Source organism: Sorghum bicolor, chromosome 2 (assembly GCF_000003195.3).
Source record: "Sorghum bicolor cultivar BTx623 chromosome 2, Sorghum_bicolor_NCBIv3, whole genome shotgun sequence".
Taxonomy (NCBI): Eukaryota; Viridiplantae; Streptophyta; class Magnoliopsida; order Poales; family Poaceae; genus Sorghum; species Sorghum bicolor.
Window position 1 is genome coordinate 16,380,021 of NC_012871.2, and position 70,379 is coordinate 16,450,399.

The 70,379-nt window shown below is 48.7% G+C and overlaps 5 protein-coding genes across 6 annotated transcripts; 2 read left to right on the forward strand and 3 right to left on the reverse strand.

Moving 5' to 3' along the window:
- LOC8057957 lies at positions 10,725-27,026 on the reverse strand. Its single transcript, XM_021453408.1, has 6 exons — positions 26,354-27,026; positions 19,590-19,721; positions 18,578-18,701; positions 18,132-18,445; positions 17,883-17,959; positions 10,725-11,574 (listed from the first exon to the last, which is right to left on the reverse strand). Exons 1-6 carry the CDS (start codon positions 26,822-26,824, stop codon positions 10,725-10,727), a joined length of 1,968 nt encoding a protein of 655 aa, XP_021309083.1. The 5' UTR covers positions 26,825-27,026.
- On the reverse strand, positions 29,913-33,503 carry LOC8057958 (alpha-galactosidase). Its single transcript, XM_002461876.2, has 15 exons — positions 33,123-33,503; positions 32,920-32,978; positions 32,742-32,798; positions 32,576-32,610; positions 32,314-32,417; positions 32,088-32,163; positions 31,762-31,820; positions 31,591-31,656; positions 31,411-31,494; positions 31,247-31,311; positions 31,019-31,101; positions 30,830-30,920; positions 30,664-30,716; positions 30,408-30,551; positions 29,913-30,318 (listed from the first exon to the last, which is right to left on the reverse strand). Exons 1-15 carry the CDS (start codon positions 33,323-33,325, stop codon positions 30,223-30,225), a joined length of 1,275 nt encoding a protein of 424 aa, XP_002461921.1. The 5' UTR covers positions 33,326-33,503; the 3' UTR covers positions 29,913-30,222.
- Positions 39,983-43,378, reverse strand: LOC8057959 (DNA-directed RNA polymerases II, IV and V subunit 12). The gene is made up of 3 exons (XM_002461877.2): positions 43,205-43,378; positions 42,693-42,785; positions 39,983-40,261 (listed from the first exon to the last, which is right to left on the reverse strand). The coding sequence occupies exons 1-3, from the start codon at positions 43,245-43,247 to the stop codon at positions 40,239-40,241; spliced, it is 159 nt and encodes a 52-aa protein (XP_002461922.1). The 5' UTR covers positions 43,248-43,378; the 3' UTR covers positions 39,983-40,238.
- Positions 44,293-45,163, forward strand: LOC8057960. Its single transcript, XM_021452134.1, has one exon. The coding sequence runs from the start codon at positions 44,293-44,295 to the stop codon at positions 44,788-44,790; it is 498 nt and encodes a 165-aa protein (XP_021307809.1). The 3' UTR covers positions 44,791-45,163.
- LOC8059744 (two-component response regulator ORR5) lies at positions 68,689-70,319 on the forward strand. 2 transcript variants are annotated; one of them, XM_021454534.1, is made up of 5 exons: positions 68,689-69,246; positions 69,388-69,434; positions 69,555-69,626; positions 69,723-69,793; positions 69,908-70,319. In XM_021454534.1, the coding sequence occupies exons 1-5, from the start codon at positions 69,027-69,029 to the stop codon at positions 69,996-69,998; spliced, it is 501 nt and encodes a 166-aa protein (XP_021310209.1). In that variant the 5' UTR covers positions 68,689-69,026; the 3' UTR covers positions 69,999-70,319. The 2 variants fall into 2 exon arrangements, with proteins under 2 accessions (XP_021310209.1, XP_002459788.1); XM_002459743.2 differs by having other exon boundaries at positions 68,694-69,246; positions 69,555-69,632.

A 70,379-nucleotide genomic window follows, 5' to 3' on the forward strand; every position in this document is an offset into this window, starting at 1 on the left:
AAATAGATATGTAACATTATGTCATCACTTTTTATGGCTATTTGATGTTTTTCTCCCGTTGCAACGCACGGGCATATTTGCTAGTCAAAAATAAAATCTCACAAATACAAGTGCTTGTGTTAGGATGAGACAATAGATGCAAAAAAAAAGGCAAGATACGCCTCTGTTGTCCACTGGCAGGCTGAGAAAAAGGAGACGAAGTCAAGCAACACGGCAATTTCTATCTTTGGCCTTGTTTAGTTCACCCAAAAACCAAAAAGTTTTTAAGATTTCCTGTCACATCGAATCTTGCGGCATATGCATGAAGCATTAAATATAGACGAAAGCAAAAACTAATTACATAGTTTAGCTGGAAATCGCGAAACGAATCTTTTGATCCGTCCATAATTGGATAATATTTGTCACAAACAAACGAAAGTGCTACAGTACCGAAATCCGAAATCTTTTGGGAACTAAACAAGGCATTTCTTCACATCGAGGTAATCAGGCAGCAGCGCATGGGTGGTGCCACGGTGGTCACTAGTAACTAGCGATGCTTGGCTGTGGGGGGTGTTCCGGTATGCTGCAAGAAAGGGAGGGCGGAGAAGCTTCGGGTGAGGACGCGTGACGGCGTGGCATCTGCGCCTAGGACTCTGTGGCTGCGAGAGTGGCAGGGGCTGGGGGATTCAAGAACTGAGGAATTAGGTTACAGGTTTCTATATATAAAGCCATAGATAGGCTTTTAGATGGGCCGAATTGATGTCGATCTTATGCTTGCAAAACAGTGTATTCTTGGCCTTGTTGACTTGCAAAAAATTTTACAAAATTAGAATAGTAGCATTTTCGTTTGTATTTGACAAATATTATCCAATTATGGACTAACTAGGCTCAAAAGATTCGTCTCGTCAATTCCGACCAAACTGTGCAATTAGTTTTTATTTTCATCTATATTTAATACTCCATGCATACGTCTAAAGATTCGATGTGACGGGGAATCTGAAAAATTTTGCAAAATTTTTGGGGAACTAAACAAGGCCTTAGCGGACCAGGTTTATGGGGATCAGGGACAGGGGAACAAATCCCATCCCCGTACCCACTAGACCCGACGGGAACTATTTTTTTACCGATTAAATCCCCATACAAAGTAAATTGATCTCATCTCCGTTCTCTAATAAGAGAATTCACCACGGAGAATCGGAGATCGGAGTCCGTTGCCATCTTTAGAGGAGAGGGCGTTGTGGGCGAGACATGGCAACGATGCCACAACGATGCGGCACGGGAAGACAACGATAACATGAGCAAGGCCAATGTGTGGACGAGCGCAGATGTGAGGGGAGACGCTAAGACACGAGCAAGATCCCACCTATAAAACTTAATCTATAACTCTTATAATCCTAAACCCCACAAACTATTTCTCTAAGCATGCAAGCTATCCACCTAAGCAATGCACTACTATATTCAATTAAAATCCACTAAGTAAAACCTTAATAACTATTTATCTCAACATACAATGCACTATAACATACACAATTAAAATCTAATAGCACACATGACAACTGTAATGTCTACATCAGCAAGACAAATAAGTATAGTCCACATTATCATACTACACAATCCACCAATCTGCAATTCCCGCATCAACGCGCGGGGTATGCTCCTAGTTATAATTATTTATGTTTCATTGCATGAAATTGGCTATTTTTTTGGCTTGAACAAAATTAAAGTTCTAAGACTTATTTTATTAACTGCATAATTTTTTTATAAAAATGAACCAACTAAAATCATATCAAGGCGTTGCCTATCTTTGTTTAATATTAAATTAAAAATAATATTTTTCTAGTTACCTTTGTTTTTTCTTCCTACAATGCCTTATGGCTCTTCATGTCTCATAAATAACTTGGACTTAGGCCATTTTCAGTGGGGGTTTCATGACCTAGTTTTCTATATATCTATTTTTTGAAAATAGTGCAGAAGAGTTTTATTGAGATGAAACTCTCTCTACTTACATAAAACTTTTATCATCTCTCTTTATTAATATAGTGCATATTACAATATTTAATGTGCGTGAAACTCTAATAAAACCTACATTGAGACTGGCCTTATGATATGTATTCACTCGAGCTACAACATGTGTCCAAGACATATCTAAACAGAACACGCGATCATTGGATAAATCTTCCGAGATATAAATCATCTAGATAACCGTAAAACAAGCTATTACAATTTTAATTGTTATATAAAAAGTTGAAAAATATAAATATTAAATGAATAATTTGGTGTTCACCTGTAGCAACGCATGGGCACATTTACTAGTATTTTTTAAAACTCACAAATATAAGTTATACTCCCTCCATCCCAAACTGTAAGTCGTTTGACTTTTTTTACCCCAAGTTTGACCACTCGTCTTATTCAAAAAATTTGTGCAAATATAGTCAAATTTAAGTCATTCTTAAAGAACTTTTATTAATAAACCAATACACAAAAAAAAAAGTGATATTTTGTACAAAACTTTGAATAAGACGAGTGGTCAAACTTGATATTAAAAAAGTCAAACGACTTATAATTTGGGATGGATTGAGTACATTATATCTAACCATAATATTTCTTAAAACGTTTGGTAAGACAGATTATCCTCCTAGTTAAGAATGAATGAAATTAGCTTTTCCCCCTTTTTCCCTTCTTTTCTCGTTTTTTTTCTTTTTATTATATTATATTATTCTTTCTCTCTTATCACCAACGCACGCAGAACCGCACATGCGTCTATTGGCTTCGCACCTCCCGGTGTAGATGTACAACGGGCCGGACCGGCACGGCCCGCAGCCCGAGCGGGCCATGCCGGCACGGCACGGGGCGGGCCACGTCGGGCCACGGGCCGACCGTGCCGGGCCACTACCGTGCTGCGGGCCGAGGGTGCGGCCCATGGTCCGGTCCGTGGGCCATTTTCTCGGGCCGTGCCGCCCGTTCAGCTCGGTACCTCGGGCCGGCCCACAGCCCGACAAGCATATCACAGGCTCACAGTATATGAAAAAAGCATGATACAATTTCAAAGAGAAAAAGCACAGAATCACAACATATAGAACAAAATGAGCTGTTTGTGCAATGTTGCCTCATTAAAAACCTTTCTAGGTAAACCCACCCTTGTGGGAGAAACCCTAGAAAGAAAAAGAGTACAGCCAGCTCAAAATTAATTCAAGTTTAAGTTCAGTATTTCAAACATGTCAACAGACAACAGCTAGCCCTATTACATTAGCCAGCTCAGTGGCAACCAAAAGAACAAGTCCAGCAGCACTATCCTATCAGTTTGCTCTATCCAGTGCTATGGGAGGCTCTCCCGCTGTCGGTGCCGCTGCCAGTGCCGCTGCCATCAGGATCAGCAGGAGGATCACCAATCCATAGGTTCTTGAACAGTTCTTCCAAGTCCTTGTCCACCACTGTATGTTGTTCTTTTCTTGTAGCTTGGTCCCAGTCTTTGATGCAGGTGAGCATCTCCACATGCTCAGGTAAAGGCGACGCCGGCAGTCTTCAAGAATTCTACCTGTCAAGCTGAAACAGGACTCGGAAGACACTGTAGAAACAGGGACAGCCATGATATCTCGAGCAAGAATAGACAATATAGGATAGGTTTGCTTGTGATCACGCCACCAAAGCAATATGTCAAAGTTAGGATCAGCCCATGACACAGAATCACTGTCTAGGTAAGCTGTAAGCTCATTAACAGCAGATGTAGTAGATGGAGTAGATGATGAGGACTCAAAGATCCTTCCCCATCTGTTAGCAGCACCAGATGGAGGAAGCATGGACCTTTGAGCCCTAGCTGTACCTGTCCCATTCCCATATTTCTCCTGATACTTGCAAAACAACCTGGTCAGCTCAGATTTAACATCACTATAGTACAAACTGTAATTAACATTAAGTGCCTTACCAAGAAGTTCTAAGGCTCTTTGGAAGCCTTTCATCTTACCTCTACGATCAAGAATCATTGCATATGAATAAAGCAAAGAAATTTTCTCCCAATACTTAAGAAATTTGGCCTTCATAGGCCTTGCAATTGGTCTAAAATGTTCATTGCTCTCAGCTTGTTGTAAATGCTCAGCAATTTCAAATATTTGGTGCAAAACAAGTGGAGCAGTAGGATAGTACACACCAGAAAGAATAACAGTGGAGTCATAGAACAATTGTAGGAATTTAAACATATGTTTAGCAACATACCAATGCACATTAGTCAACAACTCAGAGCCATAATTAGAGTTAATGACAACAGTAAAGACTTCCTTGTAAGGTATCAAGTGCTTAAGCATCAAGAAAGTAGAATTCCATCTAACATCCATGTCCAGGCCAAACTTCCTGGGTGTGACACCTTTATCAATACAAAAGTTCTTAAACAATGCAATCCTATGATTAGAAGAATTTAAAAAGTTCACAGCAGTTCTCAAGTCATCAAGCCAGTCTTTACAAACTTTCAAACCAGATTTGACAATAAGATTTATGATATGGCAGGCACACCTCTGATGCACAAGAAAGTAAGTGACATGGTTAGGATCAGCACGAGTAGGTGAAGGATAAGATCCCATATAACCAAACAAAACAGGGCCCAATATATCATAAGCTTTAGAATTAGCAGAGGCATTGTCTAGAGTAACAGCAAACACCTTATCAATCAAACCAAACTCCTCAACAACATTAGAAATCCGATCAGCAATGTTTTCACCAGTGTGCGAACACTCAATCAATCTAAAACCAACTACCTTTTTTTCAAGCTCCCAATCTTTACTAACATAATGGCAAACAACAGAGATGTAGTCCTCCTTAGCATTACCAGCCCAGATATCAGATGTCAAAGAAACAGAAGATGCAGCAGGCAACAATGTTTTCATAATCATGTCACGTTGTTCATCAAACAACTTAGCCAGGTCTCTAGTTGTGGTCTGCCTACAAACAGGCTCATACAGAGGGTTGTGAGCACGCGTAATGTAATCAATCCAAGCCTGGGTAGCACCTATACCTAATGGAAGGTCCAGCCTAGCAATCAAACGGCACAATTCAATACAAGCAACCATAGGATCATACTTCCAAGTACCTAAACCATTAGCATTCAAAGCTAGCTTAGATTGTACCATATTAGCATGGTCTTTCTTTTTCATGCAAGATTTCATATGACGCCTCAAATGACCAGTGCCATTAGCAGATAAAGCAGAGTACTTAGCATTACAGTGTTTACAGATAGCACCAACACGGATCTTGTTCTCTTTTACCTCATCAAAGTACTCCCACACATCAGAGCGCTTACCAGACATACCAGGGGTGGGAGTGTCATCAGCATCGACATCAATGGGTGCATCGAGATCGATTACCAAGGCAGTCGCATCCTCACAGATGTCATCGTCGTCTTCGATCTCCAGATCATCGTCCGAGCAGCGGTCCATGTCCTCGCCGTCGACGGTGCCCGGACGCCGATCAACTGCATCTGAGCCCCGCGTTGCGAGGACAGCTCCACGGCCGGACGAGCTAGGCGAGGAGGACGACCCACCCCGGCCTGCACCTCCAGCACCGCCCCTCGACGCCTTTCTTGGCGGCCTGGCCATGTCCACTTCCACTCCAGAGGAGGAAGAGGCGGCGTCAGGCACGAACCTGGCAAGAAGAAAATCCATCAGAATTCAAAGATCGCCAGAGAAGGGAAACATACAACAGCTAGCAAGAAACACTTACCTACGGCGGAGCCCGGTGCCGGAGACCCAGAGTTGCAAAGATCGCTAGAGAGGGGAGAAGGGTCAGATCTGACGGGGACGGAGGAACGAGAGGGAAGAAGGAGTACTCACATGGCCGACGATGGAGAGAACAGGAGAGTAAGGAGAAAGGACAGAGTCACAGAGGTCACCGCCTCACCGGAACGCCGGCGAGGTCACCAAATTTGACGGAGAGGCGAGGACGCGAGGTTAGGGTTACGGCGAGGAGAGCGAGACAGAGAGGCGAGTGAGGAGTGCGGCGCCGGCGCGGGGGGGTGGGGGTGGGGAGGCGAGTCACAGAGGTCACCGCCGCACCGGATCGCCGGTGGCGAGGTCACCAAATTTGACGGAGAGGCGAGGTTAGGGTTACGGCGAGTTGGCGAGGAGAGCGAGACAGAGAGGCGTGTGAGGAGTGCGGCGCGGGGGTGGGCAAGCGAATGGATTAGGATTCGGCCGGTGTGGGGGGAAGGGGAGGCGGCCGACTTATAGTGCCGTAGTGCCGGGCCGCCACCGGGCCGCCTTCTCCACCGGGCCGGGCCGCCACCGTGCCGCGGGCTGATGCGACGGCCCATGGCCCGGTCTGGCAACGGGCCGTGCCGCCCGTGGCCCGCAAGCACCGGACCGGGCCGTGCCACGGATCGGGCCAAAAGGTCGGGCCACGGACCGGGCCAAAATTCACGGGCCAAATGTACATATATACCTCCCGGTCTTGCACATGGCGTGGAAGCGCCGTGGTCGCAGCCTCCACAAGTCGTCGCTGCACCTCCAAGCCGCCCTTGCTTGCCCTCTCGGGCACCTCCGCGCATTCCCTGGCAGCAGTGGCTGCAGCCGCGCGTGACCCCGGCAGCTCCTTCTCCGCAACTGGCATGGCCCCAATGGTGCAGCGGCGCTTGACCCCCGATGGCTCCTTCTCTGCGATCGGCAGCCACACCCATGCGTGTCTTCCCAGCAGCGTTGCTTTTTGCTCATGCAGGATGGTTGGCGGTGGCCAGCTGTACTGGAGCACGGCGGCCCAGCAGCAGCTCATGCGCGGCGGCGCGCAATGGTACAGCTTGTGACCGCGTGGAGGCTAGCTATGCCAGAGCAGGGCGTTCGAGCAGCAGCTCACTTAGGTGGCCGGTGGCAACTCAGGTGCGGCTATCAGCTAGTCGGAGCAGGGCATCCCAGGATCTTTTTTTTTTTGATAGAAGGGCATCCCAAGATCGTTTCGTGTATGGCGGCCCAACGGTGTCTCAAGCTTGATTTTCCGCGCACACCACACCAAATATGTGTTTTGGTGGCTGTCGCCGTTGCCTCGTGCACATAGCACCCCTTGTTTTGTGTCTCGATGTTATATTTGATTCGGTCATTGTCCATGATGGTTTTGATTCGTTGAGATATTTTTCCTTTAATGTGAAAGAAATCGATTTGGAAAAGTCTCATTTGGGAGAGGATTCTTTTTTTTTCTCTTGCGTCCAATCTTCCCATCCTAGCGAGACAAAAAAAACATGAAACAAAAAAAAAGCAAAAATTTTGCCTCTTTATTATTAGGTATAGATATCATATTACCCGTTTCAACATGGTATTTTATAGAGCCATAAATGAACGAAATTAATTCTAGGTGAAAGCATAAGATTTCAAAACTATTCACAACCATTCGCTTCCCCTACTACTACTGTGAGAATGTTAAAAGTACATACATGCATGTGAAAGGTCCTAATATGGCTAGAGAGGGAGTAAATAGCCTATTTAAAAATTCTACAAACTCACTAGAGCAAGAGGTTAGTAAATAACAAAGCGAAGCTTTTTGCTCTAGCTCTAATGGGGTGTTTGCAAGCCACCTATCCAACAATTCTAGTTGATATGATCACTAGGCACACAAGAGCTATGTTTCTACTTACACTAGAGAGCTATCTAAAGTTTCTATACAAGAAAGTAAGCTACTCTAATTTGCGGGAATGTAAAAGAGAGGGTTTGATCTTTATACCGCCGCGTAGAGGTGATGAACCAATCACGATATATGAACAACCAAGCACCGGGAGAATGCCAATCAAACTCAATTGAGACACCAATTTTTCTTTTGAGGTTCACGTGCTTGCCGGCACGCTACGTACCCGTTGTGTCGACCAACACTTCATGGTCCGGCGGTTAATTGGGATTCCACACCCAAGCTCACCACGAGCACCGCAAGGACCTACCACAAGTGAGGTAGCTCAATGACACGCGCAATCCACTAATGGTTGCCTTTGGCTCTCCGCCAGGGTAGGCACAAAACCCCTCACAATCACCGAGAGATGACCATGAATAATCACCAACTCGTGCCAATTCTCCTCCGCTGCTCCAAGTCGTCTAGGTGGCGGCAACCACCAAGAGTAACAAGAAATCCGCAGCCAAAACGATCCCCAAGTGCCACTAGATGGAATTACTCAAGCAAATGCACTTGGAATCACTCTCAATCTCACAAAGATGGTTAATCTATCAAAAGAAATGAGTGGAAAGTGTTTGCTTAGGCTCACAAGGATGTCAAGTATGCTAGAATGCCAAGAGAGTGAGCCCCAAGACGGCCAACACGTATTTATAAGCCCCTCAAACAAATAGAGCCGTTGGCTCTTTCACTGGGCAGAACACAAGGTCACCAGACGCTCAAGCAGGAGCCACCGGACACTCAACCCCTGCATTCGGTGCTTAGAACACAGCCACGTGTCCACTGTTTGAATCACGCGCGTCGATCTCTAACGGTCATATTCAAACTACCGGACGCGGTCAAGTGAGCACCGGACATGTCTGGTACACACCAGACCCGTACCCAGAGAGGTTGTCAAATGCGCGGGGTCACCAGACGCAACCATCGGACTCACTCCTGAGCGTCGGGTGCTCTCAGTCAGAAACACGCGCAAACTCACTACTTATACCAAGCCACACCGGACGCATCAACAGGGTCTAGCCCGCGTCCGGTGCTGAGCGTCCAATGCTTGCAGTTAACTTTGCCAGACACTGACAGCACACCAGATGCGCAGGCTCAGCGTTCGGTGCCTGCGGTCAGAGCATCCGGTGAGTGTTTTTCAGTGAAAACACTCCGGTGACTTCTCCCAAATTTCCACCGGCGCAATAGAAAATATGCATGTCATTTTCTCAAAAGCGTCGAGAGGAACCCAAACCCCTCTCTACCCTTCAAACTCTATCTCCTTCTCAAAGTGTGCCAACACCACCATGTGTGTACCAACATGTGCAAATGTGTTAGTATTTTCACAATCATTTTCTTCGAAGGAGTTAAGTTAGCTCACTAGGTTCTAAATGCATGCACATAAATAATGACACCTAGTGGCACTTGATAACCGCTTAGCCAAAGAATTCCCCTCTTTATAGTATGACTACCTATCCTAATGTGATCACACCCTCTATGGTGTCTTGATCACCAAAACCAAAACCCTAAGCAATACCTTTGCCTTGATCTCCATAGGGTTTTGTTTTTCTCTTTCTTCTTTTCCAAGTTGAGCACTCGATCATCTTGTGGTCATCACCAACATCACCATGATCATCTCTTACTCCATCACTTGACATGTACCAACCTCATTAAGTCTACACACATAGCATAAAGGTTAGTACTAGGGTTTCATCAATTATCCAAAACCAAACTAGGGCTTTCAGCATGGCTAGAGATAATAGAGACCTATACAAGCGAACTAAGCGTAGCTTAGCTGGTTGAGTTCCTTATGGTGGAACCTACCCACCTAGGTTGAAATACCTGACTTGATAGGAGTGCTCGTATTTTCTTAGATTTATTCTATAATTTAATGACACTATTATTTCAATAATGACACTATTCTTTCAGTGATAGGCAACATACCCATTAACCTCGAGGTGTATGTGATGACTTCATTGAAAGATACTAATTGGCTAGAGAGGGATGAATAGCCTAATTTAAAATCTACAAAGCACTAGAAAAACTTGTTATAGACAACTAAAAAGCTATAAGAGCTTTTTGCACTAGCACTAACAAGTGTTGCAAGCCACCTATCTCAACAATTCTAAATGCTACGATCTCTAACATAAGATCTTGTTACAACTAGTTTGTAGGAATGTAAATAAGGGGATTATGATCTTTATACCGCCACATCAACGAATGAACCAATCACAATAATATGAAGAACAAGCACCAGGAGAAATATAATGAATCAATCACAATGGATACACACAATATTTCTCCTTCCCGAGGGGCGCACGGTCGGGCTCTCCCTTCGTGAGGGGCGCACCGCTCGGCCTCGACTACAGGATGGAGAGACAAAAGGGAGGGGTAGAACTCTTTTTCGGCAGGTCATTTAGGAGGCCCACCTCCAAAAATGGAGGCATTTTTGCCTCGGTTAATCGATTTTTTAGATTTATCCGCCTCCGTAAATCGATTTTGCGAGGTAGTTGGTTGTGACTGCCTCTTTTAGTAAAAAACGACTGCCTTAGTTAATTCTAGGCATTAACCGAGGCGAGGAGCCAACCCAACCGCTCTAAGGCCCAATTCCAAACACCTTGGAAAGGTTTTTTACTTTTTTTTATACTAGTGACAAACTCTAGAAATGAAGATATAATCCTCATATATACATGTATGTCTCTCAGGGTCAATGAAATTAGCAATGAATTTATAACTAATCTTTCCACATCCTTCTATACCTTTGTCAAGATTGCTATTACTTGTATATCTCAATATCTGCCAGCAATGTTATATTATGTACTGAAACAAATAACGAATGCTGAATAAAATGTCCTTGTGTGATACCATAAATAAAGAACAAAATATACCGTGTGGTCAAGCAATATGATAATTTCATCTACTGTGCGTTGAAAAAAAATTGTTACAAACATATGGCAGCGAAAAAAATCAAAACATTTATAGATTAGTGTTAGCCCAACATACAAAGCCAATTCGTCGTAATTACAACATACTGAGTCTAGCTCTATAGACAAAAGCAGTCACACTATGCATCTATGATCTACCATCAACACACGCTTGTAGCTCCAACATAGATTGCTGCTGAAGCCCACGCGCCCCGGTCATCTTGACGACTTCACCTCGCCGTCCGAGGCTCTGCTGCCGGACGTAGGATAAGGATCGGTCCAGGAATCGTCCTCCGCAGCAGCCACCTCCCACCTCCTGTTGAATACCTGCATCTCCTTGAACGACCGCAACCTCACCGCCGCGCGCCCCGCCGACGGCGTCGCCGTGCCGCCGTCACTGAGCATGGGGACGCCGCGGTGGAGCACGTACTCGCTGTCGACGACGCCAACATTGATCGCGCGGTCGCCCCGCGCGCAGTATCCGAGCCTGTAGTCGAGGCCCCAGCCGTGGATGAGGTCGTTCTGCACCATCCCCCACGCGCACCGCCACGCCGCGCGAGAGAACACGGGCACCATCACCTCCACCCACCCCGCGCACGGCGGGCCCGTGCCGCTGTCGCCGCCGCCGCCGCCGCAGCGGGCGTTCCGCACGCGCCGGTGCACGCCGTCCGCCGTCGGCAGCAGCGCGCGCGCCGTGATGGCGTGGTGGATCTCGGAGCGGCGGTCCAGCGCCGGCTGCGACACCTCGAGGCCCTCCCTCCGCACGACGTCGAGGTACCTGACGGGGTCGAAGGCGTCGACCTCGACGTCCTCGTCCCACACGAAGACGTAGTCGTACTCCGCCACCACGTCCGGGTGCAGGAACCGCTTGGCGAACCACCACTTGGTCTGCCCTCGCGCCGCCACGTGCACCGCCCGGCCCGACCACTCCAGGTCGCCCCACTGCTCCACCGCGCCGTCGTAGTGGAACAGCATCACGGTGAAGTCGTCGTCGGCGGCGAGGAACTTGGACACCAGCTTGTCCACGACCGCCTTGTTCTTGATCCCTACGGGGACCGCCAGGAGGCTCTTGGGCTTTGTTGCCGCTGCTGCTGCTGCATGCCTGTGCTCGGGGTCGCCGGCTAGTGACGGTTCCATCTCCAGGTTGGTGGTTTCATGGACGAGTCCTCTTGGCAGCCGCGGCGGCGGCGGCCTGTGTTGTTGGTTTGCGAAGTCGATGTTGCTGCTGCTGCTGGCTTCTTCGATGACCTCGAGTCGTCGAAGTATTTTGCGCGGAAGGAGGTGATCGTTTACAGGGACGATGCCGCCCCGTGCCGGCGTGTTGTCCGTGTGATGAAGTGTGGCGACGCCGCCGGCGACGATCAACAGCAGCACGAGGAAGATGGTCGCCACTGCGGATCCGATGCTGCGCAGGGAGAAGCGTTTCGCGCTTGGCGAGCCCATGGCCGCAGCAGTGTTTCGGGATGGCAAGGGATCGGAGGTTGCTGCGGCTGCTGTGTCGTTGCGGAGGTGCGCGCTAATTATAGGCCCGTAGTATAGTAGGGGTATCGGTATCGACTATCGAGTACGACTCGAACTTGGTTCAGACCGTTTGGGAGTCCGATTTCCGACAGCACAAGTTTACCCGGCCTCAGGTGCGGAACTGCCCGTGCGTATTAGCAAATTATCCCTCTAGACTCGCTTCCCATAAGTTAAACACTTTTAACTTTAACCAACTATATCTAAAAAAGATTATTAATATATATAATATATAATTAATATCATTAGATAAATCGTTGAATATATATATTTTCTTAATAAACTTATAAGAAGATATAAATGTTGTACAAATCAAGTTAAAGTTGAGAAATTTGATACGTACATACTCTCTACGTCCCTTTTTAATCGTCGCTTATTATTTCTGAAAAACAACTGCCGACAATTATATATTAAAAAATATTAATATTTATAATACGTAATTAGTATCATTAGAAAGATCTTTGAATCTAGTTTTTTAACAAATTTATTTGGAGATACAAATGTTGCACGTATTTTCTACAAATCGAGTCAAACTTGTGGCACGCACACCAACCGCGACAATTAAAAAGGAACAGAGGAAGTACCTCATAACGACCTCTATTTTGGGACGGAGAGAGTACTAGTATTAGGCAAGAGATCTCGAGGAGGCTGTGTGATCGATCTGGGTCAACCAATTTGATACGTGTTTCTCATGTATAGTTCTAGACTTCAAGGAGTGTCGACGTCACCTCATGGGCCATGCGGTGGCAAGAAAAGGCGCACCATGGACGGCGATGACAGGCGAGTGCAAACACCGAGCACGAACAAGGACAACGCATAGCTATGACGTGAGGGCACAACCACCCATGACAGGCCCGTGGCCATGGTTAGAGCACAGCCATGTCGGCTAACCAGCCACGGTGCAGCTATTATTTTTTTTCTAAATGGTAAACAATCGGTCAGAAGTTATGTAGGCATTATTCAGGCCAAACGGTCCACTAACGGGCTAAATGAACTATAAATGGAAACGGTGCACTACCATGTAGCGTTTACATGGTTCCTAAATGGACTAATGACTGTGTAGACGAACAGTGGGCAGCAGGCATGTCCACTTCTCGTCAGCTTCATGATTTTTGTTTGTCTGTTTTTTCTTGATTTGCTTGGATCAATCCATTTCGTGATAAATTTGATTGTTGATGGAATGTTTTTTCCTTTTGGTTTGATTTGGACTTGATTCGATTTCTAGAGTGGTAAGAGTTGAATTTGGGGAAACAACAAAAACAGAAAAAACTCGTAAACGTACCCCAAGTGTGAAAAAGGCCGACTGTGCTTAGGATCCAGCATGACACTGTTGGTTTATTGTCCTAGTTAGCTAGGAGAAAGGCAGACAAGAAAAAAGGACGTAACCTATGACTTATGCAGGACAGTTTGATTGTGTTTGATTGCCTATATAAGGTCATATGCAGGCTTGCACGGTGTTCGTAAGGGTCAAACCTAAGGATATTATTAGCACTGATGTGACCAACTTCGGTCAGCCTTATAATGTTATTGACGTTGGCGTGATCACCTCATAGGGGTTTCAATCTAACAGTGTTGTCGATGATGCCAACATTGATGGTGACACTATGACCGACTCAGGGGGTCGAGCTTGACAATGTTGTGGCAACATTGTTAGTGGCAGCATGGACTCCGGTCAAGTCTGACAACATTGTTAGTGCTAGCGTGACCAACTCCAATTGAGCCTAGCAAAGTTATTGACGGGGAAATGTAAGCTACCGAAGGGCATAGCCTGACAGGGAGCAAAGTCGATGATGATCCTAATCTTGCGCGCGCGTGGGGGGAGGGGCATCTAGATCTTGTAGATCGAATCTGTGTGCACTTCCCCTACCTAGAGAACCAATTGTCTGTGTTTTGGGTACCCACAATGTGAATTGGGCATTGTGTGACAAGAGAAACTAGATGGCACATGGGATGCAAAGTTTATATAGGCTCAAGACCTGGGGAAGAGGTAATACCCTACGTCCTTTGTTTGTGATTGTATTGCTTATTCATCGTATGAGAGATGTGTTAATGTGTTGCCTAATGAGGTACTATCGGATGTTTTAGGGACCCCAGTTCTCCTTATATAGTCTGAGGGCAGGGTTAGAAGTTGGTTTCCTCTCCTACTTAGTTGCACTACCTATTTAGAAGTTGTTGGAGTGCGTGTCTTGAAGCCATCAGAAGCTAAAGCAAGTTTGGAACACTACAACCATTATATGAGAGCTTCTATCAAATACATCCAAGGCTATTTTTGGCTTTGGCAAAGCACCCTTGTAATCTTTGCGAGCCAGAGCATTTGAAACCTTGATGGCTCTCTAGAGGCTTCGACTCTCCAAGCTTGGTGTGGAGCGGTAGCTACTTTTGCAAGGGGCGAGCAAACCTCTTTCTTGATAGAGAAACTCCATAGTAAAAGGTGTCATGGTGATTGAAGGAGTTGGGCAATAGTGGTGAGTTTTATTGGCTTGTGGCCCTTGTCTTGAATGGCATGATTCTTTGTGGCAAGCTCAACACCGTGACAAGGAAGGCTTGGTAGTCAGAAACATCATTGGACGAAATTTGTCGCCGTGATTGGGAGCTTGCCCTACTTACTGTATTTACTTTTCCACAAGTGCTTGATATCGTTTGCCTTTATCTTTCTTTGATTAGCATAGGCCAATTGATATGATTGGCTCTAGATTGCAACACTCTTGGGGTTTTTTTTACAACAGCAACACTCTTGGTTGGTTTGGTAAATAGAGAACACTAGAAAAATATAAGTGCATATTTTGCTTTCTAGTTTACTATTTTCTAGTGTAAAATCAAGTAGAATCCCTATGTTAAGTTTTAGTGACCCCATTAACCCCATCTGTCCCTTCATGTGGTCATCGCCCCTCTTCACCATGGCTAATGCCACCAATCTTTGCATCTAGTGTAAAATTAAGTAGAATCCCTATTTTAAGTTTTAGCGACCCCATTAACCTCCTCCTTCCCTTCATACAGTCATCGCCCCTCTTTACCACGTTGTCGTCCATGACAATCCTCTACACTACACCAAATCTGCATAAAGCCTAGGAGACCACCTGAAAAAAATTAAAAATATATGTATTCAAAAGCTCCTTAAAACGACTCACTAATTTGATTGCAAAGCAAAAATTGGCCATACAACGATCTTATAGAACAACTCTCTAAAGATAATCTTTCCCCCCACTCCCAGATATGTGCGTCAGTGCATTAATTTGCTTTGCCTTTTCTGTTAGCAATCTTCAAATAATTTTATCCCGTGGAAAGTTTACCATATGATGTTATCATAATTGTATTTGTTACAGTTAAATCAACAAAACAAGATCTCACATGATTACAATAAAATAAATAAATGACAAGTGAGTCCCACATATCATAATCAGTATGGTCATCATTATCCAATCAACCAAACAGAAATTTCGCTCATCCCATACAAGTCTGGTCCAACCAAACAAACAAAAAAAATGACTCGCCCCCATCCAAACAACCAAACAAACATCATGGATCATTCTATTCTAAAATCCACAAACGACCATATCCCACCTAACCTTGTTGTCAAATCAAATATACCCTAAGTAATTCCCATAACAACCTTGTTCAGTTTGGTAGTGATTGGAGGGGATTAAAGGGGTTGAAGGGTCCCCTCAGGTAAGGGTTTAACTGAACAAGGCCTACATGGTAAGACAGGGGAAAATAAAACAGATGGAGAATGCTAAGTCTTCTTGCGATTGTCTCACGAGTCCTCTTGATAAATGCAGTGTCCTTGTTACACAAATTAACCATACCCGTTGTAACACCCTACAGGAATCAATTAAGCAATCTCTCTTCGCTCCTTGGTTTTGCCGATGTTCCCAAATTGGCCAAATATATGAGCACGTTAACACAATTTTATAGTGTGATCATTCAAACTTCCGAGAGACTATCGTGCAACATATTGAAGTTCAAACTGTGTTATGTCTAGCAATGTTGTTTTTGGTGAAATTACACCTGCTGATTTTTCAGTGTACATGCATTCTCAATTTGACATGCTAGGGCCTTGAGCATTCCATACAAAAGTAACACATTTTGAAATGGAAGTGTAGGCTATTTACAGCAACTCGGTGATGAACAGCAAACCACTAAAATGGATGGTCTGCCTCATCATGCACGATTGGATGCCAAAGATCAGATGATTATTATTCTTTCGGAGGTGATGGTATCTCAGTACCTTACAAATGCGTACCAAGGCTGCACTGCTTAGTCACTAATGTTGCACACTGACAAGAACTTTTGAACTGCATTGTGGTACTGAGTTCCCTGTGGATGCATAAGATAGGTGCTTACAAAATATGGAGAAATAATGTAATAGAGCCTCAAGCCCTCAACTATATACAGTAGAAGATTAAGTACCTCCCAATAGAGTTGATTGCAATCAGTACACTTCCAGAACTCCAGATTTCGGTTGAACAAGCACGAGGGAATAACCTGGAAACCTTTTGAGGCTTCAACAGCTTCCTCTAGGGTAAGTGGTTTCTGAATAAAACTACCATTGCATTTTGTGCACCTAGACATAAGTTGGTCCTCAGAGATCTTTAATTGGAAGGTATTAATGACCTAAAACAAGCAAGTTAATAAATTGATCAGTTAGCCACTTAGCCCCCCCCCAAATCTCCTCAGTTCCTCTGGCTACTCAAATAGAAACATTAGAAAACAAGTATGGTGCCTTGATAGAGCTTCCTACGTAAAAATACAATTTCCCCTCAAAGACTCCTGATATGTGCTATCAGTTCACAGGTGATAACTTGTACCCTCATGTGGTAACACCTCATTCCAGATGAGAATGACGTGCATCCAAATCAAACGCACTAGGAGAAACAAACACCAACTTAATGTGTTGCAATATTTGAATGGAATGAATTCTCTGCACCATCGCACTTGGGTTCGAAAATGACATGGTTGTGTTACTAACATGTGGCCCCAGGGCACACTTACCATCTTCACGTCATATTTTGGAATTCATGATCTTTTAAGATGGTACTCAACCTATTGTTCTATTCATATAATCCCAATTCTTCATCATTAATTTTGTAAGTTTCAAAAGTTTATGAAAATTCCTTGAATTAATTGAGGAAATATCATGTCATCTTTTTCTTCATCCAGTTATAAAGCATGGGTGACTTACAAAGAACTTAAACTAAAAACAATAATTAAAAGTAAACATCAATTTGCCATTTATATTGATTCTTGCTAGAAACTACTCAAACTCCTTGTCTAACTTTGGATTGGTCCATACAACTGCAGTTGAATGGTTCTCCCTCCTGGTTTGAGCTGATAGTGGAGCATTAACTGTCAGAAATATGATTTATTAGGTGCTACATAATCTTTTTTTTAACGATTAGGTGCTACATAATCATAGGTTCACCAACAAGGAAGCTAAACTTTCCTTCAATTTGGTGACCAAACCTATGGTTTTAACAACATAACCAGCATGACCTTGAGCCATGAGAGATTTATCATTAACTTGTGAAAGATGTTGTATAAATCATATTTAAGATCGAAAAGATCAAAATATGCACAAACCTCAGCTAGTTGATCATGTTTGAGCAGGCTTTTCACTCTGTATACCTGGTTACCTGCTAAATATTGATATTTCAAGAGCTTGGCATCCCGTGTTAATAATATCCTTCCTTCCTTGTATGTTTGATTTAATAGATCCCTACAGGGGAGTAAAATAGGCAGCATTAGTTGAAAAAGGTAAAATAGGCAGCAAGCAGCACAAGAAAAGGTAAATGAGAACTCCTACAATTGAAATTACATTAAGAATGTTCTAAAATTATAGCAGAAAGTATAGTGGAAGACCTTGGTTCAGGTTTCCTTGAAGATGGAATTGCAGCATCTATTCCAACACATCTCAAGTGCTTAGCTAGGCCCTCAATCTGTTCACATTTATTGTAAGGTCAAGCTAACAGTTTGTGAACAGGGAACATAATTGACTCTATGGTGCTACATTCTTGTTAAACCTAAGTTCATCTTATCCACTGCAAAGTGGTGATAAAAAAAATTATGAATTGTACAGCTGTTGGGGGTAACAAAATCAGGAGAACCTACCATTACATCACACAAGAACTTCGGGTATCCATCCCCACCAATGGAAGGATCCCATGGAGGGGGGCCCTGCCATTCACTACTGCAATCCACTTTATCTTTGCATTTGGCATTGGCAGGAATCTTCAGTTTTTCTTTTCGTCTTGAGGTACGTTGTTTTGCATCAGATTCTGTCAAAATTATCTTCTCGCTGTACTTGGTTACTATGGACATCAAACAACTACCCGAGCATATGTCATATCCAGAAGAAGAGCATTCTATCACCACTGGTGAGAAATGCCTGTCTAAAGTAAGTTCTGTTGTCGATGAACATTGTCCTGTAACAGAATCGACAGTAAAAAAATAAGAAAGGAAGTCAGAAATAGAAAAGTGTCTTAGTACTAAGATGACTTTCAAATATAGCAAAAAAAATTCTTAGAGAATAGAAAATAAATTTTAATAAGAATTACCTTCCATTGTGATCTTTTTTTGGAACAGATCAAATATGCCTAGCAAGTAGTAGGCATCTGATGCAGCATATTGTATTTGCCCCTCGCTCAAGGGACGGCATGACCAATCACTACATTGGAGTTCCTATCAAAAATAAAAGGGCAAGGATAATAATTAAGCAAATTAACGCCAATGCTTTCAAACATTGCTACTGTTGGAGCCTTGGCCAGCAGGAAGGTCAGGCTCAAATTTGCCTCACAAACTTAAGTGAAAATAGGCAACTCCAAGACCAGCTATGATCAACTTGAAACTTATAGTGCATTTAACTAATGGGAATATAAATGAGCACATAAACACACTAACACTACTTTGGCTAGTCGCCGGAGTAGTGCATTTTTAGGTAGCAGTCATATCCGTATATTTTCCCTGGTGCAAATGTGCTTGTAAAAATTCCTGGGAGGATGGTCAGCTCTCTTGTGTGTTTGAGTTCTTGCAACAAATGAGCTGAGCCTGTGCACCAGAATAGCCCAACATATATTATCTTGGCCCAGTATCTATTTATGGAACCCAACCAACTGTAATTCTCAAACATGCTGAACACTAGTGTCGTATTGCTCGATCCTTTTCATGATATGGCAATCTGGAATCACCTCGATGAACCAGGTCCATGTTGAAACCCTTTTTCCTATAATTTGGATGGCTCAAGGGACAAAGCACTTGATATTTTAGTTGATCAGGTATGTGTTGAACCTTACGGAGAACGGTAACCAATATCAAAACCAGAAGAAAGGGTACCAACAAACTCAAGCAGACAAGAACTTTTCAAAAAGGATACACACTGATTTGAAAACAAGGAACAGTAGCCTTATTTAACAAAGCTGCAAAGTTTTGGACAGCATAACCTATGTTTGTGCTCTGGACTCTCTTGTGAAGTATTTAGAAAAGAATAACCTCAACAAGTACATACCACTTCAGACAAATTAAATTTCCAGAAATGAAGGTAAGACCGTAAGACATTTTATCAACGCTAACCTTGGATAAAAAGACACTGAGCAGCTCTTCACAAATAGTTGCCAAACTCTTGGTCTCCTTTGGAAGCTTCTTCTGCCTGTCATGGCCCTTGAGGTAGTAATAAATGTTGGTGACATCCAAGAAAGGCTCCACCTTGCAGTGAGGAATACCGGCATGGTTATTATCTTAATATAGAGCAAACAATGCTCATCCAAAAATCATGAAAATCAAATAAAAAGGGTAAATCCTAGAAACACTCTGTGAATATATAAATAAAAACCCATGAAAGATCAGCACACTTATTTTCAGGTACCCACACCTAATCTATGCAGATTGATAATTCAGTGTACTAATTAGGACCAAATGAATCAAATTGTGATGAGTAGATGATGTAGTATGCTGATGGCTCAGTAATTGGGGAGATACTCTGGTGTAGAGGATGAAATGCAAGTATGGAATAAGCCCTAGACTTTTACCCTGCAATCAAGGATGAATTGCCTCAGTCCTGGACTTAATCAGCAAAAGGGAATGCAATGTGGATCATAAGATGCAATGCATTAGCACATGGTTGACCCACATAATTGGCAGACTATCGCTAACATTTGGTTGGAATTTGATTTTTGCTTGTTAGTCGCTGGATCCTTGCTCTAGGTGTGAGCAGGATCCTTACTCTCATCGAGAGGATAGCACACTGAGTTGGGGCAATTTTCTGGGTTTATTTCTCACACAATGCTATGCCAACCTGAGGGGTTGGGGATACATATTTATAGGGCTGCTAACCAGCCAGCATATGCCAAGATGCTAGTCTAAGATGCTAGTCTAAGATGCTGTCCTACAGATGCTAACTGCTGTCCTAAAAGCAGTCAAGGATGCTGTCCTACACAAGGACCATGTGCTGCCTACTGCAGCCCACAACCACCAGCCAACAGAGACTTATCCATCATTCTCCCCCTAAGTCTTGTGTGGCTCCTTGTGGGGTATCTGAGCCATCCCGATCCTGGCGCGAAGTTCCTGGAACTTGACTCGTCCAAGGGACTTGGTCAGAAAGTCGGCGAGCTGGTCTTGGGTGTTGACGTAGTTGGCCCGAACGCTCCCTTCCTCCAGGCAGCTCCTGATGAAGTGGTACCTCACCCGGATGTGCTTGCTGCGCTCATGGAAGACTGGATTCTTCGCCAAGGCCAAGGCGGACTTGCTGTCCACCCTGAGCTCTACTGCCTCTGCGTCTCTGCCAAGGAGATCACCAAGCAGCCGAGCCAGCCACAGAGCCTGAGTAGAAGCGGTAGTGGCTGCGATGTATTCTGCCTCGCAGCTGGACAGAGCCACCACCTGCTGCTTGACCGACTGCCAGCTGATCGGACACTTGCCGAGGAAGAAGAGCGTCCCGCTGGTGCTCTTGCTCGTGTCGATGTCGCCGGCGTGGTCGCTGTCACTGTACCCGATGAAATGTGCTGCACCGGGGCACCTCGGGTAGTGCAAACCGTAATCGGAGGTGCCCGCAACATAGCGGAGGATCCTCTTCACGGCCTGCTGGTGCTCCGTCGTCGGTCGCTGCATGAACCGGCTGACGTAGCCGACGGCGAACGCCAAGTCCGGTCGCGTGTGGACAAGGTAGCGAAGGCTGCCCACAATGCGCCGGTACTGCGTCGCGTCCACCTCTTCCTCCGTACTCTCCCGACTCAGCCTCAGCCTCTCCTCCATAGGAGTGTGGGCTGGGTTGCAGCCGGTGAGACCGCCCAGCTCCACAATGCGCTTGGCGTAGGCTGTCTGGCGGAGAGAGGTGCCGGAGCTGTCCTGGTGGACCTCGATCCCCAGGTAGAAAGAGAGAGGGCCCAAGTCGCTCATCTGGAAGGTCGCCCTCATCTTCTCCTTGAACGCCTCGATCTCCACCTCCTCGGTGCCGGTGATCACAAGATCATCGACGTAGACACCCACCAGCAGGGCCTTTCGTCCCCTGCCCCGCCGGTAGATGGCCGCCTCGTGCGGGCTTTGCTCGAAGCCCATCCCCTTCATTGTGGAATCCAGTTTGGCATTCCACGCCCTCGGTGCCTGCCGCAAGCCATAGAGGGCCTTGCGCAGACGAAGCACCTTGCCTTCCTTGCCGGGAATCACAAATCCCGGCGGCTGGTGCACGTAGACCTCCTCCTTCAAGTCGCCGTTAAGGAACGCCGACTTGACATCCATGTGATGGACACGCCAGCCCTCCTGGGCAGCTAGCGCAAGGAGAAGTCGCACGGACTCCATCCGTGCTACGGGGGCGAAGGCGTCGTCGAAGTCGACCCCCTCCTGCTGCACGAAACCTCGTGCCACCAAGCGAGCCTTGTGCTTGACGATGGCACCGGCTTCATCCCTCTTCAGCTTGAACACCCACTTAAGGGTGATCGCGCGGTGACCACGAGGGAGATCAGCGAGCTCCCAAGTGCGGTTCTGCTCGACCGCGTCCATCTCCTGCTGCATCGCGGCACGCCATGCCGCGTCTCCCTCTGCCTCAGCGAAGGAGCGAGGCTCACCGTCCTCGTGTGCCAGGTGCAGCTCTGCCTCGAAGTCGTGTACCGCTAACCCAGGGACACGTTGGTTACCGAGGATGTTGTCCATGGTGCGGTAGCGTAGAGGCTCATCGTCGTGGTAGGCGTCGACGCGATCCTCGTCGCCGGACAGTGGAGTGGCGAACTCCACCGAACGCTGACGGACCAAAGCTGCTGGTGCCGACCTTGGAGTTGCCGGTGCCGGTGCAGGAGAGTGGGGAGCCGGTGCAGGAGTGCGTGGTGTAGCCGGTGGTGTTGGACTCGCTGGTGGTGAAGGCGGTGGTGGGCTCGCCGAAGCTGATGGCGAGCTGGGTGCCGAGGAGGGCGAGCTCGGTGAGGACGAGCTGCTAGCTCCCCCGGCTCCCTCCAAGTGGACGTAGTCGACGACGAAGTCCCTGAGGGTCGAAGCCGAGCCGTCGTCCACCGCCTTGTCCCAAGTCCAGCCTCGCCCTTCATCGAACACGACGTCCCGAGAGATGCGGACGCGCTGTGTCACAGGGTCGAGGATGCGGTAGGCCTTGGCGCCCTCCGCGTAGCCGATGAACACTCCTGGAGTGCTCCGGTCGTCAAGCTTGCCGACGTGAGTGAGCTCCTTGGCGAACGCCAGACAACCGAAGATGCGGAGGTGACTCACCACCGGCTTGCGCCCGTGCCAAGCCTCGTACGGCGTCATGCCGTCAAGCGCCTTGGTGGGCGAGCGGTTGAGGAGATGGACAGCGGTCATCACCGCCTCTCCCCAGTAGATCGCCGGCATCCCTCTCTGCTTGAGGAGGGCGCGGGCGGTGGCGACCACCGTCTGGTTGCGGCGCTCGACGACGCCGTTCTGCTGCGGGGTGTACGGCGCGGTGAAGTGGCGCTGGATCCCCTCGTCGGCGCAGTGCGCCGCGAACTCAGCCGCCGTGAACTCGCCGCCGTTGTCCGTGCGCAGCACCCGAAGCTTGCGGCCGCACTCCTTCTCCGCAGCAGCTTGGTGGTGCTTGATGGCGTCCGCGGCTGCCCCCTTGGTGTCGAGGAGGACAGCCCACATGTAGCGAGACGCGTCGTCGACGAGGAGGAGGAAGTAGCGTCGTCCTCCAGGTGTAGCTGGTGTCACGGGGCCGCAAAGGTCGCCGTGCACGAGCTCCAGCTTCTCCTTGGCGCGGAAGCTTGCTTGGCGGGGAAAGGGCAGCCGTCGCTGTTTGGTGAGGACGCAGGTGTCGCAGAACTGCTCCACGTGGTCGACGCACGGCATGCCCTGCACCATCTCCTTGTTGCCGAGCTGCTTCAGGGCCTCGAAGTTGAGGTGCCCAAAGCGCTCGTGCCACCGCCAGGCTTCATCGTCCCGCCGAGCTGCAAGGCAAAAAGGTTGCGCCACCTGTACGTGAAGGACGTAGAGGCGGTTGCTCCCCCTGTTCACCTTGGCGAGAAGTCGGTGACGAGGATCCCAAATGCGAAGCACGCCGTCCTTGATCTCCACGCGCGAGCCATTCTCATCCAGCTGTCCCAAGCTGATGATGGAGTTCCTCAGCGCGGGGATGTAGTAGACGCCGGTGAGCAGCCGATGCTCACCATTCTTGGCGACGAAGATTACGGAGCCGGCGCCCTTGATCTCTACGGCGGAGGCGTCCCCGAACTTGACGGAGCCTCGAACGTTGGAGTCGAGCTCGGAGAAGAACTCCCGCCGGCCTGTCATGTGGTGGGTGGCGCCGGTGTCGAGGCACCACCCATCGATCTTGTCGCTGCCGCCGGACCCGCTGCTGAGGAGGGCGTGTGCCTTGGCCTCGTCGAGGTGGAGAAGAGCCGCTGCAGCCGGTGCTGCTGGAGATGGCTCGGCGCTAGCATGCGCCATGAACAGAGCTGGCTGCTGCTCCTCCTCCGCCTGCGCGACGTGGGCCTGGGCGCGTCGTGGCTGCCTGCAGTCCTTAGCCCAATGGCCAGCAAGACCACAGTTCCTGCAGCAGTCATCTTGTGCCGGCTTGGGTTTTTCGGCGGCGGCGCCTTGGACACCTCCGCGGGCGCCTCCGTTGGCACGCCCTTGCGCCCCGGCCTGGGCGCCTTTGCGTGACTTGCCGCGCTTGCCACGCTTGCGGCTGGCTGCTGCAGAAGAAGGCTCCCCCTTCTTCTTGTCACCTTGCCCGGCAGCCCACTGCTCCCGGGTGAGAAGGAGCTTGGGCCCCGAGGAGGGTTGTGGCTCGTCAATGTCGACGACCTTGAGGCGACCTATCGCCTCCTCGATCGACATCGTGGAGAGGTCTAGCAGGGACTCGATTGAGCGAGCCATCTGCTTGTACTTCTCGGGGACGCAGCGGAAGAGCTTCTCGACAGCTCTCTCCTCGCTGTAGGTGTTGTCACCAAACTGCACCACTTTCCGCAGCAAAGTGTTGAGACGGAGAGCAAAATCATCAACGTCCTCACCTGGCTTGAAGGCCAAGTCCTCCCACTCCTTGCGGAGTTGCTGCAGTGTGGACTTGCGGGCGCGATCACTGCCGATGCGTGCTGCAGCAATGGCGTCCCAAGCATCCTTGGCAGTCCGCTTGCTGGTAAGCGAGAACTGCATCTCGGTCGGGACTGCAGCGATGAGGGCATTCAGTGCCCGTCGATCCTGGTCGTAGTCGACGTCGCCGTACCGGACTGCCTCCCACATGTGCAGCACCTGAAGTCTCACCTTCATCACCGCAGCCCACTCAACATAGTTGGTCTTGGTGAGGGTAGGCCACCCACCACCAGGGCCAACGTCCCTGGCAACAGCCTGGTACCCGTGGTAGCCACGGTACCGGTCCGGGGAGAGAGAGCCACGCGGCCTGCGAAGGCCGTGCTCTTCCTCGACCCGTCCACCGCCGTTGCCATGTGCGCCTCCTCCAGGAGCGTCGCCGGCTCCACCACGGTACCGGTCCGGGGAGAGAGAGCCACGCGGCCTGCGAAGGCCATGCTCTTCCTCGACCCGTCCACCGCCGTTGCCGTGCGCGCCTCCTCCAGGAACGCCGCCGGCGCCTCCACGCCTGTCTGGACTGCGGCCACGCTCGTGGGCGTGCACAGCTGCCCACTGCGCCGCTCGCCGGCGTGCTGCATCTCTCTCCAGCAGCTCCAGGTCTGGGTCAGCACTGTCATCAGCAGCGATGGAGCTGCTGTGACTGCTGCGCAGGTCCTCAACCTCCGCTGCCGCTGCACGCGCTGCATCTGCAGCTGCTGCTGCCTCCACCTCCGCTCTGGCTGCTGCCAGCTCCGCTTGGGCCAGCCTCGATGCCCTCGCTGCTGCTGCTGCGGTCGCTGCCGCTGCTCGCCTGCGCTCCTCTGCTGCAGCGAGGTCGGCCTCCTGCCGACGCCGCGCGCTCGAGGTGCCCGAGTGCTGAGACTGCCCTTCTGCGGCCATTGCGCGCTGCTGCGCGGAGAGCAGAGGCAGCCGGAACAGCTGCTGCTGCCGGCCGGGGCTGCTGCGAGGCAGGGAGCTCGACTGGAGAAGGGATTGAGCAGGAAATGCTTAGGCTACAGGATACTACAGCTCTGATACCACTTGTTAGTCGCTGGATCCTTGCTCTAGGTGTGAGCAGGATCCTTACTCTCATCGAGAGGATAGCACACTGAGTTGGGGCAATTTTCTGGGTTTATTTCTCACACAATGCTATGCCAACCTGAGGGGTTGGGGATACATATTTATAGGGCTGCTAACCAGCCAGCATATGCCAAGATGCTAGTCTAAGATGCTAGTCTAAGATGCTGTCCTACAGATGCTAACTGCTGTCCTAAAAGCAGTCAAGGATGCTGTCCTACACAAGGACCATGTGCTGCCTACTGCAGCCCACAACCACCAGCCAACAGAGACTTATCCATCATTGCTTGCTTTTGTTGGAGGCTTGGAGCAGCACAAAAAGACCCTTAATTTTTTTTTTACAATATACAGTGGATGTACAAGTATGATTACTATCAAGCCCATGTTTTCTCTAAAACGTCTTTTGAGCAAGGATTGAAACTAGTTGTTTTGAAAATAATGTCATCTAAGAAACTGCAAGCTATAACAATCACTGGCTATGCAAATATGCAACTGTGCAGGTTAAGCTGCTAGTTGTAAGCATTTCCAGAGCTAATTCCTTTCTCACAGAGGGGTTGATCCTGTATAATTTGGTACTAAATTTCAAGCAAGCAGTTCAAAGTTTAAGCATATCCCATCACATGAACACCAATTACGCGGGGATCACTAACCTAATCCCAATTTGAAAATTTACATCAATGTTGCCTCCAGGAAATGAATGTAAGGCTTGTCACGACATTTGGTCAACACGCCCTTACCCTATCGAATCCGGAGTCGCACCCGAGGGCAGCGGAGAATGTGGCGGAGAGGTACACCAGGTCCTGCTTAAACCTGAACCCCAGCTTCAGCGCATCAGGCCGCTCGAACAGCTCTCGCAGGGGCGCCCACAGGTCGGCGAGCGGAACGGAGAGGAGGTCGACGACAAACACCTCGCTGCGCTCGCCCTCACTTCCATCGCCGAAGCGGCAGGCCACCTGGAGCAGCGTCACCGTCGGGAACTTCGGCGGCGCTGGAGATGCCTCTAACGCCAGCGACGTGCTGCCGTCGCCCAGGGCCGCAGGGGCGGCAGCGGCAGGGCTACCGCGGCGGCGCGGCTTCCACTCTGCGTCAAGGGCGACGACGCGGGATGCGGCGAGGGAGCGGAGTAGGAGGGAAAGCTCCGGCGAGGACCCGCCGCCGGTGACGAGGTGCACGGCGAATGGGGGCGGCGGCGCTGGCGCGGGGTCCATCGGTGCGCGAGGCGAAGGGAAGCGGAAGCGGAGCACGACTCGTGCGATGGGGGCCGCGCCCGCGCCTGCGCGTATACGTGGAAGCGGCGGTGTACGGTGTACTTCGTAGTGAACGGCGTATGCGAATACCAATACGGGGGCAGTAGACCGTATCTACATATTACGCTGCACAAGAAATTCTAGCAGCATAGTTGGGTTCCTAAGGTGAGATTGTGACAAAGATCATGCCTTATATATTATAAGGTAATGCAATACAAAAACATCTTCAGTTATTAAAAGAGCATATATAATATATAAGAAACCGCTATGTAATTGCTCCAATCAATCACTGCTGAATACGATTTGTAGATAGTGTGAAATTGTAAGAAATATAGAGGAGTTCTCGAGGCAAGGAACTGTAATATACTCCCATCCCAAATTGTAAGTTATTCCAAAAATTTTGGAGAGTCAAAACATTTTCACGTTTGACCAAAATTATAGAAAAAAAATACTAAGATTTGTAACGTAAAGTGAATATACTATGAAAATATAATTAAAGAAGAATCTAATGATATTTAGATGGAGGGAGTATATAACATACTACTCCCTCTATTTCAATTACAGAACACTTTGGTTTTTCTAAATACATAATATTTGTTGTGTACCTAGATATACACTATATCTAAAGTTAAAATAATGTATTTAGAAAAAGCATATCTAAATGATTAGAAATGGAGGATTTTTAATAAAGAAATAAACATCTAGTTTCATCTCTTCAGATTAAGAGAGTCAGATCATTTATATTACATTAATTTAAATTTAAACCAAAGGCATCCAACTCAAAACTCAACTCTAGCAGTGCTTGGCCTTTCAAAAATGAAACAACAAACTTGAAAAATCTGCTGATGTTTTTTCATGTTGTTGTATCACCCAGTGCATAGAACCAACAAAACCTTTTTGGATCAGCAATTTTCAAAATTATTTTTTAAGCAATATTGTCCCACAAAAATTCCACGTGCAGGCCAGGTGGTACACTTCCTGAGTCCTTGTGTTTTTTTGCTTGAGTCTTTGTTTTATAGCAGTATTAATTTCGAGTGTGATGAAATTATGAGCATTGAGCTAGAGTTACTCAACGTATGTCGTTTACTAATGTTCATAATCTCATGTCTCATGTGTCAGTATTGTTGTGTGAACCATTAAAGTACTGAGAGTTTGCTTCATTATTTGTTAGTTTTATCATTGCATATTGCTTAGATGGAAAAATATGTGCGAAATTGGTATTATACTAGTGATATGATCATCATAGCATGTTACATATCCTATGATGGATAGACTTGACAGGTGCTCGAAACTAGACTACCCACCCGGCGTGGATCAAACTTCCAACTAAACCTTTTTACAAGCATGTGTCTTGAAAAGTTTACAACGCTATTTTGATCTCTACTATAGAATATCGCCTTAGCCTCTCTCTAATTCATCTCACATGTCAACACGTTTGGTGAAAAAGAAGAGGTCATTTAGAAACCCTAATTAATATAGCCAGTGCTCAGCTCTCTATGGTTATCCAAAGGTAACCAAGTCACCCAAATGTTTGAATTTTTTTTAGAGATATTGTAGTCAAGTGGACATACTTGAACAATCATCATGCATGTTGCTAGAGCTGCTCTAAAGGCAACAAATGTTGAGTTAAAAAAACATAAATGCACTGATAAATCCTCATATTGTGATAAACAATGAGGAGATAGGGTCTACCATGATATCAACAATAGAGTTTTAACAATCACATGCACAATTGACATAATGATTTTTGAAAGAAAACCTCAATGTGAGGAGTAAACCATGGGATCTATCAATATCCTCTTAAGTTTTCTGTTTGAAAAAAATACACTCTAAGTTCCCACTATAGTCAACAGTGTGTATAAGAAGTCTTCTCTAGACCATGTAGAGCATTACAACGACAACACAATCATTAAGTTTCAACATTGCATCAAGTACATCAATAAAACCGTCTAATAAGAGGAATGGCAACAGACAAAGGGAAGTCACATATTCTATCCCCTCAGTAATTGGTTTGTATCTCATAAACTACAGCTTCACTGTGCTTAAATTTAGGTAGGCATGTTGCTCCCGAGTCCCAAACCATTGATAAAGTTTCAGCTCAGTAGGACACCATTTCACCACCCTAATCAAGTATACCAAACCTGATACGTCACACTATTTCACTACCCAAATCAATTATATGCGTTTGAAAACTCCGGTACCCTAGACTAACAAACCCCTCTCAAATATAATGCTCTACTCAACCAATAATCCACAAACCAACTAACTAGATCAACGACGATCATAAGCTTGGAAACAATTGAGCCATCAACCCTGGTTAAATTTTCTTCCCCTTCTTCCTCTTTCTCTCACATTGTGTTTTTGTTATGTTATGCTCCCTCTCCCTCGCTCTCCAATGGCAGGTGATAGCTAAGACAAATGAGGCTAAGGTTTTTCTCTCCAGTTCTCCCTTATGCCACGTTCGTGTTGACCCCAAATCCAAGGGAGTTGAAGGGGATTGAGATGGATTCAATCCCCTACAAATCAAAATCCTCTCCTGACCCCTTCAAATCCCTCTCTCTCAAGATAAACGAACAGGGCCTTACAAGGAGTAATCTCCATCATCAATTCCAACAAAAAGTAACGACACAAAAGAGTTGGACTTCTGAGCTATGATGACCTCTATTTGCAAGGCTCCAAAGCATCCTATATGCAGACTTGATAAAACAACAAGTCAGATTGGACCAGAAAAAAAATATCGGGTCATCATGTTTGTCTTGAGCTTGACCTGACATACTAGCCGGTTAGGCTATAATTCTCAATTTTTCCCCAAATTTTTCTACTTTGGGTTGGATTTTTTAAGGTGTGGTCAGGTCAGTTCATGGGTTGTAAATTATGATCCGATCCACTGAGATCCGGTCGGATGGCCCATGATTAAGTCTCCCATATGTAGATGGATAGGTAACAAACAAAAAGTAGTTCCCCGAAAAGCTGAATGGATCGAAGGAGGTAAGTCGCACCTTGAAAAACTTAAGATTTTAGCGTTCTAAGTTAATTTTTTTTTTTTTTTTGAAACGGCGCTAACAGGTTTGAATTGCTCTGTTCTTTCGATGGTGGCGAGCAACTGCATGTATATGGGTAGGGTAGGGAAGTTGTTGGTCTAATTTATTCGGCATGTTGGATTCGATCTCCAATCTGAGCGTTGCACTTGCACCATGTCAAATCACTATTCACTACCAAATCACCGACAGATGCTGGTGGGCTCTTGTTGTCGGAGCAGTCACAACACGATAAGAATCTGCAATCATACACGTTTAGCTTCTAGCAGGATCCACATCCACGGCCACATCGACGGATGGATCTCTCCAGCGGCGCCGTCGTCAGCGAGGAACGGGCGTGAGGACGAAGAGCTTGCACGAGTGCGGCCCGACCACCGCCGTGAGGCTGCCGGTGAACCTGCCCGGGAGCGTCTCGTGCTGCAGAGTGCAGAGGAGACGACGAACCATAAACCACAAGCAGCTTGCATTGCATGAATTTGAGCCACAGGCAAGAAGCATTCACGTACCTTCCAGACGTCCCTGGCCTCGACGGTGACGCCGCGGCGGATGCCGACGTCCGGCCATGCCGCCGTGATGGACGCGGAGCTCGTCGTCCCCCGGTTGAGCAGCAGCACCGCCTTCCTGTGGCGGGAGAGCTGCCCAGCCCATACCTGCAATATAATCAAAGCGCCATCCATGGGATTCAGAAGGATTCCTGCCCGAGCCAGACGTGCTGCTTGCTTGCGATGACGATCGTTTTGGTAGATACTAGTATCTCTGTACCTCGAGATCGTTGCCATACTTCTTCACTTTCTTCCCCTGGACACCCATCCGATCTGCGTCGAACACAATTGGCACACACACCAAGATCGACAAGAGTCAACAAGTGAACTAGTGTGAAAGATTTTTGCTGATAAGAAGATGGATTTTGGTTGGGAATGATGATGACCTTGGTTAATCGCGATGACCTCTGCGTTGGAGAGGATCCCCAGCGTCTCCTTGGAAACTCTCGTCAAGTCGCAGCCGATTACCAGGGGAGCCTGACAAAGATTGGCGACGCCAAGAATTCGACCGGTAAATGTGAGCACACAAGAGAGAGTCGGTAATTACGAGCCTGGAAAAAAAATGATTCACGCACCTTGGCGATGGCCCAGAGGCTGAAGTGCACGACGTACTCGTCGTACGCCATCCCTCCGTTCCCGACCTCCAGCATGTCAGGGTCTGTGTGGGAGAGAAGGAAGGAAGGAAGCAAGCCATCGATCAGCTGACAGGAAAACCTCATGGATCGATCGAATCCGGATGCATTTCTTCATCCAGGAATAGCCAAGCAGAGATAGATAGACGTGGACGACATATACGAACTGACCGTTCCAACCGCCAGGCTTGGCGTACCGGGCGTAGGCGTCGTTCCGGTCGATGTTGTCCAGCATGCTGTCGCAAGAACCACAACAACCCAACCAGTGATCAGCAGCGATAGAATTACTACTGTAGCTACGTGCTCGAAGAGATGATCTGATGAGCGTCACTTACCCTGACCAAGTGTCGTTGATGTCGCCGGTGGTCCTCCAGCTGTTGCCGTACATGCCACCCCATTTGGGCACTTCCATGTAGCCCCTGACGAAGTTATAGTCAGCGTCAGGTCAGGTGCATGTTAATTTCAAGCAAAGGCACAAGGCCAAGAAGGAAAAGGGATGCCATTGCATGCCATACCATTCGCAAAGTGAGAAGAAGATTGGGCGGCCAGAGTTCTTCAGCGCGCGAGACATGCGCCCAAACCTGCATCACCCACAATTTGCAGCTGGTACATATAAGTGCATCTGAATGAAAGAAACAAGAATGCTATACAAACTGAATGTGCAGATTCGAAAGCAGAAACTGCACCTCACGGTTTCAGGCGTGCCGTCTCTGTAGCAGTTGTCATACTTCAAGTAGTCAACACCCTGCACAAGGTCAGGCGCCAAGTGAAGAAACGATATATACCCTCCATTCTAAACTATAAGTCGCTTTGATTTTTCTTTTTTACAAAAAAGTTAAAGCTACTTATAATTTGGAACGGAAATAGTAGTAACTAAGGTAAAGTTGCTTCTTTTTGTATTTACTCCATATAATAAAAGAAGAGTAACTGATACAGGTAGTGGACTAATAATTCCACTGGTGAACTTGAGTCCTAGTCAAATGCTATCAGAAGTCTGAAAGTCTGTATGTACCCATGACGCAAACGTTTTAGCATCCTTGTCCTCGTGGCCCAGAGATCCGGGCATCCTGTTGCTGCAAGTTCTTGTCCTGAAAATTTACGGAAGGCAGTCCGGTTTCAGTTCAACATGGGATTTGCTGTGGAAACTTGTAAGCTTTTGGGCATGAGGTAGCCTGAGTGAATAAAAAAGAGCCGACCGAACTTGTGTTGAAGGAAAAGAGGGAAATAAAAGAACGTACCCAGCTGAAGAGTAGATGCCAAGCTTAAGCCCCTTGCTGTGAACATAATCTGCCAGGGCCTTGATTCCGGACGGGAATGTCTTGGGATTAGCGACCATGTATCCCTGTCAGCAAGTCAGTTAGCCAAGCCAATTTCTTAAATTCTTGACTTCTTGTAGTAGGTGTGGGTTGCAGTAAAACTGGTGGTGCTGGATCAATGTTCAGTAGTGAAAGAATTTAACTGAAAGTAACTGACGACGAAGTCAACTAGCACTCGTAGTACCTCTTTGTTTCTTTGGTAATCCGCCCAGCAGTCATCTGCGATACAATAGCAATGTCATCTTTCAGTCACACTGGACATCACACTCTGATAACATCCAACACGTATATGAAGTATATATGAACTCTGCATATGGTCTCCGTTGGCAAGAATACAATACTGTACCTACCTAAGTTGACGTACTTGTAGCCAGCCTTTGCAAGTCCGGTGGCGACGAGCGCATCAGCTGTGAATCAATTTAACAGCAGCGAATCAGTGAGCAGTAGCCGTATCATCAGAAAGAAACCAATGGCGCTGGCGATTTCAGATAGCGAGCTGATTGGGGTGCGTGGTGGTCTTTGACTGACCGGTGCGCCGGACGACCGCCTCGTTGATGCCGCACTGGAAATGGTTCCAGCTGTTCCACCTGCGAAAAAGCGACGACAAAACACAAAGAAAAACCCACGGGAAAAAGGCTCATCAGACAGACAAACCACAGCCGGGAGGGAGCGGCGGAAGCCACGCATCGCATGCACATCTGAATTGCGGAGTGCTGGTTTCGTTTCCTCACCCCATCTGCGGCGTCAGCCCGAGCCCGTTGGCGACGAGGACGCGCCGGGCGCCTCCGTCGCCAGGCAGCGGCACCGGCGGCGGCCTGCTGGCCGTGGCGTCGTGGTCTGCGGCACCGAGCGCTGCCACCGCGGCGGCGAGGCAGGCGCCCAGCAGGAGCACGGCCGTCGGACTCGGGCACCGGTTCTGAACCTTGGGCGCCATCCTTGGTGGACCTCTGCGCTGCGTACTATGTGCTTGTCACCATGCCCGTATCCGCCGTATATATGCGCTGGAGAAGGAGAAGGAGAAGGAGAAGGAGAAGGAGGCGGAGCGGTGCGTGTCGCGTGAGCGTGACGCACTGCAGGCTTGCGGCAGCGATTGATGGAGCTACTCCAGCTTGTCTGACGGGGCGCGCGGTGTCTCACGTAGCCATACGCTTTCAGTTTCCGATACCTTTAACCATCTCCACTCACCAACAGATTACCTATCTATACATCTCTTAAATAAAATCCTTATAAAATAATGTCTACATAGGTGATCTTCTTTCATCAGTAGTATCTTTTTCTTCTTCTCTTACCAATATAGTTCAATTTTTTTAGATATTAGAGATGACATGATGAGTAATTTATTGGAGCAAATATATATATATATATATATATATATATATATATATATTCCTTTCTACACGTACGTGTAGTTACTCTCATCTTCAATAAACTACATTGTGTATGTATTCATACTTGTGTTATCAGTTTGAGTATGTTTATATACTCATATTAAGATACTCTATATCTTATCACACGAAAAATTTTCAAAAAAAATTATATTTTAAATATATTACTAAAATGCCACTACTATATTATATACAATAAGTATAACCATATACTCTATGTATGTATGCATACTTAACATACATATCACTCTAGATGGTATATATATATATATATATATATATATATATATATATATATATATATATATATATATTGGATCCACATTTACACTAAAAATTAGCTAGCTAATATAGTTAATATCTGCTATTTTTTAGCTAGCTAATTTTTAGTAGTTACGTTTAGATAGTAAATGATTTAATAGTGAATCGAAGGTAGATATAAACTATTAGAACATATTAACTACAAACCTGCTAATAAAACTAATAGTTATCAGCCCTCTAGTTAATTCACTAGTACTAATTTTTGCTGCTAATTTTTATTGCTAATGTATTCAAATAGGCCCTAAATTATAAGACGGTTTTTCTTTTTCTATATACATAGATTTTGCTATGCATTTAGATCTAAAAAAAAGACTAACATGTCTTATAATTCAAAACAAAGTGAGTATTGACATCTTATTTACTTAAACTTATCAGTAGCTACTTTTTAGCGAAGAAAAATATTTTTCTCTCAACAAATCATTTACTTTTCAGAAAAAAATTTCTCTCAACAAATCAACATCAGCAACAATAAGATTTCAGGCAGCCGAACACGGCGGCTAATCTGAAATGAGTAGTATATTTTTTAGGCCTTGTTTAGTTCAACTGAAAACCAAAAAGTTTTCAAAATTCTCCGTCACATCGAATCTTGTGGCACATGCATGAAACATTAAATATAGACGAAAACAAAAACTAATTACACAGTTTAGCTGTAAATCACGAGGCGAATCTTTTTATCCTAGTTAGTCCATAATTGGATAATATTTGTCACAAACAAACGAAAGTGTTACAGTACCGAAAACTTTTCACTTTTCCGAACTAAACAAGGCCTTTAGCATTGAACGAGCTAGGCCTTGTTCAGTTTGCAAAAATTTTTGGCTTCGGGTACTGTAGCACTTTCGTTTGTTTGTGACAAATATTCTTCAATTATAGACTAACTAGGGTCAAAAAATTCTTCTCGCGATTTACAGATAAACTGTGTAATTCATTTTTATTTTTATCTATATTTAATGCTTCATGTATGTGTCCTAAGATTCGATGTGACGGAAAATCTTGAAAATTTTTTAGTAGTTTTTGCGAACTAAGACTATCTCCAACAATCATCACCCAAAATACAAGACCCATTTATCCTTTGGGTAGCGCTACAGGTAAAAGGTTCCATACCTATATTTAGTCTTCTCCAGCAACGAGACCTAAAAGAAAACACTCTCTGCAAATGGGTCTCGAGGAGAGAATACCCAAATTTGGGTTATGCCTCTCCTGATACCTAAAATGGGTTTTCTGTATGGATACTCTGTTGGAGGCTATAGGTATTGTGTTGGAGACCTATTTTAGGTTTGGGTTCCCAAATAGGTCTCCTATTGGAGACAGCCTAAGGCCCTAATCTATGAGATACTCTTACGTCTTACCTCATGGCAGCGAGACACGACAGCGGCGAGAGGTGCGCGGGAATCGCTCAATTAAAGCCGTGACGCACGGGCGACAGCTTGTTGTGGAGAGCAGGTACGGTGCGCAGTGGACTGCTGGGGTGCATGCATGAGGTGATTTGATCCGCGTGCCTCCTGCGACCTGTCCCTACATTTGTTCACATTTTCTCCAGCCAACAGGAAAGGCGCCCCGTACCGCGAAAATGTGATTTCTTGACCACAATTTAGGCCTTGTTTAGTTCCAAAATTTTTTCAGGTGAAAAGTTTTCAAACTGTTCAACCAAAATTTCGGGTACTGTTCATCCGAAAATCTGACAATGAATAGTAAGCTGCATTAATGTTGCAGTGGCATTCAGTTGCAACAGCTGTGCATCTGAACATGCAAAACATGCAGCATCTTATTAAAATTTATGAACTTTCAAATGTCTAATTACAAATACATGTCCAAACTGTAAAAATTACATGTGCAATAAAAATACATTCTACAAATGTCTATAACAAATGTAAAGATACAACCGGCAAAAACTGATACATGCCAGCATGCAGTACAAACAAATTACATGTCCAACACTTTGAAATAGAAATCATACAAATCAAGACCTATTGAACAAACCATTTGCGATGGAGTCACGAAATGCATTCATCTGCTCACATTCCGCAGAGGTGGGCGCAGGGACACACTCCGGCTGATCCATATATGCTTCAGGATGCACAAAGTTTGGATGACGGTCAAGGTGATCGAAGTCACTATCAAATGCGCCACTCAATCTCATGAAATTATGGAGAGCACAACAAGCAACTATAATGTGTGTTTGGGTTTCCGGTGGATAGCTTGGGACACTCAACAACATACGCCACTTCATCTTCATTACCCCAAAGGCCCTTTCAATCACATTTCTTAGAGACGAGTGGGCATAGTTGAATACCTCTTTTCTACCTCGAGGTTCTGCGCCGTTTTGAAAGTCTTGCAGATGGTACTTGCTTCCCCTGTACGGTGCTAGGTATCCGGGTCGGTTTGGATAGCCCGAGTCCACCAGATAGTATTTCCCTAGAGCACCATCAAGCTCCTGTAAGCGTCAATGGTTTGAATTAGACAAAAATATTGAACTCTGTACAAGTTGTATACCTGTAGGGGGATGAGGAAACACATCCTTGTACGTTGTCAAAGCATCATCGAAGACTCTCATGTCATGCACTGATCCTGGCCAGCCAGCCAGGACAAATGTGAAGACCATGTCAAAGTCACATGCAGCCAGCACATTCTGTGTTGTTTTGCCCTTCCTACACAGGTGCTGAATGAACTTGTCCGATGGCACAACCATAGGAACGTGAGTGCCATCTATAGCCCCTATACATCCGTTGAAGAAAGGAAAAAACCTACGGTTCTGCAGCCTATCATGCATTGTTCTAAATAGTAGGTCCCGGGGCGCAATGATGTCATCACCAAGCTTAAGGACACACTTCAACACTCTATGAAACAGGTTGTGAACAGTTGCTAGTGATCTCTCAAATCTATCCTCAGCTTGCCTAACAGATTGTGGTGCACCTACCATCCACAGGAACATTCCTAGGGCTTCAATAGAGGTAGTTTTTGGGTTCGATTTGAGGCCATATCTATCTGTCAGTAAAGAATGTAGCCTAAAGAACATATCTGGGGTCATCCTAAACATGTTGTAGCATGAATTAGCGTTCGCAAGCTTCCTTTGTACCCATTCCAACCCAGTTATAGGTGGAACCCTATAAGGACTCCTACTGCAGTACTTCTCTAAATGTGAGGCATACATGTACGTACCAGTCATGAGAACAGTAACTTCCTCATCATCCTCGTCTAACATCAGTAATTTCAACAACTTAGCACGTCGAGACTCCTGACTACCACGGGTATTGCCAATATCTCCAACATCCTCGTGCCCTCCCGGTGTCTGTTCATGTGAACAACAACAACAAACAAATGAGTTCAAATTCAGGCGTTCAAATTTCATGCAGCGCACCCCAAATGTCATTCGAACTGGTAATCACCAATCGGTAGGCCAAGTGAAAATAAGATTCAAATATCATTCATGAAATAAAGGTTCAACAAACCTGATACAATACCATACTGCATCCCTCCGACTCACTACAAGTGCTACACAACATACATTAATAAAAACACAACACATGACTACTCTAATGCTGCACGACATATATGCATGCATGAGGAGGACTAGTTGCCGACCGAGGCATAGTGCTCGATGACGGCCAATCTGCCTTCTGGGGTGGAATTGATGAAGAACTCCATGAGGTTGGGCACTAGGACGATCCTCATGACACCAAGCCACAGTCTTGGGTTGGCCTCCGATGCGCCAGCTTCTCGTGCGAGCTGCTGCACTAGCTTGATCTTGTCGTTTTGGTCCTTGTCATCCTTGTCAATCCTAGCCAACAGTCCCTTAATAGTTTCATGTTTAGACTGCATGATAGTGCTCACCTTGCTAATGTCTCGCTGCATAGCCCGTACAGCGCTTTGCTTCTTGGACTTCTTGTTGGGGCTAGTGGCTGTGCTGCGTGAGCTGTTGCTCCTCTTGCTACTCAGGCTGACAGGGGTGAACTGCTCGTCTTCCTCGTCGTCATCGTCGTCGCTGAGGACAACCTCTGTGCGGCCACGTTGTCCCGTAGCGTACGATGTTGTTCCGTCGACTGCTACGCCACTGAACATGCGGTCCAGCTGTGGGAGGTACGTAGGCCACCCATCCTTGAGCTTCTTCCACTCAGGATGTTTCTGCATTGTACCAATCAGCATAAGTGTTGCAATTGTAGGTACTGCATGGATTGTAGGTAACTGGAAGAGCAGTGGCACTTACCCCACACTTGTCCTCCCACCATGAATCTGGTGCAAGAATGGAGCCATCGTTTCTTCGTCCGAGACCCGTGAATTTGGTTCGCAGGTCGTTAATGAAATGCCACATGGCCCTCAACTGCCTGACCCTACTACTGAATTGGTCATTGTCATGAACTAATCCCGTTGCTGCATAGTACCGTTCAGCAACATCTTTCCATCCCCATTTGCTCATGCTACCCCTAACACACTGGCCTAAACCTAATTGCATGCAATAAATATCACAGAAAGTATGTGTGTTTTCAGAAGTCCAGTTGGCCCTGCTAGTTTCGTGCTGAAATGGACATGTGTAAAAAACATTCGCACAGGAAGAACACATAGTACATGTAAGACATTGCAGCAGAGATAAGTGCAGCGATAGTGTGTAGTAGACATGCATCAAAGGAATGTAAAGAAGCTTAGAAAGGAATAAAGGACACTTACCGGGATCCTAGGGTTTGGGTTGTCGTCGCTGTCGTCGAACGTGTCGGACGGAGGCGACTGCCGGAAGCGACGTTGTCTTCCACCTCGGGAACGCGGGGCGCTTGGAGGACCCATAGGAACAGGGCGCTCTGGCTCCACGGACCCGACACGACGTCGTCCGGGCCCTCGAACTGCCGTTGTCCCGCCGCGACCCGCGCGGAACACAGGTGCAGCACCGGTGTTCGGGGCCGGCACGCGAACGGGCGGAGGAGCGGAGGTGAAGTCGGCTCCGCCTTCTCCATATGCGTCGAGGCTGGACCACCCTTCGCCGGCGTTGAGGTCGAGGTTGGAGAACCCAAGGTGGCTTGGGGTCGGGGTTGGCGCTGGAGCGGAGCGCTGGCGCGAGGACGAAGGAGCTCGGAACGACGGCGCTTCGGAGAGGAAGTCGCGGGCGGTGCGGTCCTCGACGTAGTCGCCGGCGTAGGTGTTGTCGTGGCCGAAGAACTCGTCGGCGTTGAAGGCGTCGCCGTGGTAGCCGTCGCCGTTGAAGCCGTCCATGGCGCCTGCTGTGCGTCCAAGAGCACCGGATCTGCACGCGTTCGCGGCGGATCTGCACCTACCGCCGGTGGATCTGGAGGAGGAAGGTGTAATGGCGCGCCTGAACGGCCGGGGAAGAGAGGGAGAGGTTGAGCGGCGGCAGCGAGATGAGGAGAAGAGCTAGGGTTTCAGCCGGGTCGCGATAGGGACAGCGGCGGCAGAGGGGAGAAGAGCTAGGGTTCGGCCACGCGAGAGAAACGGCCGGTCGACGCTTATATACGAGCCGGTGACCACAGTTTTTTCGGTGAACAGTGCGGCCCGAAAAGTGAAATTTCGGCCCAGGCCCGTTTAGTTCCAAAAAACGGAAAAGTGGCCCAGAGGCCGAAATATTTTCGGTTTTCGCCATAACTAAACAAGGCCTTAGCCGAAAATGTGATTTCCTACCCAGAGTTTTACGGTTTCCGAAAATGTGATTTCCAAAGCACAGTTTCGCTTGTCAATGTACATGCAAAAAATAGAGTAACAATACAAGCATACAAGATACAACTGTGAATCAAGTTTCATCAGTTTTGAGCCTTGTCACATAGTTTTCATCAGTTCTGAATGAATGGATGATCGACGGCACAAGGACACAAGCAATATTCCAGCCGTATAAAAAGATATACCTCTGCTGAACACCCATGATTTTTGGATCATAGCATGGAAACAAATGGTCAATAAATAACGCAGGCATAACACGCATGCATTAGATTCGCCACGACCCATCAACATATTACTGCAGTATCTCAATTCTCAAATCAGTCCCCAGTTCAAGCGTTACAGACTAAAGCTCAAGTCCAAAGGAGGCATACGACATTTCAAACATTATGTCTGACATTTTCATTTCCATCACAAGACTCTTTACATAGGTACACAGTGGCGAGTAATAGATCAACCATCTTTAGTGTTTTCCCTTGTCTTCACTCTTCAGCGCGCTTCATATTGGACAACTATACAATGCAAGAGAAATAACATTTGGTGAGGAATGGCACATGGGAGCAAAGATCAAACCAGAAATAGAAATCAAATTTTCAGAAGTACCAGTCTAATAAGATCAACAAACTTCACAGCAAATTCAGCTACCATCTTATAACTAGCATTGTCAACCATGAGCTCTAATTTCACACTCAATTCAGCTACCATTTCCTGTGTCTAGAATTGTCAGCCATAGAGTACATGTGATCTCACTCAATTCAGCTACCAATTTCAATGTCTAGAATTGTTCCTATGTATTGCCTGGTGTTTTTCATACTTCTATAGCAACAACAAATGCAACATGGAATCCTAAGCACCAGGGAATACAGACTGCAATATCTACACGAACAAATGCCTGTTTTCATCATTGATATTGAACATATTCTTTTTGCAATATGCAGTCAAAGCCCACAGACGATTAGGTTCAGTTGTATCGTAGTGCGACTGATATGTTTGGAAGGACTAACAGCAATAGGCTAATTGCCATTTCAAATGGTATTAGATTGGGCAGGATTTTTTTATTGGGTGAGAAAGATATACAACAAGAGTGGCTAATATGTCTTAAATAATCCATATATATGTTTATAATCGCTTACAGCTGCAGGTCATCATTAAATTGTAATGAGAAGGCTTTGGGACTATGCACTAAGCATTATCAACCAGTAAATAGTCACAGAAAACAGGGTCAAAGGCATAGACCCTTGACCTGGAAACGTCATTCATGACCTGGGTACGCGGGGTCATTTTTTATCCTGCTGTGTAAAAAAAATTCGCAAGTAGCCATGTTCCTCGACCCCACAGACCAATCAACTTTGTGACTATGCCAGTAACAATAATCAAACCAATCACTACTTTCGAATGTGCGCATACTTTTGTAAGATACCCCAAAGATATACAGCTGTAAAACACATAACATCATACTAGGTTACAACCATCATGACTTGCGACGACTGTAACAGAAAAACTAATGGATAAATATAAGGTAAATGATTTGTTGTGTAACCGTAGACAGAACAATATCATCATCAAAGCCACCACAGTTTCTGTAGTGCAGTACCAGTGGAGTCAAGAATTTAGTAGCACAGTATCCTATATAACCTAATTCTGCTACTTAAATGAACCATTGCGGACTACAAACTGGTTGCCTCTAAGCTGTAACTTTATAGAAAAACTGTAACATCACTAGAAGTGTACCTAGCAAAGAGTATGCTAGCAAGGTAATTTGAATTTTGAGTCAAAGTACAGAAACCAAAACAAGGAAGAGTATGGAAAAGAAAGTGATACAAAGCAGTATTAACCCTTTCTTTCATGATACAAATTAAGGTGGACAGAGAGAAACAAACACATCCATCTTACAAAATATATGAGGGTGGAGGCTAACACAGCACAAAGTCCACCAAAATTTCAGACCCATAAAACTCATAGGCCTCATTTCTCTGAATAGACAAATAGACTCTTCTAGCACAGCGTTAAGCCGTTAACTAATGAAAATGAAACATCTAAGATCCCTTTTAGAAAATCAGGCAGGGCATCTTTAAGCAGAGACAAATATATATCATATATCCGTTAAATTATGCAAAGTTTCTAGCTGCAGTCGATTTCCTCAACTTGTTTCCCTTGTTCTAAAATATAATAAACGGATAAGAAACGTAATGAGCAGCTTTTTTAACTGAATATAAAAAAATAGCTGGCATGTCAAATAAGAAAGTTCAGGATTTAACAAAGAATTCAGTTCACCTTGCCTTGTAGAAGGTAACTGGAATTGCAATTATTTTTCTTTTCTATATGCATATATGCTAATCATACCACCAATTCCTCTCTTCTTTTAATGCATCGATACTTGAAGACTATAAAGTTAAATTGTTTAAGAGAAAAAAAAGAGAAGTCATGGCATGATGAAACACAAGATTCCTAACAAAAACTGTGAATCAGCAAACATAAGCTAGAAAAAAATGCACTCAAGGGGCAAAGATGGCACCAATGTTCTAGAACAATCATATAGAAAGTGGAATTATAAAGATAACTGAGACATGGAAGCGAGCAATGTTCTAAAAACAAGTCTAGTTGATTAGGCACTTGGCCAATTAATCATAATACAGTCTTTAAATTTCTATAAGCGACTCATTAGATATCCATTTAATCCATTATATGCAGCTATCTTTCAAAATCCTTCCTGTGGCATTACTGAACCTTTTAGGTTTGGCAGATACATCACTGACAATACGGTCAAAACGATCATGTTTTAGGGTATATACATACAGATCCACTTTATCATCAGCACCCAAAAACAGAGGACGGTCTTTGGTTTACACACAGAATTGTTTGTTGTATCCTCAATTTAACCGATGAGGAAAACAAGGAATCGCATATATTTGAATGAAAGGAGAAGGAACGATGTGGTCTTACTCCGGCGGGTGCGCTTCTTGTAGAGGATGCGGTAGCCACACTCACGGCACTGGATGACATCTCCGGGCTTCAGGGTGTTCTCAGCTCCACAATCTGAAGCAGAACATTGAAGTTTTCAGTAAAGAAACGAAAGAGAAATCCAGTTCATCAGTAGGAGCCACAGGAGGTGAGAAACCATTTTTAATTAAAATAAAAGGTAAACATGACAAAAATCGTACTAGTAGCGGAAGACTCGACAACTTTCCCTTCTGTTCTGTATTGTAAACTTTTGCTTCTTTTTTTTTTAAAAAAAAACAAACGAAGCTAGCAGGAGGGCTGAATATATAAATAAAAAAGCCCAGATTGGGCAAACAACAGCACCCCAACACAGGGAAGAACACAACGTCTATTGTAAACTTTGTTTCGATTTTGATATATAAAATCATCAACCAGTAGAGTAAGCCCCTCCCGATTCCGATGCTCGATAACGAATCCAATCATCAGATGGAGAGATAGGGGTGCGAGAGGATTACCTCCGCAGAGGTAGCTGACGGGCTCCGGCTGCTGCGGATCCATGGGTGTCGGGCGCTCTAGGGTTTCCGGCGGCTGGTGGAGGGGGCGAGGTAGCGGTTTCTTCCCAGTCCCCAGTCGTCGCCGTGTGCGGAACGGACCGCGAGCGGCAACAAGTAGTAGTAGCCCGCAACGCGGCCGCCGCCCTGGTCGTCCTAAAGTCATAACCGACCTAGTTTTTTTTTTTTAAGGAGCAGCAATACGGCCTGCCTGCGTATCGCTTATTTGGGCCTCCAAACCACCACCTTTCTCGGCCCAATACAGCCCGGCCCAACAAACCGTCATGTCTGTCTCTACGCGGCAACTGCCAACTTTTCGCCCCGCCGGTTGGAGTCCCAAGCGAAGCGAAGGATCCCTCCTCCTTCCCCCCAGATAGTCGTCGTAGCGGCCAGTACGGTTGCTCTGGAGGAGGTCGTCGTTGCGTCGGTTCCGGCGTACTGATCGATGGGCTCTGTCATCGGCACGGCGGTGGGCGGCGTCGGCGGGTTCGTCGGGAACGTCATCTCGTCGCCGTTCAACGGTGTCTCCTGCGAGTACGTTCTTCTCCAGACAATCCAAGAGCGGTGTATTGCTACGCCTCCTGCCTTTGCTCGTTTCTGAACTGACTGATGAATTTGACACCACTGATCTCGTTTTATTACTTTGCTTTCTGATGCCAAAAACAAAAAAAGGCGCGTTTGCTCGGGGACATGGGACTTGCTCTGCTTCATTGAGCACCTCTGCGTCACAAGCGTCATCAAGTTCATCTTGGCTCTCATACTCGTCCTCATCGGTGAGTTACGCATGCACTCAACCCTACCTACATTTCCATATTTCCATATATATGTACAGTGGAGTTGTATAACAACACTGGAACGCATACTTTCGATTCTTTCGATTCTCGGAAAATGAAAAAAGAACAAAAAAAAATGCATTTGGTCTCAAATCGTATTTGTATCCCTCTTCTGCTATCTTAATCAATCTTGTTCGTGCAGTGCTCTACGTCTTTTACCTCCTTTGCAAGCTAGGCGTCGTCAAGTGCCTGGCCAAGAACGCCTGCAAGCTGGTGTACATGCCGTGCTGGGGCGGCTGCCGCCTGCTCCACCACCTCTGGCGGAAGGTGCGCGACACGGAGCGAGTGTACCGCGGCCGGCGCGGCCAACGGCGCCAGCAGCCGCCCGACGACATCGAGTTGGGGGACCTCAGCACCAGCAGCTACGACGTCAACTACAGGGGCTCGTTGTCGCCGTCGTCCTCCGATTACAGTGGCAACCACCACCGTGGGGCCGCCGCCGCCGCGGTGGGCAGGTCCAGGTGGGAGTCGTCGGCGTCGGCGTCGGTGCGGGGGAGGAGGAAGGACAGGCTTCGGCAGTCCCTGCGTCCGAGGAGGGCCGGATCCAAGGTGGAGCACGCCATGAGAATAAGCCGTGAGAGTGAAAGTGAACGCCGCCACCCCCATCATCCCCATTCGACCGGGGCCAGGAGGAAGGAGGCTTCGTCCCTCCACGTCCACGACCATGGCTCGGCGGCTCATCGTGAACATTCGCACGCGCACCGCCGCCGCACATGAAAGCTTAACCATGCCGATTCGACGACGTGACATTGGTAGTATGTAGTGATACTTGCGGTATGTTTGTATCCGGGCTCATCAATTGATTATGAAGCAGAAGCGGCATACACTGTACATACTCATACCGAATGCTTGTGAGCTGGTAAGTGGTAATTACAGCATTACTTACCCAACAGCAATCAGTGGATGGAAAACTGTGCTAGGATTTTGCCCTTATAGCTCAGTGGTTGCGTCAGTCCTGTAAACTGAAGGTCTGTTGTTCGATCCTGCATGGGGGCAGTTTGTTGCTTTGTTGCATACTATGTATTTTTGCCCACTATCAGGCTTGTATGGTATTCATCAGATTATAATGCATACTATGCATTTTTGCCCACTATCAGGTTTGTATGGTATTCATCAGATTATAATTCGCTTTAAATTTATATTTAGATTACACATGGGCCACCGTGGTATTCGAAGTCGACCGTATATCACAGTACGATGGCAGATAAGGCAATCAAACTGGAGAATAGTCCTATCGGTGTTGCTCCGGCAGACACAATGCATATATATGCTCGCGATATGGCCAGATCCATCGTCTAGCGGTCTAGTTCTAGCTTGACTTGCTGTATTACTGACAAAGCATGAGACTTCTCTTTGTTGCAAAGGATAACATAAGATTCTTGTAGGTGAATACTTAGGCCTTGTTTAGTTCACCTCAAAAACCAAAAAGTTTTCAAAATTCCTGTCACATCGAATCTTGCGGCACATGCATGAAGTATTAAATATAGATGAAAAGAAAAACTAATTACACAGTTTGTCTGTAAATCGCGAAACGAATCTTTTGACCCTAATTAGTCTATGATTGGATAATATTTGCCACAAACAAACGAAAGTGCTACAACAGTGAAATCCAAAAAAATTTCACATCTAAACAAGGCCTTAGCCTGTTGTATTGCTGACAAAGCACGAGACTTTTCTTTGTTGCAAAGGATAACATAATATTCCTATAGTACTTTGAACAGTCAAGATCACCTAAGGATCCAGACAGTTTACATAATATTCTTGTAGGTGAATACTTTGAATAGTGAGGATCACCTAGGATCTAGACAGTTTATGGATTATCCAGTACTAGCCATTTCGGTAATGCCAACAACATTGGGCCATTGGGGGTAGGATGTGGGCCTCGCCCCTGCCTCCTCTCTCTCTCCGATCCATAGAGGAAGTGATGCTTTTAAGCCAGTTTCAATGGAGGTTTCATAGAAATTTTATGCACATTAAAAATATTGATGTGGAAGAGAGAGATAATGAGAATTTCATAAGAGTATAGATAGTTTCTTAGAAATGGAACTCTTCTATACTATTTTCAAAATATAAGTGCTTTGAAAATTAGGCCATAAAACCTCTATTGAGAGTTGAGACTGATGTTGTATGAGTGGAAGTTTGTCCACACTAGGAGAGAGAGTGAAATGATGCAATAAATGAGCTTCCATAATTGGTGAAGAGAACTATATACGTGTTTACTTCGTGAACGAAAAAATTTTCGCGACACAGTAGCACTTTCGTTTATTTGTGGTAATTATTGTCCAATCAAGGTCTAATTAGGCTCAAAAGATTTGTCTCGCAAATTTGGACCAAACTGTGCAATTAGTTTTTATTTTCATCTATATTTAATACTTCATGCATGCGCCTAAAGATTCGATGTGACGGAGAATCTTAAAAAAATTTGGGATTTTGGGTGGACGTAAACAAGGCCCTTAGGTACTCAAGATGTGAGAGTTCAATATGCTAGTGTGAATCGAGCAAGCCTTTTCTTAAAAAAATATATAATATAAATTTAGAAGAAGAGCTAAACTCAAGTAGATTCCATTAGCATGGAGGGTAGTCAAAAATCTATATGTTGACATATTTTGTGGGCAAGATAATGATCTGGATTGATGCCAATCCCAGTGGTATGGATTATAGTTTGAACAATCCCATGTGAACATTTGATCTTACCCTTTTATTAGTGTGTGAAACTTTGAAATGAAATGCTCCCTCCGTCTAAAAAAAGCACACTTTTAGATCTGGTTAATTTCATAATGGATTTAATTGTACTTGTTTTATATTATAAATATTCCTTTTCCTATTTTATATTATATAAGATATTTTGGCTTTGCTAGATTCATAGCATTTGTTATGCATTTGGAGATACACTATGTTTAGATACATAGCAAAATAATGTATCTAGAAAATAGAAAATGTTTATAATTTAGAATGGTGGAAATAATATATTTTGTTAAACCAAGAACGGATCAAGTAACCAAGTATAAACGTGTTTATATCATATGAATCCCATGGATTTAAGATGGCAATGGGTACCCGAAAGCCGATTACCCAACAGGTTTTATCTAATAAAGAGGCAGGTATGGAATTGAATGAATTTTCTACCCATGGGTATTTTATTGGGCAAAATCCTATAGCCATCGGATAAGGTGGATATAGGTGTGGGTGTATACTACCCATACCCGCCTACCCGCGGGTAAAAAATACCCGTGAAAATAACTAGCCACCCTTATCATTTTAGCCCATGAATTTGGTCTAAATCCAACTAAATTCTCCTAGTATATATATGAATTTGATGTTATTATATGAATATTAGTTTGTAACTTGTTGGAGGCTTAGAATGATTTTTTTATGTGTGCGAATGTTTGATGTTTATATATAATTCTCGGGTATACTATCGGGTGTGGGTTACCCGTCGGGTAGAATTTACCCGCGGGTATGGTTATGGAAGCATTTTTCTACCCGTGTGCGGGTACGGGTAACACGACGGGTAAATTTTAAACTTCGTGGATGCGAGTACATGTGGCCACTACCCATCGGGTACATACCCGTTGCCCTCTCTACATGGGATTGGCAGATGGTACGGTGACAATGGTCCATATCAAAATATTGACAGCTTTTTTTTACATTTACCATACTATATAGGGCGTGTCAGCGATAGATTAATCCGAGTTGAGTCAGCTATTATAGTGAAACGGATGGGTTGGTATGACTCAGGGGTGTTTAGTTTTCCTTTCATCAAAAAAAATTCTAAGTTTCGGTCATACCATTTTGTATAATAGAACTAAACACCATGCAAAATTTTAATTTTTAATAAAAAGATAACTATTTTCATTTTAGATTTTATACTCAAGAGGCAAAAAAAATGCCCAAAAGAGCCTCAAGACACGAGGACAATAAATTATACATTTTGAATAAAAATAAATATAATCTTGAAAATTTTAGTATTTTACATTTCATAATTCTAAAGTAGTTGCCATTTTACATTTTGCATTCCTTAAAAGAACTAAACAAGCCCTTATTCAAGAATATTTATATGATTCTAAATAAGTAACCATAAGATTTACTATGTAGTATAAATTATATTTTATACATACACTATATCTAATCGATGTTGTAAATACAGATTATTATTTTTAGAGTAAACAGTAAAGTGTATAGCTGGTCCTTAAACTTATAGCGGTGTGTCATCTCAGTCCCTAAACTATAAAAAAATGTGTCACTACTGCCCTTAAATTTAATTTGGGTCTTATATTCATCTAAACAGGTTTAGATCCACGTGTCAGATCCATCTTCCATCTCTCATCTCTCTCGTGGCCACGTCTAGCTCGTCCACGTGTCGGACTGCCGGCGTGCCATTTTTAGCCCATGCGACTGCGGCGGCGACGACTCACCGGCGGCAGCGGCACGGCTGCTCGCTCACGCACCTACGCGGCAACATCTCGCCAGCGCACACGTGCGCGTGACTGTCCGGCAGCTCGCACCACACATTCGCATCGGGAGCCGGCAGCACAGAACGGCGGAAGAATGGGGAAGGAACCGGTGGCAGCGTGGTTGCATCGGCGCAGCGGCACTCTCCCCCTCGGCGAGCCTCGCGGGCACGGCGGCACACCTCCTTCGGCGGCTCGGCCCTGCGGCGCTGCGAGCACGACCTGCGCTCAGCCCCAGCGACCGGCACCCAGCCCTGACGGCGGCGGCGAGGCTGCGAGCCCAGCGCCTCGGCAGCCCACGAGGCCGCGACGGGCCACGGTTCGAGAGCCGGCTCGCCTGCGCGGCTGACGAGGCGGCGCATGCATGTGCCCTGCGTGGCTGCTCATGCATGCTGCTCGTCCGTAGCCCGTGTGGCTGCTCGTTGAAAGCCCTAGTTTGGTTTTGGATAATTGATGAAACCCTAGTACTAACATCTATGCTAAGTGTGTGTAGACTTAATGAGGTTGGTACATGCCAAGTAATGGAGCAAGAGATGATCATAGTGATGATGGTGATAACCACAAGATGATTAAGTGCTCAACTTGGAAAAGAAGAAAGAGAAAAACAAAACCCTATGGAGTTCAAGGCAAAGGTATTGCTTAGGGTTTTGGTTTTGGTGATCAAGACACCATAGAGGGTGTGATCACATTTAGGATAGATAGCCGTACTATAAAGAGGGAAATTCTTTGGCTAAGCGGTTATCAAGTGCCACTAGGTGTTATTGTTCATGTGCATGCATTTAGAACCTAGTGAGCCAACTCAACTCCTTCAAAGAAAATGATTGTGAAAATGCTAACACACGTGCACTTGTTGGTTTACACATTGTGGTGTTGGCACACATTGAGAAGGAGGTGGAGTTTGAAGGGTAGAGAGAGGATGGGTTCCTCTCTCCCTCCCACCGAGCTTGCGAGGCGGGATTCGGCGCTTTTCGAGAAAATGAAGTACATATTTTCTATTGCGCCGGTGGGAAATTTGGAGAAGTCGCGGGAGTGTTTCTCGCTGAGGAACACTCACCGGACGCTGGCTCAGAGGCACCGGACGCTGTGTCTGAGCGTCCGGTGTGCAGGCTGCCTGGCTCAGCTAGGGTTAGGCACCGGACGCTAGGCACCGGACGCCAGCTGGAGCGTCCGGTGGTCTGAGTCCGGGGTCCGCGCGTTTTGCAAACCTCTCTGGGTGTGAGTCCGGTGAGCACCGGACGCTCAGGGTGCGTCCGGTGGCTTGCGTCCGGTGACCCTGCGAGTTTGCAGAACTCTCTGCGCATGAGTCCGGTGTGCACCGGACGCGTCCGGTGCTAACTTGTTCAGCGTCCGGTGCACTGCAGGTTACCGTTAGACTCTGACACGCGGCTGACGTTGGAGCACCGGACGCAAGGGCTGAGCGTCCGGTGCCCCTTTAAGAGCGTCCGGTGACCCCGCAGTTTGCCCAGTGAAAGAGCCAACGGCTCTATTTGTTTGAGGGGCTTATAAATAGTTGTTGGCCGGCTTAGGGCTTACTCGCTTGGCATTCTAACATACTTGACATCCTTGTGAGCCTAAGCAAACACCTCCCACTCATCTCCTTCATAGATTATACATCTTTGTGAGATTGGGAGTGATTCCAAGTGCATTTGCTTGAGTGATTGCATCTAGTGGCACTTGGGGATCGTTCTAGCTGCGGTTTTCTTGTTACTCTTGGTGGTTGCCGCCACCTAGACGGCTTGGAGCAGCGGAGGAGCATTGGCACGAGTTGGTGATTGTTCGTGGCCATCTCCCGGTGATTGTGAGGGGTCTTGTACCTTCCCCGGCGGAGAGCCGAAAGGTAACTCTAGTGGATTGCTCGTGTCATTGAGTTACCTCACTTGTGGGTAGGTTCTTGTGGTGTCCTAGTGAGGACGAGGTTCGTGCTACACCTCTTAGCCACCGAACCACCAAGTGTTGGTCGACACAACGGGGACGTAGCGTGCCGGCAAGCACGTGAACCTCGGGAGAAAAATCTTGTGTCCCATTGTGTTTGTTGATTGGATTTCTCCCGGTGATTGGACTTCATAATATTATGATTGGTTCATCCCCTCTACTCGGTGGTATAAAGTTCAAACACTCTCTCTTACTTTCTTGCAAACTAGAGTAGCTTACTTCTTGTATAGAAACTTTAGGTAGCTCTCTAGTGTAAGTAGAGACTTAGCTCTTGTGTGCATAGTGATCATAGCAACTAGAATTGTTGGGTAGGTGGCTTGCAAACACCCCTTTAGAGCTAGAGCAAAAAGCTTCGCTTTGTTATTTACTAACCTCTTGCTCTAGTGTTTTTGTAGAATTTTTTAAATAGGCTATTCACCCCCCCTCTAGCCATATTTGGACCTTTCAAGTGGTATCAAAGCCGTGGTCACCGTTTGTGAAGGCTTAACACCCTCGGTGCTCAAATTATGGCTCAAATAGTGTTCAACCATGTTGGGGGCAAACCACCGTTCTTTGATGGCACAAGTTCTTTTGACTATTGGAAGAGAAAAATGAAAATGTACCTTGGATCAATCAATGATAGAGTGTGGGAAGTCACGGAGAATGATTTTGTGATCCTTGACCCCGCCAGCCCAACCGACAATGAGAGAGCAAACAAGCAATGCAATACTATGGCTCTCAACACAATCTACAATGGCATTGATTCAAAAGTGTTTGAGCAAGTCAAAGATCTTGAGAAGGCAAGTGAAGTATGGACAAGGCTTGAAGAAACATATGAGGGCACTACAACGGTAAAAAGTGCCAAATTGTACATGCTCAAGGACAAGCTATCCAACTTCAAAATGAAGGATGATGAGTCTATACCGGAGATGTTCTATAGGCTCCAAGTCATCATCAATGATCTCAAGGGCCTTATTGAGAAAGTAAAGGATGAGGACTTCATTCACAAGTTCTTAATGTGCTTGCCCAAGAGGTTCAAGACATTGAGAACAATCATCTTTAGAGGTGGATTGATCGGTGTATCTCCTAATGAGGTACTTGGAGATGTCATGACCGAAGATCAATATAATGACAATGATGATGATGAGGTCATGAAGAAGGATGATGATGACAAGAAGAAGAAGAGTGTAGCATTCAAAGCTAGCTCTTCATCCAAGTGCAAGAACAAGAGCAAGGCCAAGAAGGAAGAATCAAGTGATGAGGAGTGCTCCAATGATGATAGTGATGATGAAGCACTAGCACTCTTCGTCCGCAAGTTTGGCAAGATGATGAAGAAGAAGGGCTATCACACAAGAAAGAGAAGAGATCACTTCAAGAACAAGGAGCATGTGAGGCTATGCTACAAGTGCAAGAGCCCCGATCATATTGTGGCAGATTGTCCTTACAATAGTGACAATGATGGGCATGACAAGAAGAACAAGAAGGAGAAGAAAGAAAAGAAAGAGAAGAAGATGGTCTTCAAGAAGAAGAAGAAGGGTGGATCCTATGTTGTGACATGGGATAGTGATGCTTCTTCGGATGATGATTCTAGTGATGACAAGGCATCCAAGAAGAAGGCACTTGCAAGCATTGCTATCAACAAGCCATCACTCTTCGACACTCCTTCATGCTTCATGGCCAAGGGCCACAAGATACAATATGATGAGAGTGAAAGTGAAAGTGAACATGAACATGATAGTGATAGTGATGATGAAAATGAATTCACTAATGAACAACTCATGGACATGTTAGAACAAGCCGATTCTCTTATTCAATCTAAAAACAAGAAGTGCAAAGAATTGGCCAAGAAGTTAAAAGCTCTTGAGCAATCCTTTGATGAGCTCAATGCTAATCATGAGAGGCTAGTGGAAGCCCATGAGAAGCTTGGCAAGGCTCACACCAAGCTTGAGAAAGCTCACTCCTTGTTGTTAGAAGAGAACAAGGAAAAGGTTGTTGTATCATGTGATGTGGGCACAACATGTGACTTAATTAAAGAATCACCCAACCTACCTATTGTTGTTGCCACTAACTCTTCTTGTAGGTCTTAATCCACCACCACCAACTCTACCTCCACTTCTAGTGTTAGTGTCACTTGTGATGCTTCACTAAAGGTTAAGAATGAGACTCTCAAGAGAGAGGTGGATTGCTCGTGTCATTGAGTTACCTCACTTGTGGGTAGGTTCTTGTGGTGTCCTAGTGAGGGCGAGGTTCGTGCTACACCTCTTAGCCATCGAACCACCAAGTGTTGGTCGACACAACGGGGACGTAGCGTGCCGGCAAGCACGTGAACCTCGGGAGAAAAATCTTATGTCCCATTGTGTTTGTTGATTGGATTTCTCCCGGTGATTGGACTTCATAATATTGTGATTGGTTCATCCCCTCTACTCGGTGGTATAAAGTTCAAACACTCTCTCTTACTTTCTTGCAAACTAGAGTTAGCTTACTTCTTGTATAGAAACTTTAGGTAGCTCTCTAGTGTAAGTAGAGACTTAGCTCTTGTGTGCATAGTGATCATAGCAACTAGAATTGTTGGGTAGGTGGCTTGCAAACACCCCTTTAGAGCTAGAGCAAAAAGCTTCGCTTTGTTATTTACTAACCTTTTGCTCTAGTTGTCGGTGTTTTTCCCCCGGGGGGTCACACCAACGAGTAAATTTGTATGCGTGCTCCCCTTTCCGGATGGTGATGCAAGAAGACACAGAGATTTATCCTGGTTCGGGCAAGAGAAGGCCCTACGTCCAGCGGGGGGAGAGAGTTCGTATTATCTTGCACCTAAGTGCTTGTACAGGGGCGAATACAAGCGTGGTATGAAATGTGTCGCTCTGCTACGTGTGTGTGGGTTCTTCTGTTGTGATGTCCCCCTCTTCTATTCCTGAGTCCCTCCTTTTATAGCTCCAAGGAGAGACACAGGGTACACGCATAGATGTTAGAGTAGGGATCGATAGCCGCATGGAGCGCTGACCTACTCGAGGCTTCCGTACGGTATGGCCTCGAGCCGTCCCATCTTGATAGCTCGGTGATGATTACGCGTGCTCCTGTGTTCTGCCCTGCCAGCCGCCTTGTGCTGGTTCTGAGGTCGCACGCTTGTACGGTATGGTGGCGGATCCGACGGGGTAGCTGTGATGAAGTCAGTCGACGCCCAACTTATTCCTGGGAAGGGGCCCTGTTCGGTCGAGGGTCGGACGCCGTGTAATACGCTGGTATCTGGAGCGCTGACCTTGGGTGTCTCGAGGGGGTCCCGATTAGACGTTCCATCCTTGTTTCCTGCGTCCTGACACGCCCTGGGTCGTTCGGTGGGAAGGCTGCAAAAAGAACGATGGGACAGAAGCTTGCTCCCTATCACGCCTCCCATGACCTGTGTGTTAGGTGGGGAAGCGTCAGGTGCATTTAATGCTCCGGCTCGCGTGCGCGCGTCGGGCGGCGGACAGTGTCCTCGCGCCCGACACCTCTTGGCTCGCTCGAGCCCGCTTCCGTCATCGACGGCGGTCGTCGCTCGAGTCCTGAACCGATTCGCTCGACGCTATTTCCGTCTTCGAGGCTGCGATCGTCGATGGCGGCGCATACGTAAGATTAGAGCGTCGAATTAAGGCTCTCGACCTTCGTACAGGCAATCTCATAATGCGCATCGCTGAGGGTACCCCTTACCGATACCCTCGACAGTAGCCCCCGAGCCTCCATTTGAGCGCTAGCGCTCGAATGGAGGTTTTGATTTACGGTCGAATTTTCGTGGGGGCGCGCGAGCGACCCCGCGGGGGTAGCCCCCGAGCCCTCGGAGGAGTTTTTGACTCCTTCGAGGGTTATGTTATCTAATTTGCAGAAACGCTTTCGACACCAGTGGTGGAAGGTTCTGACTGGCTCGTTTTTGCCCGGGGGTTTCGACGTACTCTCGACAGAGCGAGCGTCTTCCATCCCAAATTGAGTTCCTAGCGGGTAGTCCAAGTGAGAACCTGTGCCCCTTTCGAGGGGGTCAGCTGTAGCCCGGAGGCGTCCTCATAAAGCAGGGTCGACGTGGTCGGGGATACTGGTCTCATTCGATAGAGTCCAGCGGCTCGATGCCTCCCTTCGGGGGGATTCCTCTCGACTGTCTCGACCCTACCTTGAACATCACCAGCGAGTCCTCGAGGCGGGCCTCGATCTTCGACCGCTCGCTGGGGATCCCTGACTCTGGCGCTCGAGATCGGCTGTCGAACCCTTTCGGCGGGGCCAGCCATCGACCTCTCGAGACTTTTGCGGTTATGTCCCTTGGCTTACGAGGGAAGGAAACGGTCGTGGCGATTCGCCTTTCTGCCCGTTGGGCGCGTCTTTTTAGGCGGATGACGTTACGACACCGTATCGGCGAGGAATTCGGAGAGTCCGGCCTGTGAGGAGAGAGAGAGAGAGAGCTGTCAGGCGGCGCATTTATGGGGGGAGTTACCTTACTTCTCGGATCTGTCCGTTGGCGGACAGCTGCCTATAAATATGTCGTCGCGTCACCGCCATTCCTCTCCCTTCCGCCTTCTCGCTCTCGTTCCTTTGCTGCCTTTGCTTTCTCGTCATCTCACGCGCACACGCCCCCTCGAGCCGTAGCGAACCCATCGCCCCGTTAGCCGAGATGCCTGTAAGACTCGTCGCCGCCGATGACTGGCGCCCGTCGTCGATGACGGAGCGCCGGCTGTTGGAGCTCGAGAAGGAGGGACTGCTGCGCCGCCGCACCTCGCTGTCGTCGCCAGAGTGGATCGCGCCGCCAGCGAGCCACAGGGCGCCTCAGCCACCCGAGGGCTACGTGGTGTCGTTCGCCAAGTTTCACCGCCACGGTCTGGGCGCGCCTCCAAGCCGCTTCATGCGGGCCCTCTGCTTCCATTATGGGGTGGAGCTGCAGCACTTCTCTCCGAACGCCATCACCGTGGCGGCGGTCTTCGCCGCCGTGTGTGAGGGCTTCCTAGGGATGATGCCGCACTGGGAGCTGTGGCTCCACCTCTACAGGGGGGAGCTGTTTCACGCCTCCACCGGAACCACGGGCGTGAGGAAACCCGTGCGGGCGGGTTGCCTCAATCTGGTGCAGAAGACGGGGAAGACGGACCGGCCGCGGGAGTACATCCCGGTAGGGTTGTCGACCAACCACGCCGGTTGGGACTCCCAATGGTTCTACCTGCGGAACGACGACAACCTCCTTCCTTCCTACTCGGGCCGTCTGATCTTGGAGCGCCCAGCGGACTGGACTTACGGCGTCGTCCAAGCTCATCAGCCTCGGCTCGACCCTCTCCTCGACGCCCTGAAGAAGCTTCGCCAGGAAGGTTTGACCGCCGCCCTTGTCCTCTCGACCGTCCATCATCGGAGAGTTCTCCCTCTGATGTCACGACCGCTGAGGATGGACGAGATGGGCCCTGGTGTCTCGTCTCGGGACCTCGAGGCATGTCGGATGTCCAGCGAGCCTCCGGCGGACGATGAAGTCGCGGCCCGAGTCAGGGCCGCAATTGCCGGCGATTTTAAGCCGGAGCATGTCAACGGCTTCCCCATGAGGCCTGACGCAGGCTCGATCGATCTGGTATGCTTTCTTCTTACGTGCATCCTTGATTCTGGGTTTCCCTTATTCCCTCTCTTTCTTCTAAGTCTACCTTAGTTTTGGCAGGGTCGAATTGATGTCCGGTCCTCGAGGCCTCCGGTAAAGGAGGACGAGGTCGATCGCGACAAACGGCGCCAATCCACCGAGAAGCTGAAGTCTGCCAAGGACTCCGCAAAGAAGGGGGAGAAGAAGAAGAACCTCGACCGCCAAGCATTAGAGGCGCGTCGAGCCAAATCCAGGCAGAGGGGGAACCTGAGGAAGAATCCCCCAACGATGACGATGACGACGACGAGAGTAGCGACGATTCCGAGGGGATGGCGTCGCGCCTCGATCGGATCCTCGAGGGCCCGCCTCGAGGTGACGTCGACGCCCCCCGGACGGAGGTGCCGGAGGGGGGTCCGAGCGGATCTCGTCGCCCCCGGCCCGACGCTCCTTCCGCGCCCAAGGCGAGCCAAGACGCACCGCGCCCTCCCCTGGCGCCCAGGGAGAGCGGTCCGGCTAGGTCCCAGGCGTCGGGGCCGCTAACTCGCGGTCGCGCTGCGGCCTCTGAGAAAGGGGACGCTGGTCGTAGGAGCACGAGTCCCGGCGCCCGCCAGGCGGGGACCGACGTACCTAGGCCAGTTTCTGCCCCCGAGGGGCTTAGCGCCCCGACGTGGGGTGGCTCGAGGCCCGCTGGTCGGGTAGGCGGAAGGCGAGCCGTTCTGCCCGTGGGGTAAGCCCTTTTGTCGTTGCGGTCTTTGTCCCCCCATTCTTTCACCCTTCCTCACATGCTGACTTTTTCTCAGGTTGAAACGGACCCTCGAGCAGGCCCAACCATCGATGGCCAAGAGGCTCAGAACGGGTGCCGCCTCCACGGAACCAGGTTCGTAGTTAATTCCTGGGTGCCGCGATATCCTTACGTCGGTTATCATAACGTCTGACCCTTACCCTTTGTTTTGTAGGCTCGTCAAGCACCCAACCTTCAGCCGGCGTCGAGATAGCTTCGCCTCGTCCCGCGCCTACTTCACCGCCACCGACTCATGATGCGGCCCCCCAGACGCGAGTGTCAGAGGGAGCCCCCGAGCCCTCTCGATTGGGGGTCGAGGGGGAACCCATCACCATCAGCGATACGTCTGATGGCAACGAAGCGTCTGGGGGCGCTCGACCCATGGAGGAAGAAGCGTCGACTCCTAACGTCGCAGGACGGACTCCCTGGCCCGCAGGCCTTCGAGCCCTCGAGGCGCAAAAGAAGATGGTGGAGGAGGAGGGGCGGGAGCGCGAGGCGACGCAGCCGTCACTGGAGCAGCAGCAGCAGCGACCCCAGCCGGAGGAGCAACTGCAGCATCAGCAGGGGGAGCAGCAGCAGCAGCTGGGGCAGCAACAGCAGCTGGGGGGCCAAGAGAACGAGCCACTCGAGCCCCCGCCTCAAATTTTGGCCGAACCGGCACCGCTGGCGTCGCAAGAGCCCGGCGATCAAGAGGAAGATTTGCCGGTGTACGGGCCTCCCACCCCAGCGTGGCTCCTCCCGGGGGCGCCTGCCGCGATCCGGGCAGAGTCGGGGCGAGCGGACGGAGTGGTGGCGCTCGCCTGCATGATGCGCACCCCCACCGACCCTGAGTCCGAGATCAAGAGGACACTCTACGGCATGGACGGGATCGCCCCAGGGTTCCTCCGGGAGCGTCGAGCGTGGGAGGACCGCTTTCCCTCTGAGGAGGACGAGATCGGGTCGTCTGGGAGCAAGGACGGTACGTGGAAGACGGTGGACGACGACGGCCGGTTCCCTTGCCTTGCCGACCTGTTCTTGCGCCACGGGGGTTCCCTCGAGACCGTCGAGAACTTTCTCCGCGGCGTCAAGGTGCGGGCCGATCGGGAGATGGAGAACTGGTGCCCCGATCGGATTCGTATCCGAGCGTCCAGCGACCCGTCCGAGCCCAATATCTTCCTCGATGACAAGAAGGAAGTCGAGAAGTGGGAGCACGTCGAGGAGCTCCGCCTCTGGATGAAACACGTGGTGGGGCTCCTATCGGACGTCATCAACAACGGGCTCGGGCCAGCCTATTTTGTAAGTGTTTCTCGAGCTCCAGTCTTTGTGGTGCTTTCGGGTCCCCGTGTTCTAATCCCCCTGACCCCTGATTCGCAGGATATGAAAGAGACCTCTCGCATCAAGTCTAGCTTCATACATGCCACGAGGGGCGGATGGGAGCAGCTTCCCCTCCTCAAGGATCAACTCCTCGAGTCGCAGGAAAAGCTGCTTAAAGCTTACAAAGATCTTATAGCACTCGAGGAGGAGAAGAAGGTGAGGGAGGCTGCTTTGGCCGAGGCCCGAGAGGTCTCGAAGAAGGCAGAGGAGGAGGCGGTGCGGCTACGGGAGCGGGCTCTTACGGTCGAGGAGGCCGCATCCAGAGCCCGGGAGGAGGTCCTGTCCCACAAGAGCATCATCGTGGACCTGGACAAGGAGAAGGGCCTTCTGCAAACCGACCTGGACTCCCTCCGCGATACCTTCCAGAAGATGAAGGTGGCGTACGTGGACAACGAGGTCGCCAGGGGTGCCGCCGAGGATGCAAAGAAGAAAGCCCTCGAAGACCTCGAGATGGAGCGAGCTCGATCCCGCAGTCTTTCTGACGACGTCGAGCGTCTGAAGGGAGAACTGCTGGAGAAGAGTGGAGCCGTCGCTCAGGCTGGCAGGGTGATCGAAGATCTCCGCGTCGCCAATACTGAGCTGGCGCGCTCCAACAGAGAGATCGAGCGTGCCAACACCAGATTGGTTGGCGAGAACACGGCTCTAGAGGAGAGCATCAAAAGTATGTTCCCTTTGTCGAATTTCCTTTTCGAGGTGTGCTTGAGTTTTTCCTAAAGCTCCTTTGTATTGGCATTTGTAGGGCTCAAGGACGAACTCCTGGCCGCCCAAGCCGAGGCTCGCAACGCCAAGGCTCAACTCGAGGCTGAGGTTGCTTTGAACCGTCGAGTGCGGACGGCGATAAGCGATCTCTCGACCTCTTGGGAGGTCGAGCCTATGGATGAGTCGAGGGAGGACTCTCGAGGTGACGCACTGGTCGATCAGCTGTGCTACTTAGGTGCGACGCTGCGAGATCGGGTGCGGGATGCCCTCCACATCGGGGTGAAGCGGGCGATGGCGGTTGTCTGCTCGGGCTTCTCCTACGACATGGAGGTAGTATCCGACGGCTTGGTCACCGACATCTCTAAGACCGACGCGGAGAACGAAGAAAGGCTTCACGCTTTGATCGATGACGCGGAGGCCCCTGGAGAGAGGCTGGCCAAGCTATTTGAGCCTGAGGTGCTTCCTCCTGAGACTGGCTCGGGCGGAGGTGAGGGTGGCGAGGATCGTACCATGGACTGAGGCCTGCGAGCCTGCTCGGGGTGCCTGGGGCCCCTTGTATAAGACTTGGTTAATCCTGTTTTTAAGCGATACAGTATTTTTGTGGTTGTTAAATGTTTGTTTGTCTTTCCACTCGAGGTTCTTTTATTTCTTTTTGCGCCTACATATGTGTTCCTTGTTCGATTTTTCGTAAAAGACAGCTTCGATTGCCTCGAGGGTGAGGGAGTGAGTAGAGTTTCCATAGCCCGGGGGCGTAGGTGTTCTCAGGCTCGCTATCCTTCGGTCCTCGAGGGGCTCGAGGCGCCTCGACTACTCGATCGTTCAAGGTTTACTAAGTCGGCGCGCCTCGACGCTTGGGGAGGGGTCGTCCCTCTGGTAGCCCCCGAGGGGGTGCGGACTATGATGGGTCATGGTCGGCATCCCCTTTTGACGTCGAGACTATAACTCGTAACTATTTTTGGTACAGAAAGAAGCCGCTCGAGGGAAAGACTTTATTTATTCATGCGTTCATTTACAAAGTCTTCGTACAAAAAGCAGGATCGTAAATCTAGGACTTCTAAGGGTAGAATCGACGTAGCTGTTCGATGTTCCATGCGTTGGTGAAGACTGCCCCCTTTTCGTCCGCCAATTTGTACGTTCCTGGCTTAAGGACCTCGGCCACCACGTACGGGCCTTCCCAAGGTGGGGTCAGCTTGTGGCGTCCTTGGTTGCTTTGCCGGCGTCGTAGGACTAGGTCGCCTACGTTGAGGTCCCTCTTGCGCACGTGCTTGTCGTGGTAGCGTCGGAGTCTCTGCTGATATCTAGCAGAGTTGAGGAGGGCCATGTCTCGAGCCTCCTCGAGTTGGTCGACCGCGTTTTCCTGAGTCTCTTTGTTCGATTGCTCGTTGTAAGCCTTGAGTCGTGGTGACCCATATTCGAGGTCTGTGGGGAGGATGGCTTCAGAGCCGTAGACCATGAAGAATGGGGTGTATTTTGTGGCCCTGCTTGGCGTTGTCCTAAGGCTCCATAGGACTGAGGAAAGCTCCTCGACCCACTTCTTGCCGAATTTCTTCAATCGATTGTAGATCCTTGGCTTGAGTCCTTGCAAAATCATGCCGTTGGCTCGCTCGACCTGGCCGTTAGTTCGAGGGTGGGCTACTGCGGACCAGTTCACGCGGATGTGATGCTGATCGCAGAAATCCAAGAACTTTCTGCCAGTGAACTGGGTGCCGTTGTCGGTGATGATGACATTGGGGATCCCAAATCGATGGATGATGTCGGAGAAGAAAAGGACGGCCTGCTCGGAGCGGATGTTAGTGATGGGTCGAGCCTCGATCCATTTGGAGAACTTGTCAATAGCCACCAGCAAATGGGTATACCCTCCTTTCGCCTTTTGTAGAGGCCCTACTAAATCGAGCCCCCACACCGCAAACGGCCAGGTGATGGGGATCATCTGAAGAGCATGGGCGGGCAGGTGTGTCTGTTTGGCGTAGAATTGGCACCCATGACACGAGCGTACGAGCTCGATGGCATCCGCCACGGCCGTTGGCCAGTAAAAGCCTTGCCGAAAAGCGTTTCCTACAAGGGTCCGTGGGGCGGCGTGGTGGCCACAAGCCCCCGAGTGCAGGTCGTCGAGGAGTTTTCGGCCTTCCTCTATGGTGATGCAACGCTGTAAGATCCCCGTCGGGCTCCGTCAATATAGCTCGTTGTCTTCACCATAGATCACATATGTTTTGGCCCGTCGAGCAATACGACGAGCTTCTGTCCTGTCTTCTGGCAACTCACCGCGGATAAGGCAGTCGAGGAACGGTGTGCGCCAATCGAATGGTCGACCCGGTCGTCGTTCTATTTCCATCACCTCTTCCTCTATCAAGAGCGCGTCGACAACATCGGTAGGTTGGGCGATGGTGGTGTCGACGCCAGCCCCCGTGCCTAGGTTGACGGATGGCTCGTGTAGATCCTTTGAGAATGCATCAGGCGGCACTGTGCCTCTGGTAGATGCGATCTTGGCGAGTTCGTCAGCTGCCTCGTTGTAGCGTCGAGCGACATGGACAAGCTCGAGGCCGTGGAATTTGTCTTCGAGTCGACGCACCTCCTTGCAGTATGCTTCCATTTTTGGGTCATGGCAACTCGAGGCTTTCATTACCTGGTCGATCACGAGTTGGGAGTCGCCTCGGACGTCGAGGCGTCGGACTCCTAACTCAATAGCGATCTTGAGACCGTTGACGAGGGCCTCATATTCTGCGACATTGTTAGACGCGGCGAAATGAATCCTGATTATGTACCTCATGTGGACGCCCAAGGGTGAGATGAACAGTAGGCCGGCCCCGGCCCCAGTTTTCATGAGTGACCCGTCGAAATACATTGTCCATAGCTCCGCCTGGACCCGAGTTGGGGGAAGCTGGGAGTCCGTCCATTCCGCGACGAAGTCTACCAGGGCTTGCGATTTGATGGCCTTTCGAGGCGCGTAAGTGAGAGTCTCGCTCATGAGCTCGACCGACCACTTTGCTATCCTTCCCATGGCCTCCTTGCTCCGGATTATCTCGCCCAAAGGGAAAGAAGAGACCACCGTGATAGGATGACCAAGGAAGTAATGCTGTAATTTGCGACGGGCAAGGATTACGGCGTAGATCAGCTTCTGGATTTGGGGGTAACGCGCTTTGGTCTCCGAAAGCACCTCGCTGACGAAATAGACTGGCCTTTGGACTGGCAGCGCGTGACCCTCCTCTTGTCTTTCGACCACCACCGCCGCGCTGACGACCTGGGTCGTCGACGCGACGTAGAGGAGCAGCGGTTCCGCAGGTTGAGGTGGAACCAGGACTGGTGCCGAAGTCAGCGTCTTTTTCAGTTTTTCGAGTGCTTCCTCGGCCTCGGGGGTCCAAGAAAAACGCTCGACCTTCTTCAGGAGTCGATATAATGGTAATGCTTTTTCTCCTAGTCTCGAGATGAAACGGCTCAGAGCCGCCAGGCACCCCGTGACTCTCTGGACACCCTTGATGTCTCGGATTGGCCCCATTTTCGTGATGGCCGAGACTTTCTCGGGGTTGGCCTCGATACCGCGCTGTGAAACAATGTATCCTAAGAGCATGCCTCGAGGCACGCCGAAAACGCACTTCTCGGGATTAAGCTTGATCCGGCTGGTGCGTAAACAGCTGAAGGCGACCTCGAGGTCCTGGATCAGGTCTCCTCGTTGCTTTGACTTGACGACAATGTCGTCGACGTAGGCCTCGACCGTTGAGCCTATATGTTCGCCAAATACGTGGAGCATGCAACGTTGATACGTGGCTCCCGCGTTTCGAAGCCCAAATGGCATGGTCACGTAGCAATACATCCCGAAAGGCGTGATGAAAGAGGTCGCGAGCTGGTCGGACTCTTTCATTTTTATTTGGTGATAACCAGAATAAGCATCAAGGAAGGAAAGGGTTTCGCATCCCGCGGTAGAATCGACAATCTGATCAATGCGTGGTAATGGAAAGGGAACTTTCGGACATGCTTTATTCAAACTAGTATAATCGACACACATCCTCATTTTCCCATTCTTTTTCTTAACTAATATAGGGTTCGCTAACCAGTCAGGATGATGAACCTCCTTGATGAATCCGGCCGTCAAAAGCTTGTGGACTTCCTCGCCAATGATCTTGCGCTTTTCCTCGTCGAATCGGCGCAACCGCTGCTTCACTGGCTTGGAACCGGCTCGAATCTCCAAGGAGTGCTCGGCGACTTCCCTTGGTATGCCCGGCATATCCGAGGGACTCCATGCAAACATATCAGCATTCGCACGGAGAAAGTCGACGAGCACGGCTTCCTATTTGGGGTCGAGGTCGGTGCTGATCGTCAGCACCTTGCCGTCGGAGTTGTTGGGGTCGAGCGGGATCTTCTTAGTTCCTTCCGCCGCCTCGAAGCTGCCCGCATGTCGTTTAGGTTCTGGAGCCTCAGCGGCCATGGCTTCGAGATTTGCAACGAGCTCGGTGGAGCTCTCGACCGCCTCCCCGTACTCGACGCACTCGACGTCGCACTCGTACGCGTGCTCGAAGGAGGAACTGACGGTGATGACGCCTTTGGGACCAGGCATCTTCAGCTTCAAATATGTGTAGTTGGGTATAGCCATGAACTTGGCGTAGCCCGGGCGCCCGATGATGGCGTGGTACGTGCCTCGGAACCCAACCACCTCGAAGGTGAGGGTCTCCTTTCTGAAGTTGGCCGCCGTGCCGAAGCAGACCGGTAGGTCGATTCGACCTACTGGCAGTGCCTTTTTCCCCGGTACGACGCCATGGAAACCGCCGGCGCTTGGCTGGAGGCGTCCTCTATCGATGCCGAGGAGATCGAGGGTCTCGAGGTAGATGATGTTGAGGCTGCTGCCACCATCCATTAGCACTTTCGAGAGTCGGGTGTTGACGATGATGGGGTCGACGACGAGTGGGTAGACGCCTGGGGCGACTACCTTGTCAGGGTGATCTTCTCGGTCGAAGGTGATGGGAGTGCTTGACCAGCTAAGATACTGGGGCACCGCCATTCTTGCTGCAAAGACTTCGCGACGCTCCCTTTTGCGCTGCCTCGCGGTCAACTGAGTCGAAGGCCCGCCATAGATCATGTAGCAGTCGTGGACGGCGGGGAAGCCGTCGTCATCTTTGTTGTCCTCCTTGCCGCCAGCCTTCTCCTTCTTGGAGTCCTCGTGCGTATCTTTTTTGAACCCCTGACCATCGAAATGCTTTTTCAGCATGCGACAGTCCTTGAGTTTGTGACTAGCGCCTCCCTTATGGTAAGGGCACGGCTCCTCCAACATCTTGTCGAAGATGCCTCCCTCCGGAGGGCCTCGCGGCTTCTTTCGATCCATTGCGGCGACGAGGTCGTCACCCGAATCTCCCTGGTGGAACTGCCGCACTTTCTGCTTCTTTTTACTTTTCTTGAGGCCTCGACTGGAAGTCCTATCTTCGTCGACGGGCTGCTTGCCTTTTCTTCCTTCCGAGCTGAAGAAGGCGCCGACTGCCTCCTCCCCTGCCGCGTAGTTAGCTACTACGTCCATCAGCTCGTCGACGGTCTGAGGTCGATTGCGGCCTAATTCCCGCACCAAGTCTCGACTGGTGGTGCCCGAGACAAACGCCAAGATGACGTCGTGGTCGGGGATGTGTGGTAACTCAGTGCGCTGCTTCGAGAAGCGTCGAGCATACTCCCGAAGAGTCTCTCCTGACTTCTGCTTGCATTTGCTGAGGTCCCACGAGTTCCCTGGCCGTATATAGGTCCCTTTGAAGTTACCCTCGAAGACTCTGACCAGGTCAACCCAGTTGTGAATCTGATTGGCTGGGAGTTCCTCGAGCCATCGACGGGCGGTGTCGGAGAGGAAAAGGGGTAGCTGTCTGATGATGGCTCGATCATCCCCCCGAGCGCCACCTAGCTGACAAGCCAGCCTGAAATCGGCCAGCCATAGTTCTGGCTTGGTTTCTCCATTGTACTTCGCGATGCTGGTTGGGGGTCGGAAGGGACTAGGCAGGGGCGTGCTGCGAATCGCCCTGCTGAACACCCGCGGGCCCGGTGGCTCGGGGGCCACCCGGTCCTCGTCGCTGTCGTACCTCCCACCGCGATGCGCGCTATAACCACGTTCCTCCGCGTCCCCGTGCCGGCGGCGTCTATTTTCTTTGACGTCGTGTCGCGCGTCGTGTCGACGTTGATTGTCGGCAGGGAGGATGAGAGCGGTCTTTCTACCTCGAGGGGGAGGTTGTTGCTGGACAGACACCTCCTCTTCAATTAGAGGCTGTTCGTCGCGCTTCTCTGTGGCAGCTCCTCGTCGTCGAGATGCCGAACTTTCGGCTTGTTGAACTGCTGCCACCTGGAGCAATGTCTGAACTTCATCTCGAATTCGTCGGGCCTGGGAATTTGATGGTTCTGGCATGTTACGCAGCAGCATCGTCGCTGCCACTACATTCTGGCCTGCTCGAGGGAAACGGCTGACAGGTTGCTCCGCCTCTGTGTCGCCGACGATCTGTCGATGTACCTCTCGAGCGCGTCTGCGGACACTTCCGCCCGGCGGGTAGGGCAGGTCTTGTTCGAGGATTTGCTCGAGTAGGACAAGGCGTTCGCGATCTTCGTCGAGCTTCATCTTGAGCTCCCGCAGCTGCGCGAGCTGCGCAGTTCTATCTTCCTGAGGAAGAGGGTCGAGCCGTCCGTCGTTCCCAGGCGTCCTGGGGTCTTCTTGCGCCGCGGGGGCTCGGCCACCCGCAACAGCATCCCGTGTCTCGTCGGTGGTTTCTGCCGCCCCGTCGAGGTGATAGCATTCCCTCGTAGGGTCATAGCTGTCTGTCCCGGAGTCGGAGTCCGGCTCGGCAGCGTGGAAACACTCACGTCCTTCCTCCAGCCATCGTTGCCTGAGGGAGGTGATCGAGTATCGTCCGGGGCCCAGACGGCGGAGGCCTCGTACTCGGGAAAGGTCCGGCAGTTCGGACGTCGGCCGCCGCTCTTCGGAGCTACGTGGGATGACCATTGGTCTTTCCACGTATGTCTGAGCGTTTGGGCATATCGTCTTGGCGAGCGATGTCGCGGCGTTGTCCAATCCGAACGGCAGCGCCGCCCTTGGAGAGAACAACCCGTGTGGAAGTAGTCTAGCTGCGGTGGGGGAGGGCGCGCGAGACGCGTCTCCCCCCGTCGTCGCGTGGTGCCGAGTCGTCGCGCTCGTTGCTCGATCACACGGTGTTGCCGACCCGTGGCCCACATCCTGCCTTGCACGAGTTGTTGGTCGTGCCGAAGCAGAGGGGCCGCGGTGGTGCTGCCCGCGCCTCTTCTTAGGCGGGGAGGCGTGGTGGTGAGGGCGTCTTGGAGCCTTCAACCGTGCTGGCGTAACGCGGACTCCTCCTGGTCCTTTGACCGAGAGCAAGATCATGTCGTAGCCGGAGCCCGTAGACATGAACTCGAGACTCCCAAACCAAATCACCGTGGAGTGCGGAAGCGGCGAGGCAGGAGTAGCCATCCGGAAAGTGGTGGGAAATCGGTGAAAAAACACGCAGGACCCCTATCTGGCGCGCCAACTGTCGGTGTTTTTCCCCCGGGGGGTCACACCAACGAGTAAATTTGTATGCGTGCTCCCCTTTCCGGATGGTGATGCAAGAAGACACAGAGATTTATCCTGGTTCGGGCAAGAGAAGGCCCTACGTCCAGCGGGGGGAGAGAGTTCGTATTATCTTGCACCTAAGTGCTTGTACAGGGGCGAATACAAGCGTGGTATGAAATGTGTCGCTCTGCTACGTGTGTGTGGGTTCTTCTGTTGTGATGTCCCCCTCTTCTATTCCTGAGTCCCTCCTTTTATAGCTCCAAGGAGAGACACAGGGTACACGCATAGATGTTAGAGTAGGGATCGATAGCCGCATGGAGCGCTGACCTACTCGAGGCTTCCGTACGGTATGGCCTCGAGCCGTCCCATCTTGATAGCTCGGTGATGATTACGCGTGCTCCTGTGTTCTGCCCTGCCAGCCGCCTTGTGCTGGTTCTGAGGTCGCACGCTTGTACGGTATGGTGGCGGATCCGACGGGGTAGCTGTGATGAAGTCAGTCGACGCCCAACTTATTCCTGGGAAGGGGCCCTGTTCGGTCGAGGGTCGGACGCCGTGTAATACGCTGGTATCTGGAGCGCTGACCTTGGGTGTCTCGAGGGGGTCCCGATTAGACGTTCCATCCTTGTTTCCTGCGTCCTGACACGCCCTGGGTCGTTCGGTGGGAAGGCTGCAAAAAGAACGATGGGACAGAAGCTTGCTCCCTATCACGCCTCCCATGACCTGTGTGTTAGGTGGGGAAGCGTCAGGTGCATTTAATGCTCCGGCTCGCGTGCGCGCGTCGGGCGGCGGACAGTGTCCTCGCGCCCGACACCTCTTGGCTCGCTCGAGCCCGCTTCCGTCATCGACGGCGGTCGTCGCTCGAGTCCTGAACCGATTCGCTCGACGCTATTTCCGTCTTCGAGGCTGCGATCGTCGATGGCGGCGCATACGTAAGATTAGAGCGTCGAATTAAGGCTCTCGACCTTCGTACAGGCAATCTCATAATGCGCATCGCTGAGGGTACCCCTTACCGATACCCTCGACACTAGTGTTTTTGTAGAATTTTTTAAATAGGCTATTCACCCTCCCTTTAGCCATATTAGAACCTTTCACTCGTGCACGCTCCTCGCTGCGCCGTGGCTGATCGTGCATGCTGCTGGCCCGTGCTCCAGTGCGGCGATGTCAGCGGCTCAATTGCAGCCTGTGCGCAGCGCCGGTGGAGGTGATGAGGAACAAGACGAGTGTTCTCAAAATAGTCCCTAATAAAGTTTGTAAATATTATATAATTTATGTGTCTGAGTGATTTTGTTATTAACCCCCCAGTTAATCTTCTAATTTAAACAATTAAGTCTCATCTATACTTGTGGGTATAAATCCAAATCTTTTTAGATGAATATACGAGACCCAGACAGAGTTTAGGACCCAAATGATACGCTTTTTAAGAACCAGGATGATATACTTTTCCAAGTTCGAGGATCGGCCATGTATTTTACTCTTATTTTTTTATTAGGGCTGTGTTATTTTTTTTAGTAGGATGGAGGTAGTCGTAGTACGTACACGAGTGGACGAGTGGGGCGCGGACGGACTGCGTATAATACTGGAATGGCTCCTGTGCTGGGCCAAACAGGAGCCCAGGAAGGTGCCGTGCTACTGCTCCCGGCATGAGGATCCTGCCGGCCCCACTTGTTGGCGTCGTGCACGCGGTACGGTCACGTACGAAGCTGCCGCGTGACCGGGATTGCCAATGGAACGGAACGCCGGGCAGCGGCAGGACATCCCAGTCCAGCGAACCCCTTGCTGGCTGGCCGCGGAGGAGGCAGCTGCTGCCATCCATCTGCCATGACTGCCAATCTGATCCCCGATTTGACAGCCGCAGGACGTGAGATTTTCCGGACAGGAGAACCCCGCTGCTGCCTGCCCCCGCAAGGATCGCGCACGGCCCTGCCCCGCGATGCGATGCGCCTATCCATCCATGGCCTCCAAAAGATCCGTCCGTGCCATGCCATATATGGCCCTATTTAAGTTCTTTGTAAAAACATTTCAGGTTACTATATCAATGTAACAATTATTATTCAATTATAAATTAATTAGATTGAAAAAATTATCTCACAAATTATAAATAAATTATATAATTAATTATTATTATATATATATATATATTTAATTTTATTGTAAAATTTGATGTGACGAAAAATCTTAATTTTTTTTTGATTTTTTAGAGGAACTAACAAGGCCATACTGAAGATATACTCCTTCCTATACTATACGTCAGGATACGCAGCGGGTCGTATATAGCCTGCCTGCCTGCCTGAGACAAAAGCGGATCGGATAGTTTTGTACATGCCGGAGTTATCACCACTCCACGGCCGCGGCGGGATTCACCGCATCGCGATCTCCCATTCGATCCGATCCGATCGGGTGTGGTGTGGCCCGATCGATCCTCGCGCGCCACTGCGCCGACCATTCAATTGCCATATGCTGATCCCACCCGCGCCGTCTTTTCTAGTATTTCTATAAGTAGGCAGCCTACGTATATAAATATACACGCCGCACTGCAGCTCCGGCCGGAGATCGCATTGCATTGGCACCATCCATCCATTCGTCCATCTTTTGATTTGATTTGATTTCACGTCACCTGAGGGCAAGCAAAGGCGGGAGCATTCGTGTCGATCGACCAGCCAGCCATACCGATATCGAACAATGGAGGTGGCGGCGGCGGCGGCGGGGGTGGCATGCTGCCGTGGCCGGGACGACGGACACGCCGGCGAGGAGGAGAGGAGTAGCGCCAAGGACGCCGCCAAGGTGGTTGTGCCTATCGCCGACGACAAGGAGGTGGTGGAGCCGTGCGTCATCGCCGTCGACGACTGCTCCGTCGACCGCGCCCTCGTCACCGCGCTCCTTCGCCGCTCCAAGTACAGAGGTGAGGAACGACTACGCGTCAAGATTGCACAGATGATTCTTGGTTTGATTTTCTCTGACAAGAAACAGGACCAACAATGTACACATTGCAAGTAAACATTCAACATTCAGTAACTTTGCTACCTTTTGCTGATATATGCAGTCACCGCGGTTGACAGCGGGAAGAGGGCGCTGGAGATTCTGGGCTCGGTACCTGCTCTTCTCTCTCTCTCGCTGACGCTCTATTCCATTCGCGTGCCTTGCCTTGGATTTTTCATTCAGTTGGCTGCTGAACATTGCCTTTATCTTTTGTATACTGTATATATCCAGGAGCCCAATGTGAGCATGATCATCACAGACTACTGGATGCCAGAGATGACCGGCTACGACCTGCTCAAGAAGGTCAAGGTAATTATTAACCATTGACTTAGATGTCATTTGCAGCCTAAACTCTCTATCGCCCTTTGTTAACATCTGACACAATCTGCACCTAAACAGGAGTCTTCGAAGCTGAAGCAGATCCCAGTGGTGATTATGTCCTCCGAGAACGTGCCCACCAGGATTACCAGGTCTGCATCTCGATCACTAACCCCATATTGGCGGTGTCCCTTCGTTACTATTGAGTCCTGACAAATAATTACCGCAAGACAATGACGATCTGCTACTCTGAATTTGGTTTTCAGATGCCTGGAGGAAGGCGCGGAGGACTTCCTGCTGAAGCCCGTCAGGCCGTCCGACATCTCCCGCATAACTACCAGGATTCTGCTGCACTGAAACACTTTGATCAGTGGTCCACCCAAGTTATTAGATTGTTACTAGTAGTGTTTTCAAGTCACAGTAGAGGTTGACGTAGGAATTCGGTAAATTTAGAATATCAGTTATTAGCCGCAGAATGGGTAATCTAATGTGGCACACTCCTTATTAGCTTCATTCAGTAGTGCATTGAGCTTTCTTTGGCGTCATACTCAAGAATATGCAGGGATTAGTTGTAGGCTTCCAGTAGCGAGATTGTTTTCTCATATAACATTGGCTTCAGTAGTGTAAAACCACTGGACGAATCATTTTTCTGTTTAAAGGAACATTTACATTGGCTTAGCCGTTTCTTCAACTAATTTTTGTTTCAATTATTAAACATCTGCTGGGTTTGATTCACTT

Excerpts from the sequence above, each read along its gene's own strand:
- LOC8057957 (XM_021453408.1), bottom strand. The coding sequence starts at position 26,824 with ATGGACCCCGCGCCAGCGCCGCCGCCCCCATTCGCCGTGCACCTCGTC. Across the intron at positions 18,702-19,589 it reads TCAGTGTCTTTTTATCCAAG|GAACTCCAATGTAGTGATTG; the intron begins GTTAGCGTTGAT and ends TATTTTTGATAG. Across the intron at positions 18,446-18,577 it reads AAAAAAGATCACAATGGAAG|GACAATGTTCATCGACAACA; the intron begins GTAATTCTTATT and ends ATTCTGTTACAG.
- LOC8057958 (XM_002461876.2), bottom strand. The coding sequence starts at position 33,325 with ATGGCGCCCAAGGTTCAGAACCGGTGCCCGAGTCCGACGGCCGTGCTC. Across the intron at positions 32,418-32,575 it reads ATTACCAAAGAAACAAAGAG|GGATACATGGTCGCTAATCC; the intron begins GTACTACGAGTG and ends ACTTGCTGACAG. Across the intron at positions 32,164-32,313 it reads GGCATCTACTCTTCAGCTGG|GACAAGAACTTGCAGCAACA; the intron begins GTACGTTCTTTT and ends GTAAATTTTCAG.
- LOC8057959 (XM_002461877.2), bottom strand. The coding sequence starts at position 43,247 with ATGGATCCGCAGCAGCCGGAGCCCGTCAGCTACCTCTGCGGAG. Across the intron at positions 42,786-43,204 it reads CGTCAGCTACCTCTGCGGAG|ATTGTGGAGCTGAGAACACC; the intron begins GTAATCCTCTCG and ends GTTCTGCTTCAG. Across the intron at positions 40,262-42,692 it reads CAAGAAGCGCACCCGCCGGA|TTGTCCAATATGAAGCGCGC; the intron begins GTAAGACCACAT and ends TGCATTGTATAG.
- LOC8057960 (XM_021452134.1), top strand. The coding sequence starts at position 44,293 with ATGCCGTGCTGGGGCGGCTGCCGCCTGCTCCACCACCTCTGGCGGAAG.
- LOC8059744 (XM_002459743.2), top strand. The coding sequence starts at position 69,027 with ATGGAGGTGGCGGCGGCGGCGGCGGGGGTGGCATGCTGCCGTGGCCGG. Across the intron at positions 69,247-69,387 it reads TCGCCGCTCCAAGTACAGAG|TCACCGCGGTTGACAGCGGG; the intron begins GTGAGGAACGAC and ends TGATATATGCAG. Across the intron at positions 69,633-69,722 it reads ACCTGCTCAAGAAGGTCAAG|GAGTCTTCGAAGCTGAAGCA; the intron begins GTAATTATTAAC and ends GCACCTAAACAG.